Genomic DNA, 61033 nt, shown 5'->3' on the forward strand with positions numbered 1-61033 from the left:
ATCTTCTCCAGCCCTTTCTGCTTTGCAGTCACTGGAAGCCAAGACGGGGGTGGGGAGGTGGAGATTTTCAGTGCTGTGTCAAGGTATCTAGATATTCGTCTCCCTCCCAGAACCTCGCTGGCTGTCCCTTCCCAGACATAAAACACAGATCAGATACGTATACTTAAAGAATATTTAAACACCTATAATAAAATTATACAGACATAATAGACATGAAGTAATGCATATCACATGGGGGTGAGGGGACATCAAGGTGCCAGAAAGCTGGTAGTCGACTCCTCAGGAGGAGTCATAACAAAGAAGTTTACTGATAATAATATAACTATTATGCATCTAATATAATATAAAATGACAAAAAGTGATGATAATAACTCATGTGGCAGAGCTGCAAGCACCTCGTATGTATTAACACTTGTAATCCTGCCAAGCACACTGGAATGAATACTGTTATATTCCCCATTTCATAGGAAACTGAGGCACCAAGAGGAAACTGAGGAAACTGAGGCACCAAGAGGAAAAGTTCTAGTGAGACCACAGCAGGGAGTTGAATTCAGGCCTCCTGATGCAGATTCCATGCCCCTTCAGTTGAATCAACGGACCCAGGGGCTGACAACACAGACCGAAACGTCAGCTGCCTGGTGCCACTGTGGTCTGTTGGCACCATCTGGCCTTGATCCAGGGCCTGTAGGCTAACGAGCTCTGGGCAAAAAGAGAAACAGATAAAGGTTCAATTGGTTCCGGAATATTGCTTCTGTTTCCCTCAACTATTCTCCTTTAGCTGCTCCAAAATCGGATTCTGCCGTTCGCTGAGGGAAGATAACACCCCCACTTTTGTCCTCTCACCCGCTTTTCCCACTCGGATCCCTCGCTGGTCTCCTCCCATGACTCCATCGACATCATCACCTGCCCTTGCTCCCACCACCCACCATGCAACAGCGTAGATCCCATTCTCCTCACAAATACCCAACTTCCAGCTCCTGTTACAGAGGCTTGTCGCCCCACTCTTATCTGTGCAGAGAGAGATACAAGGGACCCTACGTTGCAGTCAGCGCACCCCTCCCACTGCCCAGGTTTCTCACCTGGGTTCTCCAGAGCCCACGATGTCTTCTTCTTGGACCGAAGGACACAGAGAATGATGATAACAACGAGAACAACAGCAGCAACACCCAGAATGGTTGGCAATCAACTCTCATACACCAAGGACTTTCCTGAACAGGGGCCATTATAACCTGGGCACCTCAGAGCCACAGGCCTGCTCTCCCCTCCCCATCCCTGGGCCCTGAACCGACCAAGGTCAGAACCCCCTGCAGGGTCACCCAGGCTCACCAGAGGGCACAGGGTGTGCACTGTGACTCCCAAATTGTTCCCCATGGCACTTGAACCTCTGCTCCTCTCCTTGGGGAGCCCTTATGGAACAGGTCTGGTAGGTCCCACTCCCATCCAGCAGGACACTTGCCCCCTTGCCCCCTTCCTACTCTCACCTCCTTTCTAGACCAATAGGACCATGATTTCTGCTAGTTATTCTGAAATCCTTCCCATTCTCTGACAAGTCTTTGATGTCTGTGTCCCACGCGTCAGCTCCCAGGACTGCATCTACCGCCACCCCTGGGACTCTGCTCTGCCTTCCTCACGGTCATAATGCAGGAAGGGCTGACCATCCAACTGTTCCTCAGCCAAACATCTGGATTGCACAGATCTATCTTCGGTCACCACCGTGAGGTTATAACGAAGACTCTGGGATCCTGGGCAAGGAGGAAACCACAGATGAAACTGAGTCCTGGACATAACTGCATGTCACACATTTTAACAGAGTGCTACTGTAACTCTCCAACAGAGAGCTTCTCGAAGTGTTGAGGATGCAGAAATTGCACATGTACCAAAAGACAAGAATGAAGATTTCCAATGCAGGAAAATAGAAAAGGGGAAAGGAAGGAGAGGGGAATTGAGGGGTGGAAGAAGGGAGAATGGAGATGGGCAAACATGGAGGACAGGTGCCAGGACACAGGCTCCCTAAGGGTACAGGTAGGGGGTCCAGGGGAGAGGCTGGCCTGCAGGAGGCAAGGGAGAGGCAAGATGACCATGGTGAAGGGGAGGTCTTGCCAGAGGGGAGGGAGGGGAAGTAAGGTAAGATGGGAGGGATCCCTGGTCAGAGCAGCTGTGGTGCAAAGGCGGGTTAGGGTGAGAGGGAGAGCCAGGGAAGGCTCATCATGGACAAGGTGGGGACAAGGAGGGTGTGGTAATGAGGCCAGAGTCAGCAGGGGCTGCTTTGTGGCCCTAAGGGAGTTTAGCCTGGGCCAGTACCCCTGGGTAGGTGAAGGGGTGGGCCTGGGCCCAGAGTGGGAGAGGCATGGGGAGGGTCCTGGTGAAGAGGTAGATGGACGTGCCAGTGTTCCCTGGGGAGAGGTGGTTGGTGAGGGTCACAAGGACCAGTGCAGTGTGCCCAAGGGTGGCTTAGAGTTAGAAAGGAGGGGGATGGCAAGAGAAAATAGAGCGTAAAAGCCCAGGGCAGGTAAGCAAGATGCACAGCCTGGGGAAGGACCCACATGATGAGAATGGTATAAGGCGGTGGTTGGGGAAGGGGATCACACTCCCACAGAGAGTTAGGGTTAGACATCCAGCACAGGAGGGGAGGTGCTGGGGGAAACCGGCTGTGGGAAAGGCCAGAGCTGACCAAGTGGCATAAATAGGGATTTTGGATACATGGTGTAGGGTGCGAGAGCCCCCGGGGTCAAGGAACCAATCGATGGGGGAAGAGGCCAAAGAACAGTTGAATGAAGAGCAGTTTGCAGGTCTGCGAGGGGTGGTGAGGTCGAAAGAACAAGAGGCAGCAGGTGAGACTAGTGCTGAGGGCCTGGGACTGGGGGCAGGGTGACTTGAGTTGAAGTGCCGACAGGAGAGGACAAGTGCTCTGGGTGAGCACCGGTGAGGGTGGGTGGTGATTGCAAGGGACCCACCGGAGGGGGCTGTGAGATATGAGAATGTGGTGAGGACCAAAGGCAGGTGGGCGAGGGCGGGGAGCAGGGCACGGTGCCATCAGGGGAGGGGGCAGAGGGCCCAGGGAGACAAGGAGTCCCGCACCTGTGGGCTAGAAAGTGAGGCCTCAAGAGGGTGAGGTTTAGACAGAGGAGTGGAGAGGGGCGGTGCCGGGCGAAAGGCCCAGGATGAAGGAGGGTGAAGAGCAGGCTCCTGCCCTGGACGGAAGCTGGGAGGACAGGGTGCCAAGACAGAGGCCAGGTCTGCACACAAGGGGCTGTGTGCTGTGCTCAAGGCGCAAGTGTGGTTAGCACCAGGCGTCCCCCTGGAAAGGGTGAGAGATGAATGGGGATATAGGGAAGACCCCCCTGGGCTAAATGCACCCCCAGAAAGTGTGGGTTAGTGACAGTTGGGGGAGGTAGGAGCCATGCAGGTAAGGCTCTTTGTTGGCCATAGCCCACCAGAGAAGGAGAAGGGACCTAAGGGAGGAAGAAGGGAAGAGGGGAGACACAGAGGACTTCAGAGAGGAGGGAGCAGCCGGGGGAGGGGAGGGTAAAGGACTGAGGGGGCACGTGACATGGCAGGGGAGGAGGCAGGAGAGAGTCTGTGTGGGAACACAGGCATATTAGAAAATTAGGTACACTGGTGGGGGAGGGGAGGATGGAGAGGGGAGGAGTTGGGGGAGACCAGAGAAGTCACAGGAAGACTCCTTCGGGCTCTGACCTCCCTCAGTGTGAGAACCAGGAGCCCCCGCGGTGCCCAGCAGAGGAAGTGTGGTTCAGGCCTGCGCTCCCCAGGCAGCTGGTGGGCACTAGAAAAAGGCCCCTAACTCTGCACTGACCGCCCTTGAGCTCTGCCCACCTGGGAACTCTTTGTTACCCAGGGACTGAGAGGGGTGCAGCGCTGAGAACACACTGCAGACGCAGTCAGTGTTAGGCGCTGAGAGGGTGCCCATACTGGTGGGGAGTGTGACCTGGGCCTCAGACCTCCAAGGGCCCTTGAATGCCATTCACAGGAGCAACCCAGGAGGCAGCCAGACCCAGGGGCGTCAGTGAGCTGTGACCTCCCAACAGGAAGAGGAAAGCAGGAGGGCAGTGTGCAGCAAGAAGAGCGGAAATGAGCTGGCGGTGTGGGGTGGGGGAACTATGAGAAGAGAACTGAAAATAGATTGGAAAAGTAGGGTTGGTGGCAACAGGCAGCGTCAGTCCCCGCCCCCACTGCGCACCTTCACCACAGACACTGTCACCAGAGCCATGGCATACAGACACTCCCCCAAATCCATCCAGTCCACTGGAAACGCCCCACAGCCATGCTCAGTCAAGGATCCTACTGAACCGCATTCAACAGGTAAAAAGGGCAGCACCAGCAAGAGCAGCAGGACTTGTCAGAGCCCTGTGGCCATGACTTTTCCAGTTTCACAGGCAGCGGGGCGGAGCTTCCCTGAGCACCTGAGAAGAGCCAGCATGAGATTATTACTAAAGCACCAGACCCAGCCCAACTCACACTCATCTGAGTATGGAGACCTTCCAGTCAGAAGCAGAGGGAAGGCCTTGCTGGTTACCTCAGATAGTCCTCTGAACCCTGAGAGACAAATCAAGAACACAGGGAACGCCTACTGGCTGCCACCCACCCCTTCCCTGTGAATGCAACCCAGTGTGGCGGGGACTGGCTCTGAGCCGCTGAGTGTTACTGCCCCAACCTCAGAGACTCCAGACCACCTTGCCCTGCCCTTCCCCGGCCAAGGAGACTCCCGCCCAGGAGCAGCATGACTCTCACCAGGCTCTGTGAGACACCCGCCCAGCCACCTTTCCTGGCTTCTTAGCACTGCCATTCTTGTCCTCTCTGATCTCCCTTTTCCTGCCTCAGGGACTCAAAGTCAGCCTCTCCAACCCCTGTTCAATCTCACAGCCGCTACCTAGTCCAGGCTTTCATCTACTTCAGCCTGGAAAGCCACAAAGGCTTCCTAAACACTGTACTGTCCCTATTATAACCATAATGTCCCAACCACCATAGCTGCCCCATCTGCTTAATAACACATGTGCCCCAACTCCACCAGCAGAGTCCACAGCCACCACAGACTACTGTCTGTCATCACCCCCATTTCTCTAGTGACATCTCCCAGTAGAATAGACTCTGCTGTCTCCTAACCCTGTCCCACTAGGATGCCACTGCTTAAGCCTCTCCCTCCTCTTCCTTCCCACGCCACAGACGTGCACATCCTAAAAGATCGTCCCAATTAGATAGGGGTGACAGTGGCCCAACCTTGAGATTATACTAAGAAAAGGGTGAATCATGTCATATCTGCACTATATCTCAACAATAATGCTTTTTCAATGATAACATTAATAAAAATGTCATCCTAAAAGCCTCCTTCTGCTCAAAGATGTGCTCAATGCACATCTCTTGATCTCTGGAACATCTCGCTTCTGGTCCTCAAACTTGGCTGCTGATATAACCACCTACCCGAATTCCCAGGCCAAGCCAAAACTGTTTGAATCAGTATCCCTGGGGTTGAACCCAGGCCTTCCTGCCTTTGAAAGCTCCCTTGGCGATTCCGATGTGCAGGAGAGCTTTAGAATCACTGGTCTAGCCCATGGTTTGAACCTCCCTGATGGTACAAAGTATGTCTCGCCTTGACCTCATCTTATCATCTTAAACTCCCCCCATTAGACAATGAGCTACTCCAGCATCAGGAACTGTGTTCATTTCATCTTTGTCTCCCTGAAAATGTTTCCTTAAAGTGGAATCCTGCCCATCATTACTAACCATTTCACTAAGACCCCTATCCTACACTTTTGTTATGGATGGAAATACCATGCATCACAAAGTTTCAACAATCCCTTGGATTTCACATCCATTTTTATTAATTTATTACTTTGACCATCATAACTTTTTTAGCGCATCAGGGATGGGATCCTGTTGTTACCGAACCTAGAATGGGTTCACCTCTTGTCTGAGTCACGAATCAGACAGTACACCAAGGGAAGTTACCACACAAAGCAAGATTCGTTTGCAGCAAATAAGGAGCCCACGGGGAGTGATTTCTAAAGCCATGCTCCCGAACTGGGGAGCCTCTTTATTTTTATCCTTTCAGGTCAATGCATACTCATGATGGAATTTTGTCATAGCATGTATACTATGCGAAGGGTGCTGTTGGGTTGGCTCACCTGCAGTAGCAGGTCATGCTTCTTCACACATGACATGTGCAGAAAATGGCATCCAAAGCCCTCCCCAGAGGTGGAGATTTTACTATAATAATGAGTTCTCCCTCATAAAGGCTTCCTTAACCCATCTGAGCTGGTTCTAATTTCGGCTCCTTTAGTGGTTTCTACCGGTGGTTATCTGGGGGCCCAATCATTTCGATCATTTCCTGGAAAATATGCTAACAGAGTGTTACCAGAACATTTTAGTGACTTTCTCAAACTTAGTTTTGAGACAAAAGGGTGAAGTTTCACAACTCAGGGACCTTATTCTGCTTACACTCTCCCCTTCTCAGATTCTTTTCATTGCTAAAGGTCTCAGGGCAGTGAGGATGTGGAGAGGGAGATGGAACCCAGCTCTCCTGACGGCTGATCCCAAGCCCTTTCCTCTGTGAGGTCAAGCCTCCTTCCAGGACTTCCTAGGTATGGCAGTTCCAGCAAACTGTCTCATTCAGCTCACTTCCCTCGTGGGGGAAAATAAAAAAAACTTTTAATATAATAAAACAGCAACAACAACAATAATAATAATAATAATAATAATAATATGCTAAGTTTGTTCCACAGCATTTACAGATGGTTGCAAGGAGAGATAAGCCAATATTACCCTTTCTGGGGTTGGAAGAGACACTGATGGTCTAGGGCTGTGCGCCCCAAGACCTAGGCCTGGCAGCCTCTCCCCTACCAGCCTCCCAGGTCCTCTTTTGTACCAATGTTTCCCTCCACCCCACCCTGCTCCAGCCCTGTCTGCTCTGCCCCATGAACTATTCTGTCCCCTCCACTCCCGCCTTTGGACCCCCGGACTCATCAACACAAGGGCACCCGCATACCTCAGGGGCCACTTCTGGGTCCCCAAAAGAAACTGAGACCACCCAGCGAGAGGCTGACACAAACCTAAGCAACTTCGCTGTAGGCCTCGGTCAGAGTTTAAGGGGACCACCGAATATCACCCGTCCCCCCAGATTGGCCTCAAGGAAATAAAAGGTGTTCGTTAACCTACAAGCAGAACGAAGGCGCTTATGCACGGGTTGGGAGCGGAGCGCGTTGCATGTCCGGTTCTGGTTCTCAAACTGCGGGCGGTCGCACCTGCCGGTTGGGAAAACACAACCTCGCCTGGATCCGCGGAAATCCGGTCCCCGGGCTCTGGAGGGCGATCTGGATTCCGACTCATTTTAAACAGCATCCGGCTGGTTCTGAGGCCCGTGAGCAGGGAAGTGCGTCTTCCAGCCCCGCCCCCAACGGGCCGCCGCTGGATTCAAAGATCAGAAAACTTCTAAGGCCTCGCGTCGCCTGGGATGGAAGCGTTCGCGGGTCCGTCCTGATTGCGACGGACACCGCGGGCCTGAATGAGAAGCCACCGTTAAGGATCCAGGAACATCCCACCGAGATTCTGCCACGTTCACGGAGGACCTACTTTAGACTGGGTGTGACCTCCACCAGTGACTGGAATGAATTCACTGAAATGATACAGTAACAGTGGGGCCGATGGCGCTTACAAAATGTCTTGACCAGCGCCCTCTCCAGTCTCTGTCCCTGACCTGTCCCAAGTGGACTCAGTCACCTACGCTGACAAGGGGGCTCGGATATGACAAGATAAGATGTAATGGAGAGAGCAGAAAAGGTGGGAGGGAACGGGGGCTGTGGGAGAAATGAAAAGAGAAAAAAGAGGAGAAAAAAAGCTAAGGGGGAAATATTTTTTAAAATGTAATATTATTTCTAACCTTTACTCTCTGTCATTTTTTGACATTTCACCATAGCTGTTTGATCTCTCTCCCTCTCTGAATACATAAATAAACACCTACTACTGTTACTACCAGACCATTTGAGAGTAAGTAGAAATATCAGGACCCTTTACCTCAAGATGTGGCAGGGTGTATCTCTTAGCAACAAGTTGTTCTTGTTGTTTATTTACAAAGCACACATTTCTAAGAGGATAACATGTTTAAACCCAACTTTGTTGGGACCCACATTACATACAGTAAGATGCACAGCTGGTTGAGTTTTGGCAATTGTACACACCCTTGTCACCATTACCACAGTGAAGATGGAGAACATTCTAATATCCCCAGAGATAAGTCATGTCATAAAATGCCATGCATCCATTAGAAAGAGTAACATAGAGTTTAATGTATGGCTCTGAAAAGATGTGCCCAACAGACATTCAAGCCTTTTTAAAGGTGAAGAACATGCTGAGTTATGCCACTAATACCACTTACAAAATAAATGTTTTAAATAAAGGAAAACCTGGAGATTTCTCACCAAAGTTTTGACAGTAGTATCACCAGGGAATGGGATAACACTGGTGACTTTCACTTTCTCTGAAATGTTGGAATTTTACCTTTTAGTATAAATTTGGATTTATATGAGGGTCCGTGTGCGTGTGGGTCCCAGGCCTGGCTGGTCCCAGGTCTGGCTGTGAAGAGGACCCCGGATTTAGAAGGTTACATTAGTGTAGTAGGGCTCCTGCGCCTAACATATATAAGCATGATTCAGCTCATTGTATTACGCATGCGTGACAGAATGCCACTACTGTACTCTGATGTACGTGGAGCCATGTGGTCCTTTTGAGAGCAGAAGAGGAGCATACGAAGGGGAGCAGAAGAAAAGCAGAAGCAGAAGCCCGCTCCCCACAATAAAATTGGTGTCTGCCGTTTCATTCTCGTGTTGGCCTCTTGTGCATTCTTCCAACTGGGCATCTCACCACTGAAACCTTCCTTTTTCGATCAGCTCAGCACTGACAGTCCAGGAAAGAATATTTCAGGTTTAAATGTTATGTAACTAAGCCCCAAATTCAATAAATTACAGAGTTTTAAAAAACGAAATGTTAATTAAAATCCAACACCAGAAATCATCTTTTAAGATAATCCTCCACATTTTGATACTATGGAATCTTTCTTAAGGTGCTTCTGAAAGGGATGTTTTAGTGGAGTAGACAGATATGTAACAAACACTCAATGTGCAGGTTATAATAAAAAGAAATGCAAGACTGAGTGCAGGCACAGGGGGACCCTGTCACATCTATACTCACATCAGATTTGAAACCCAAGGTGCCACAGCATCGTCCTTGGGTCCTAAACAAAGTCTGGACAAATCTTGTTCCTTGAGTATTCATTGTTTTTGCAAAAGGTCAAAGGCTTTTGAAACAAGTCGGAAGAATGAGACTGACTTTCTGATCTAAAGAAGTTTCAAGAATGTTTGGTGCCTGGCTCCATTCTCCAGGACAGTGGTGATGAGATCAGACTGGAAGGAGACTGAATACTTATCCTTTGCAAAATACGTATCTCACTCCTACTGATTGACCAAATTTATCCTGACAGAAAACAAAACAACAGACCAAATTCTGCAGTGACTTTTCTGGCCAATGCGAGGCCCTGCACTCTGCCCATTCCTCCCGTGCTTCAGGACTCTTGGCAGCGAGACTCTGAGCTCCAGACCTGCTGCCATCAGGCCAGGCGCCTCTCCTCCCGGACTCCCTTCACCTCTTCCCAGCCCCACCCCGACTTGTCTCTGCTTCCTCATCCTCTCCCCCTCCCCAGACCCATCCTGAATATCTCTCACCTTCTTCAAAGGTTTCTCCTCCTCAGTACAAACTCCTCCACACTGTAGGAAAACAAACAAATGCCAGCCGGAAACCATGCAGGACACCTGTGACTCCCATCATGGACATCAGTCCTGACCTCCACCCACTCCCACAGCCCCGTGTAAATGGAGAGTCAAGGTCCTAACCTGGCATCTAGGAACCTCCCACCTTGGCATTGCATGCAAGAGTTGGTATTATCTGCACATGGGCTTTCATTTCGGGAGCTGCGACAATGATATTCATCAAATCAGTAGACTGCAAAGACTCTTGCTTCCCCAAAATAGCTTAAAGGACTCTGCTTTAGGGAGGAGGGTGAGATTCGGGGAGCCCCTGACTCCAAGTCTGCTGATCACTCCTACACAAAGGGATACTGAAAGGTGGTGCAGGACAGGCCATTCCCTCCAGGAACCAGGCAGGGATGTCAGAGCCAATGAGGGTGAATGTCAAATTGCATCACAGAAATATCATTACAAGAAAGTTTCTGTGTTACAATTTTAGTCACACACAAATGTTCAAATAGAACCAATGTCAGAAAACCAAAATTCTAGCTCAGGTGAGATCCCTGAAGTTGGTTGTAAGGCTTTGTGGGACCTGGAGGTAGAAAGGACATATGTACTTAGGGCTGCGGCCCAATAGCCCCTGTGACTTAGGGCCCCCAGGAGGGATCCTCTCTCTTCAGTAGTGCACAGTGAGGCCATTTCTGGGGAGATATGTAGGATTTCTTTGGATTCCTGAGGTTTTTAATTTACTCTCTGACTTTGTAAATGTTGAGTCCATCTTTGAATATCTTGGAATTAATTTACCTTGACCCTGTCTAAGTGTGGAATCGGAAACTTTTTCTGAAGCAGAGACAAGAAACTGGCCATGTGAGCCGTCACCCCACGCATAGGTTAATTTTGTGTCATCTTGGCTAGGCCACAGGACCCAGCTATTTGATTGAACATTATTCTAAATGTTTCTCTGAAGGTTTTTTTTTTTTTAATTATAGTTAACGATCAATGAGAGATTTTTTACATGAGATTAATATTTAACTTGGTAGTCCATGAGCAAAGTGGATCACTCTCCATAAAGTGGGTCAGCTTGATCCAATCAATTCAAAGCCTAAATAGAAATAGGTCTCCCCCAGGGAACAGTGGATTGTGCCAACAGACTGCGGTCAGACTTGAAATTCAGCAGAAATCCTTTCTGTGGTCCCCACTTAGTATCCTACCCCACCCTACAGATTTTGGACTTGACAGCCTCTAAAATCACATGATCCTGTCCTTAAACTACTGACAGTCTCTACGATCATGAGTCAATTCCTTCAACTAAATCGATATCTCTCTCTCTTCTATGTATACATATACAGATATGTATTTTAAATGCAAATATACATACAAAATATAAATATGTAATTAGCTACTTATATAAAAATTTTATAATTTATATAGTCATATATACATACTACATTAGGCATAAATATATACTAAAAAGTAACACACGTGCATACATAAATATATTTGCTCCATTGCTGCAAATGTTTCTGATATTCCAGCTATCCTGGTAATATTCTTACTTTATCACAGCCTTAACATTTAAAAATTTATATGTTCCTTGGTTTTATTTTTAAATAACCCATGTATCTTACATTGGGTTTGTAGCAGTAAGCTACCTTGAATCAACTGTCCAATTAAGGTCAGTAAGTAAGTATGTGGTTAACACCATCTTAAATTGTACCAACACTGAATCCAGTCACTTCTCACATCTCTGCTGCTTCCACACAGAATGTTCTCTCTACACGTAAACAGGACGACCTTGCAGCTGGGCTCCCTGCTGACTCTCACGCCCTTTACTCACGTAACAGACCAAGTCATCTTTTAAATGTGACTTAGGACATACCCTCAGCACCACATCCCACCTGACACTCCAGTGTCTCCCTTCTTAGGCAGCATGAACTCCCAGTGCCTCACCAGCCCCTTCCAGCTCCCCATGGCAGGGCCTCTCTGACCGCCCTGCCCTGGCCTCACCCCACCTCTCCCAGCCCAGCTCACTGTCTCTACTCACATCGGCCTCCGGACACTGCGCAGTCCTGTCTCAGGGCACCTGCCCCTGCTGGGACTCCCCATGTGCACCTCCCTCCCAGGACCCGCATGGCTACTCCTCACACCACTCAGGTCTCTGCTCGAGTGTCCAGGGGTCAAGTCCTCAGAAACGTCATGTCCAACAAACTGTCTGAAAGATATGCTCTGCCTCACCACCAATCTTCCAGCCCAGGCATATTTTTCTCCACAGCAGTTATCACTGAACTTATAACAATGATTTTTTTTTTTTTACAGTCAGTGAATATCACTAAAATATAGGTTTCTTAAGCAAGGGATCTTATCTGTTTCTTCAACATTATATCCCAGTATGTAGCAGGGGCTCAATAAACATGTGTTAAATGAATGAATATGTCAGTACAGCAATTTAGAGAAGCAATTTGATCATATGTATGAAAAGACTTTAAAATGTTTAACCTCTTTGACCTAATATTTATTATTGAACAAATCAATTTTTTAAATCTCATTATATAAGGATCCTTATGTATAATGATGGTTGTCAAATCATTATTTACAAAAAAGCAGATTGATTCAAAAGGGGTCTAGTTGTATCCCTTTGTTTGAAATGATATGCAGGCTTGTAAAAGTGGTATAAAAGTTATGCAGAATTGAAAACATTGAAAATTACTTTTTATATAATAACAGATTTCAGAAAGTAATATTCAAAATAACCTATAACAATATAGCCCATGCAAATGCAACTTTAAAGTAAATGCGCAAAAATATTTATTATTTTATATATGTGGGACTAGCTATGATCCAGGCTCACAGCTAGGAAGAGGACCCCAGATTTAGAATGTTATATTTATATAGTAGGCTGCCTGCACCCAGCTCATGTAAGCATAATTCAGCTTATTGTACCACGCATGTGTGGCAGAATGCTACTATTGTACTCTGCCATATATGACGCCCATGCGGTCCCCTAGAGCAAGGAGCATGCTCTCCGCAACAGAATCACGCTCCCCGCAATAAAGTTGTTGCCTGCCATTTATTCTCATGTCGGCCCCTCGTGCATTCTTTCAACTGGGCATCTCACCTCCGAAACCTTCCCTTCTCCATCAGCTCAGCACTGACAATATATTATTTATATAATATAATTTATACAATATTATAATACTATTGATATATAAATATATAGTTAACACATAAACACATAGAAACCCACAGAATGAAACTCGGAACCACTACGGCTCTAGGGAGCATCATTCACACTGGAGTCTATGAAGCCTCAACAATGTAATAGTTAATAATTTTTTGAGGGGAGCACATATTTCAAAATTTCTTCTGTGCATTCCAATGTTTTCTGTGATTCACCATATTTTTATTTTTCTAATATGAAAAACATATTTTAAATTTCAAACTAAATCATTTGAAGTAAAGCAACAATGAAAAGAACCAATAAAAAGACTTCCTTTATACCTCAATCTGACACAAAACCTCTCATTTAGACTCCACAGGGCAGAAATCTGTACTGGTGGCTCCTGGGAAAGAAGAAATGAACTCTTCCTCTACAATTCACCCTTTCGTTACAGAGTCCACATGAGCAATAAAGCAACACTAACATTATTATTAATTTATAGATTATCAATTGCTTGGCCTGGGATCACAGAAAATGTTAGTCTTGAGAATTAAAGGACACTCAGCCTCTTGTGGAGCACATCTGGGCATGAGCTATATGGACAGAAGCACCACAACAGTGGGAAGATCAAATGAGATCTCAGGACTGGTCACACAGTTTGTCCACATCCAGTGGACACACTGCTGAAGGATGGACCAAGGTAAGGGTTCCCATCTTTCTTCGGTTGTGGGTGACAGGTGGGTGAGCTGTTCAGCTACCAGCAAGGCACAGGTGCCTGATGCTCCTAGAGCTATCTTCAAGTCCTCTGCTGAGAACGCCACCAGCACATGCCAAAACCGTATGTTCTTTTGTGAGCAGGCTTCTCTTCAGACGTGCAAACGTGACATCCCTAACACTAAGACCAATCACTGGCACTCCCATTGAATCCTACTAACTGGGTAATCTCCTAGCTCCCACTGAAAATTATCTTCAGCCTTGCATTCAAGTATTTGGATCCAAGGCAGAAAGTCATCTTGGGGTTTGGACCTTGCTGATCCAGGAGGATGTTCTGAAAGACAGCTTTCTACAAGCAGAAGATCAAGGGAGACTTCTAAGTAGGAGATGAAATCCTGAGGAAAGAAGACAAATGGGCAGATTCTAAAGCAAATCTAAGTAGTTTAACATACAAAAGTTTCTGAAATATATTTTCCAGCCTCTTCTTTTTAATTGAATAAAATACACAAAACATAAAATTTACCATTTTACCACTTAAAGTATATGATTCAGTGGCATTCAGTACACGCGCAATGTTTTACAACCATCACCACTATTGTTCCAGAGCAATTTCATCACCCGAGAAGGAAATTGCTTACCCGTTAGGCAGTCACCCCTCAACCCCCTCTACCCCCAGCCCATGAAAACCACTAAACTTTTTTCTAAATGTATTTGCATCTTCTGGATATTTCATATAAGTGGAATCATACAATATGTAGCCTTTTGTGTTCTTTCACTTATAATGTCTTCCGAGTTCATCCATATTGTACTATATATGAGTACTTCGTTCTTTTTTATGGCCAAAGAATATTCCATTGTATGGCTAGATCACCATTTCTTTATCAATTTATCGGTTGATGAACATTTGCATATGCAATTATCTTTTCATATAGGAGGGAAAAGGAGTTACAAACAAAAAAGCACTACTACTGGCTTTGATATCTAGCTATGTAGTTTCATTTACCAGTGTTCTTTGCAGCTGTTCTTTGTCCATGATTTCCTTCAGCTCTTTCAATATATTTAAGAAAGCTGATTTAAATTCTTCCTCTAGTAAACCCAAAGCCTGGACTTTCTCAGGAATACTGTCAGTTTCTTTTTTTCCTGTGAATGGGCCATACTTTCTGCTTTCATTGAATGCCTCATAATTTTTGTTGGAAACTACATATTTAGAACATTACGTGATTACTCTAAAAAACAGGTTTGCCCCCACTCCCTGTGGTTGTTGTTGTTGCTTGTTGTGGGTTATAGTTGTTTAGTGACTTAACTATTTTTGTACACACTGCATTCTTTGTCGTCTGTGGTCACTGACTTCTCCGTTCTGTTAGCTCAGAGGTCAGCTAGTGATTTGACAGAAATTTCCTTAAATGTCTGGAACCAAAAAGAAGAGTAGAAAACATTTCTCAGTCTTTGGAGCTGGGCTGTGTGTGTGTGTGTGTGTGTGTGTGTGTGTGTGTGCGTGTTGGGGACATGCCTTCCACACTTATCTAGGCAGTTTCCAATTCTGCCTTTGCCTTCTTCCTGCTTGTGTGTGGACTGAAGATCAGCCAGAGGTATGATCTTATGGCCTTCTCGGGTCTTTCTTGATCGTGTGTCTCAAGCTGGGCATGCGCGGAGCCTTCTAGATTCCCAGGAGTATGTGGAAGTTTTCATAGCCCTTATGGCCCAAAGTACTTCACTCCCCAGCTCTTTCTCCCAGTCTTTTCTGCATGTCTATTATTTGTCCCAACCAATATTTTTCCCCAGGTGACAGCTGCTAGTTCATTAGCATTTAAATATTTTTGACAAATGCCTTTTGCCTTAGTTCCTTCACTGTCCAGAGAGTGTTCTGAGTTAGGAGACATAAACACAAGCCATTTACGTTCATCGGAGAGCCAACTAAGTCAAAATAGAAAATCACAATTCTTTGATAATGATGTCTGCTCTGATCTCTCTAGCACCAAGAACCTGCACTAGAGGCACAGGCTGCTGTCTTCATGACTACAGATGAGCTGGGGAGCGGGGAAGGGGCCAAGCGTAACTTAAGACACCACAAAGCCCTCCTACTGAGTTTCTGTTGCCTTTTTCTGTTTTTGCCATTTGCTGGTAGCTATAAACACTCTATGTTTTCCCGGAGTTTTGATAAAGTTGATTCTGACAGTTTTTACTAGTTTTTTCATTGTTCTGTATAAAGATGGACCCTTGAAATTCCCTATGCCGCCATTTTCTTTGACATGACTCCCTTCAGCCTCTTTTCAGTTGTACTTAATGCATCATAATTCCTGGTCTTCTAAGGACTTCCAGTAGACTTATTCATTTGATAAACATTTGTTAAACAGCTACTTTATCTGGGTACTGTGTGTAACAAGTAGAGTCTGGCTCCTTTGCTCCAGGGCTCCCTTTCTGGCCAGAGGGCAGGAAAGACTGTCCTCGAACCACAAGCAAGCGAGCACATCCTCTAAGCACCTAGGGACTCTGGCCAACGCTATGGAGGATCCCAACCGCCTCTTGGCCCCATCTGCTGGGTCACCTACACCAAGTTCTCATGCACAGGCAAGGGAATTCTTCTGTTTGCTGAGATTATATTGTGCCTGGTGATTCTGATCTGCTTCAACACCTCCGCATCAGCATACTCCTCTCTGTCCATGGTCGAGATGATCCTTGCTGATAACTTCTTTTTCCTCTACATGTGTGACCTGAACACCAAGGTACAGACCATCGACTGGTCTTGGAGTGAATTCTTCCGACCTCATAGCAGCCATCCTCTACCTGATCACCTCCACTGTTGTCCTCGTTGAGAGGAAACCACTCCAAAAGCATGACAGGAGTACCAGGCCTAACTGCTATGTGTCTTTTTGGCTTTGATGCCTATGTCACTTTCCCTTTGAGGCAGCAAAGACATAGAGCAGCCCCTACACACCCTGCAGATGGCCCAGTGTAGGTGAACTCTCTTCATTTTTGTCTGCAACTTGTAAATAACACCTCCATTGAAATGACTCCTCCCCGCCCCTACAACACTCCCAGCCAACACCCAGCCTACTGGGGTAAAAATGCCTTTATTGAGAGAACTTGTTTCCAGCCTGCCAATCAACCCTCCTGGGTGTGGTCCCCTTCGTAGGTGTGCCTCCATCCCTCTTCTACAGTATCCAAAAGGAGACACTAGTTCTGCCTGGACTATGCCCCCACCTAAGCCACAAAATGAGGGAGAAGGGCACCTCAGATTTCAGACTCTGGGCCCCAGATTGTGACCCACTCCAAATATCCTTACTGTGGGGGGATAAAAATAATAAATAATAACCAGACTGTTACAATATTAAAAAGAAAAGTGGGGTCTGAATTAAAAATCCAAACTCTCAGCCCTCAAGGATGACACAGCCTTCCCACAGGTGGGAGTGGGAAGATAGGTAAAGAAATTATAACACATGCTAAGTATTTTATTTATTTCTGCTTTGAACTCCACATTAATATTTTATAAATGCAGTATTAATTTATATAGACTTATCATTACCTAATAAGTTTTCTGCTTGTTTTCTTCTATATCTCTTTAAACTTTTAAATACCTTTACAATGGGCGTTTTGCTAATACATGAATGGTTTTATTTATATGAAAGTATCTTTTTTTACTTGAAAGATCAATTTCCCAGTCCCAAATCCTACTGTGACATTGGTTTTCCCTCAGCCTTTGATGATGCTACTTCACTGTCTTCTGGCTGCCATTCATTGACATGGAGAAGTCAGCTGCATTCTAACCATAGTTCCTTTTTAGATGATGTTTTCCTTCTGTGGCAACTTTAAAGATCATCATTTGTCTTTATCATGTGATGTTCTATTGAAAGATGAAACTACGTGGATCTCTTTTTATTCATAGTGCTCTGTAAACATTTGCTTAATCCTTAGCCATAATCTCTTTACACAATGCCTCCTTCCATGTACAGCTCCCTTTTTACCTTCTGAGACTTCAACTAATGTGAAACCTCTTCCTTCAATCACCATATATGCTGTAGTAGGCAGAATAATGAACCCACAAATATGTCCGAGCCCTAGTCCCTAGAACCTGTGACTGTTACCATACACAGCAACAGAGACTTTGCAGATGTGATTAAAGGCAGGGACCTTGGAATGACTGTCCTGATAATGGGGGGTAGGGCTAATCTAATCACACAGGTCCTTAAAAGTGGAAGATGACTAAAGACCTGTGAGTCAGATGGAGCTTTCAATTTCATCTGTAGTAATTTCTACATGTACTAAAATATGATCATCTCTGTCTTTTTATCCTTTAATTTAGTGGTGAATTGCATTAAATGAGTTAAAGCTAAAATATCCTTGCATTCTTGGGATACCTAACTTGGTCAAGAAATTTAATTATTTTATAGGATATTGGTGGATACTACTATATACTACTATATTATATATGTATATATATATTATATACATACACACACAATAGTATTATTCTTAGATTTTCACATCTAATTTCTTAAAAATTTCTATTTTCTTATAATGCTTTTTTCTTATTTGTCCTTGTGGGGAGAAAAAAGATGACTGCAGTCAGGCTCCCTCCTGATACCCTTAGCAGCTAACTTTCGGGTAGAAGTGACTCAGCACATCTCCCCTTACGTAACCATGTGCCCAGTACACATGCGCAGGCTCCTATAATTTGGCAGTGTGCCACTACCGTTTAACCCGTGTATATAAAGGCGCTGCCGTCCTACGCGGCTGGCTGTGCCCTTGCTGGAATAAAGTGTGTCCTTGCAGTTCCTACGGCTCCCCGCATTTTCTTCCAACTGCCCAAGCCTCGTACCCCTTACCTTGGAACCTCAAATCTGCAGCAACACAGTTGTCTAGCTGGCTTTAGGATCAATGTTATTATGCCTAATAAAAAAATTTGTTTGGCTTTCCTTATACTTCTCCATTCTCTTGATAAGATCATGAACATTCCTTGAAGGTTTATTGGAACTTACTTATAAAACATTCTGGATATCAGTGAGGAAAACAGAATTTTTACTACTGCTTTAACTTTTTTCATTACAATCTTTTCCATTGACATAAATCTTCATGATTTAACATTTTTTAAAGTCTCTCCTATATTTGCAGTGACATATTTATCTGAGACATATGTAAACTGGTTTGTTTTTTTCCTAATTAATTTCACCTATTTTATTTCTCTTTTCAATGAAACAGCTGCTATCAGCAGGCTGGAAAATCAGCAGTGGCAGATGCCAGATCAGCCTTGGTGAGTGGAAAGCCACACTGCTTGCCCATGCAGTCTCCATCCCAGTTGTCATATTGTACAGTGACTTCATGAGCAAGCCCTGCTGTGCTGGAAAGAATCTGAGTGATACCATCCATCAGGACATCTTTCCCACCAGATTACAGCAGCCCCCATCACATGGATACCCTCTGCTGGGCATCCACATGCACACCAGCATCTTCACCCACTCTGCTCATGGCAAGAAATCTATGAACACATCTCTCCTCCAACTCTCTGTTTTCCAACTTTATTTTCTTCAAGTTTCTGACCAGCCAGCCAACCCATTAGCCACTGCCCATGATTCATTCATACACTACTTAGGGGCATGTTCCACATTGCCCCCTTCTAGGGCCCTGTTTGGGGTTTTGATTCCTAGTTCCTGGTTTGATAGTCATTCCCAAAGTTGTTTTGGTGTCAGCTCCTAGGCTTATTGCTCCTTCCCTTTAGATTCTATTCTTTATATCTGAATCTCAGGCATGTATTTCCTTGGATTTTTTTTAATTGCCATAGCTTAGCCATAGCTAAGAATGTCAGCTGATTTTCTCAACAGAAACTTTGCAGGCCAGAAGAGATTGGAATGAAATATTCAAAGTGATGAAAAGCAAGGACCTATAACCAAGATTACGCTATCCAGAAAAGCTATCATTTAGAAGCGAAGGACAGATAAAGAGCTTCCCCGACAAGAAAATGCTAAAGAAGTTCATCAACACAAAACCAGTATTACAAGAAATGTTAAAGGGACTTCTTTAAGGACAAGGAAAAAAAGGTCAAAAATACAAATAATAGAATAGCAATAACTACATATCTATCAACGATTATTTTAAGTGTAAATGGATTAAATGTTCCGATCAAAGACACACTTCAGTTCGAAAGACACACACAGACTGAAAGTAAAGTGATAAAATAAGATATTTCATGAAAATGGCAACAACAACATAGAAGAGCTAGGGTAGCAATACTAAAACGGGGTAAAAAAAGACTTTAAAACATGGGCTATAAGAAGAGACAAAGAAGGACCCAGTAATCCCACTTCTGGGTATTTATCTAAAGAAACACAAAATGTTATTTCAAAAGGACAAGTGAATGCATATGTTCATTGCAGCATTATTTACAGTAGTCAAGATATTGAAGCAACCTGGGTGTCCACCAATAGATGAACGGATAAAGAAGTGGTACATATATACAATGGAGTATTTTCAGCCATAAGAAAGAATGACATCTTGTCATCTGCAACATACATGGGCCTAGAGGCTGTTTTGTTGAATAGAGTAAGACAGAGAAAGACAAATGTCATATGATTTCACTTACATGTGGAATCTAAAGAACAAAAGAAACAAAATAGAAATAAGCTTATATAGAGAACATTTTGATGGTTGCCAGATGGGAGGGGGTTTGGGGGTAGGTGAAGAAAGGGAAGGGATTAAGAAATACAAATTAGTAGTTACAAAATAGTCACGGGGTTATAGAGTATAACATGGGGAATATTGTCAATAATATTGTAATAGCTATGTATGGTATCGAATGGAGTCTAGATTTATCGGAGTGAGCACTTCGTAACTTACATAAATGCCTAATCAAGTCGTACACCTCAAACTAAAATAACATTGTATGCTAACTATAATGGAAAATTTTTTAATTATTAAAAAATAAAATAAAAATTTTTTTGCAAAAAAAAATTATTTTGAAAATCCAGAAAAGTATATGTTCATGAAGAACAACCACCAGAGAGAGAGGTGGGAAAATCATAAGTGTATGTGAATTTTCACAAACTGAACATTAAGAGAAACAACACCCATGTCGAGGATCAACATTTCCAGCATCTCAGGAAATCCTCTTAAATCTTATTCAGTCCTAAACTAACCCCGCCCCACCCAGAGTACCAATTATCTTGATCTTTAAAACCATAGATGAGTTCTGTCGGTTTTGGGTAGAAAGGAATATTACAGTGGATGCCCCTCTGCATCTACCTCTCTCATTTAACATTGTCACCAGGTCTCATCCCTATGACTGTGTGTTGTAGTTTATTCACTCTCATGGCTACGAGGGGTTCCATTATACAAACAGACCACACTTCTCGTCCTCTACTGTTCATGGGAATTTGTGTTATATCCAGATTTTACAAATCATGCTATGAATAATTTCTTCATATATTTTGGTGAACATATGCATGCTTGTCTCTTGGGTATGTAACTAGGAGTAGAAATGCTCGGTCATAGGGTGAGCGAATCTCTGGCTGTAGTACGTACTGCCAAAGAATTTTTCAAAGCATTTCAATCAATTTATTCTTGCACTGGCAATATATGAGATGTAATCAGTCAAATTCTTGCCAACAATTGATTTCGTGTTTCATATTAGCCATTCTGGAGAGGTATCGCATGGTTTAATTTAAATTTAAATTTAAATTTCACCTCTGACTAAAATGTTGAGCAATTTTCATAAATTTATTGACTACATAAATATCTTCGATAGGACGATGGACTGAACTAATTGTTAATGACTAACTGAGACTCTCGTATAATGTGCCGACATCTTTTAACTGTTACGGTCCTTTTGCTATAAATGCATCTGTGGTCAAAGACTTGTGGTATAATAGAAAATACATGGTCTTGGTTCCTGGTTCTGGCACAGAACTCTACAAATCCTTGTAATCTCCTGAGTAACAAGAGCATCTTTGGGAGGCTAATAAGATGACTTTAGGCTGAGGGGTCCTGGATAGCTGCAGGATCGCGGTTCATCACCAGAAAGACCCGCCACGATTAGAAGGTTGCAACTTTCAGCTTCATTTCTTGACCTCTGGGGAGAGGGGCTGGAGGTTGAGTTCAATCATCAATGGCCAATGATTTGATCAATCATGCCTGCGTATTGAAACTGCCATAAAAAATAAAAAACTTAAACCGACAGAATTCAGACAACTTCCAAATTAGTCAACATACCCACATGCTGGGAGGGTGACACTCTCCAAACTCACATGACAGTCTCCTGTGCTTGGGACCCTTCCAGACCTCATCCTATGTACCCCTTCATCTGGTTGTTCACTTGTATTGTTCATAATAAACTGTACTAGTAAGCACAGAATTTTCCTGAGTTCTGTAAGTTGTTCTATTAAATTAATGAATTTGGGGGTGACCCATAACTTTGTAGTCAAGTATGACAGAAGTGCCAGTAACATGAGGACCTGAACTTGAGACCGGTGTCTAGTCTTGTGGGACGATGCCTTCAAACTGTGAGGTCTGATGCTAACTCCAGGTAGTTAGTGTCAGAATTGAGTTGAATTGTAGGACACACAGGTGGTATCTGAGAATCAAGAGAATTGGTTGAGTGGAGAAAAAAATTCGTCACCATCCCACAAAAAAATTCAGAGTAAGAGTAAGCAAGTAAATCTCTACCTTGGATGTCATTTATTGGTCACTTATTCTTCTAGCCAAACCTGAGTGCCTGCAAAGTACCAGAGAAAGTTCTAGTCTCAGATCTTTGCTCTAAGAATTGAAATTAGTCATTCTTTTTCCAGTCCTCATCCTCAGCACATGAACGGTCTGCCTACATTATCAGAATTCCACATTTAAAAGTGTCTTGGTAGGAGGCAGAGACCACATCACTCCATGAAAAAGGAAAGCCCACTTTCCCAACATTCTTGTAGCTGGACATGGCACGAAGTGACTGCGTGCCGGACTCGGACTCAGGATGTGGTGACACAGAAAGGCTGGAACTGTGCATTTGGCAGAGGCATTGAGAGTGGCAGTAGTAACAGCCAGTTGCCGGGAGCAGTAGAGATAGCAGTCCTAGCCCTCAGGGTCCAGTGTCCCGCATGGCAGATGTCAGTGGTGTGAAGAGTGACACCTGGGCCCAGCAGCAGGGGCAGTGGTACCTGTGTGGGACCTGACCTAAGGTGGATGGTGGATCTATTCCTGGCTGTATGGACTCAATCCTATTCTGTGGCCTTCCCCAAAATAGTATGAATCCCAGTATCATTGATATATACTACTTGATGTCTAAGTTAGAAAAATTTAGGATTTCATTGTTTGATCCAAAAAGTGAGTAAAAAACGATCTGGGGAAAGGTTTCAGAAGAATTCACTTTTAAAAGTGATTTTAAGACCTTCCCCCATCACTGACCTCAGCGGTTCTCAGTCCAGTAAGAGTCAGGCTTGCCTGTGGGCTTCTTACAGCACACTCAGGCCCCTCCCAGATTCATAGTCTCAGAGAATCATGCACAAGACCAAGAATCGCTTATTTAACAAGCCTTGCTGGTGAGGCTGATGCACAGCTATGTGGGAATCCTGGTCTAGGTTCTCCCTGCTAAAGGTGTGACCTAAAGACCAGCAGCATCAGCACCTTGTTAGAAATCCGGAATCTCACACTCTGCTCCAATCTTCCTGAGTTTTAATAAAATGTCTAGGTGAGTCCTGTGCACAAGAAAGTTGAACTCCCTGTTCTATGCGCCTTCTAGACGCAGAGCCCAAATTGCACTCTCCGTTTTCGTGTGTGTGTGTGTGTGTGTGAGTGTGTGAGTGTGTGAGTGAGTGGTGTGTGGTGGTTCTGTGTGTGTGTGTGTGTGGTGTCTGATTAGATCACTCAGCACTGAGGGGTCCAGGGTTTACTCCTGTTCCTTTCTCTTCAGCACTCGCCCGCAAGCCCATCTGTTCTCCAGGCTTTAAATATCATTTGTATGTGTCAACTCCCAAGTCTATTTCTCCAGCCCAGACATTCCTATAATCTCCAGACTCATCTGTCCAATTGCCAATCTGACAAACTTGTATTTCAACAGACACCTCGGCTCCAACCTCTCTTAAAATGAATGCCTGTGATGACCCCCTCAAATATGCACTTTCCAGAGTCTTCCCCATTTCTGCTGACGGCAACTCCATCTAATTGTGTCCTCTGAGATTTCTGGTGTCCTTGACTCCTCATACTCCAGATTAACCCACAGGAAACACTGCAAAGTCCATCTTCAGAATGTACCCAGACTCCCACCACCTCCACTATCTCCACCGCTCACCCGCCGTGGAAGCATCTCCAGCCTGGAACCCTGCAGTTTCCTACTGCTTCCCTACTGCCTCCTCTGACATTTGCCTCCCAAGCCTGTTCTCAGCACAGCAACCACAGCCATCCCTTTAAAGGAGAAGTCATACCTGTCCATCTTCTTCTCCAAAGTGTCTTGTAACTCTCACCTCACTCAGAGCACAGGTCAGCACCCTCCTAACATCCTCCAGGTCCACGTGGTCTGGCCGTGCCTCTGTCTCATCTCCATTACTCTCTGTTGTAGCCACACCAGCCCCCTCCCTCCTTCCAGAAATCACAGACACACTCCTGCCTGGGGTGTTTCCACTGCAGGTTCCCTTGCCTGGGAAGAACTTCCCTCAGGCATCCTCGTGGATAATTCCTCATGTCCTTCAAACCTTTCCTCAAGGTCACCTCCCCAGTGAGGCACACACTAACCTCCCAAATCATAAGGACCACCTTCCCTGTTCCCACAGCCCCACACTCTAGATCACCAGCCCCACTACATTTTCCCCACAACACTTGTCCCCTTCTAACATAAACACTTTCCTTATTTGCTGTGCTTATATAGTCTGCCTCTTCCCACCTGAACATGTACTCTGCAAGGCCAGCAATTTCCGATTTCACTTCACTGATATTTCCCAGATGCAAAAACTGTGTCATACATCTGGCAACAACCAATATCGGTTGAATGAATGATCACCGTATAGCACCTCTCTATTCTAGAGACAGTATCTTTAGAAATATGGCCTCAAACCAAATGCTGTTTTGCGGCAACTACAGCACAAAGTCCACTCACACTGGCGTCATTGTCACTTCTACTTTTCTCACAGGTGCTGCTCCGCCCTCTTCCCCTCATCTCTTCCTCCCATACCAACCCTCCTGCACACAACACACAATTATATTTCTCTCTCCAGAAAAAAATGACCTTTGATTTACGGGTCTGATTTTACAACCAAAAAGAAATCTAAAGTAGACTCTGCTTTATAAATCCCTGAGTTTGGACTGGAGACAGCACTAGCGTTACTAAAGCTAAGGGTAGGAAGAAAGAGTAGGCAAGCAGAACAAAAAATTCCAACAGGAGCTTACCTATGGTGAGAAATTATGGACTCCCTCCTCTCTGCTAATTCCACAATCTAGTTTCTTTGAGGAAGTTAGGGAAAGATGGAAAGAACAATCAAGCCCTAGAAGGAGGCAAGAGCAGAATGAGACTGAAAATTCATGTCCTGACCATAGACTCCTCTGTGCAGGGACACCCTGAGTCTTGTGGGGACAATAACAGGGAAATGACTGTCAGAGATGAAGGACACCCAGAGGAGAATGAGACCAGGACTTGAAACAACTATAAAAAGTCATAATACCCTACAGAAAAAAAGAAAAACAAATAAACACTCAAAAGATGGGGGCTGAGGATGAGAACCAGGCCTGAGCCTAGGCTGACCTAGCCGCATTAGGCCCTCACTGACAAAACAAGGCCTGAGTGATGGTTGAGTCCCTGTGATCACAGGTCCTGGTGCCACAAGGTTCTACTGAAGGAACAAGGACAATGGAGCAGAGAAGTGACCCAGCTGAAGAGTGACCACGTCAAAGTCCACAGTGCACTGAGCACCGACTGGGCACAGGCCCCATCCATCACAGCCTCTCCTGCAACAGACTCAACACACAGATTCTGGAAAGTTTTCAGTGATTCCATTTATTTTCTCTCTCAGACTTAGGATTGTCTCTTTTAAACACCCCACCAACCCTCCATGGCAAGAACTGAAAAATTTTCATATTTATATTATTCCAATGAGGCAATAAGAAGTTGCAGCTCAGTGCAACACGAAATAAAGACAGGGATATGAATGGCACAGCCTCTGCTGGAACAGGAGAATGGATCAGGGAAGACATGAAGGTCAGTGTGGGGAGAGGCGGGGTTTGGTGGGCGGGGGGTGGGCCAGTCTCCCCACCTCCTCACATTATGCTGATAGGAATGCAGACACATTCAGATGCCCTTTGCAGAAAGAGAAATCAGACGTTCTTCAAGTCACAAAGTGGGAGCATGAACAAATCTTGCATCACTCGTTCCGCCATAAAGCAACTGTCTCATGCTACAGAAAAAAATAATCACGAACAAATTCAGGTTAGTCACTGTATGTGGTGACATTCTCAACACTCCACCACATGCTCAAAATATCCCAAAGAATGCACATTCCCCAGGCCTGTCCCTTCTTCCCCAACCCCTCACCACTTTAGGCCACCCAGGGTCTCACCTTTAGAAGCTGTGAGAGACACATCAGAGCCCTGGGCACTGTCACTGTCTGGGGTAGAACAAAACAGGATGTGGTCAGAGCTCATAGGAGATGCGGCTAAAGGAGGAATTATGGGGGTGGCTGAGCTCCCCCCATAGGCTCCCAACTACACTATCCCAAGGGTCTCAATGATCACCCCCCGCCCCCTGTCAACCATACTCACTTGCAGCCTGAACGTAGATCCCTCCTTTTCCACCTGTGGGAAGAAAACATCTTGTGAGAAGCCAGGGAAGGGGGGCGGGGGCCATGAGGTGCTAAAGGAACCCCCTAGTCCTGGACCCCAGGGAAGTTTCCAGAACTGTGACTTCAGACCCAGGGCACAATGAGGAAACCTAAGGAAAGTATATGTGGGGGGACTGGACCAACCACCCTCCTGGAAGTCTGTCCTCAGTAGGGATCTTCCCCTTTATCCTGTGACAACTAGAAGTCAAGTTTCCTTCACCAGAATCATCGAGGTGATAAATCTGTCCTTCATTTTTACACATGCATTAATACAGAGCAAGTGTTAGCAGATGGGGACCCAGGCTGGGAAAGAACGTGTGTGTGGATGGTACTTCCCATTAACGAGGCAGGACACACTCTACCTGGGGCTTGAAACCCCACAGTGGGACAAGAAAACTCGGACCCCACCCCTTCCCTACCTGAGCGCTTCCTCCTCCACATCACAGCTCCAAACACAGCTCCAAGTGACCACAACTCCAAGGAGGACCAGGGCAGCAATGACACCCACATTGGGGATGGTGGCCGGAGGGGGAGGCTCTAGGAAGGGAACAGACGGTGATGACCCTGATTCGGGGGCCTCAGCCACAGCCCTGCTGAAGTCCTCCAGGGGCTCCTGCTTCCCCTGAGAAAAGGCGCTGTGCCCAGGGCCCCCTCCTTACCCCATCTCAGGGTGAGGGGCTGGGGCAGCCCCTCATGCTGCACGTGGCAGGTGTATCTCTGCTCCTCTCCAGAAGGCACCACCAGTGCCGCCCACTTCTGGAAGGCCCCGTTCCCGTCGGGCCTGGTCTCCACGAGCTCCATTTCCTGGGTCTGGTCCTCCCCATCACGCTGCCAGGTCAGGGTGATCTCCACAGGATAGAAGCCCAGGGCCCAGCACCTCAGGGTGACCTCACGGTCAGAGATGGGGTGGTGGGTCACGTGTGTCTTTGGAGGGTCTGAGGAGAAGGGTCAGAAAATTCAGGAACTTTGCATCCCTCATGGGACACTCCACCAGCGCTCTGTGACCATGCCCAGAATGCTCAGGACATATGGGGTGGGGGGAGAGAGCACAAAACCCAGACATCAGACTGGACATAGGCATCTGCAATGATCTCCTATTCTTTAGAAAGTTCTGTACTCAGAGTGAAACTGCCTAGGGTATGAGGCAAGTCTCTGATGGAGAGATAAAGGATTTCTGGTTCAGACCTGGGGGAGGCCAAGAGGCTCAAAATGCTGGCGTCAGACCTCAAACACTTTGGGTGTGGGACAGAGAACAGGACCTGAGAAAGAAAATCCCCTAGGATTCATAGAGCAGGTGTCAGAGTCAACAAGAACCACTGATCCAAGACGGTCTCCCTCTCCATCCTGAGAGAGACTGGGCCCCTTTATTGTACAGAGGGAGGTGAGCTCTCTGGGCGAGTCACTGTCTGCTACCCAATCTGAACACTCAGGTGGAGTCCTCCATTTACCCACCCATGGGATGGGCGGTATTCTGGCTAGGACCCCATTTTTCTCTGCTACTAGATGGACACCAGCCTCGGGGTTATGCTCAGACCGGGAGATATGGGCGGCCGCGCGGCCCCTCGTACCTGCGCGCCGCAGCGTCTCCTTGCCGTTCTCCAGGTATTTGCGGAGCCACTCCACGCACTCCCCCTCCAGGTAGGCCCTTTCGTGCTCCGCCCATCGGGCCTCCTCCCACTTGCGCCGGGAGTTCTGAGCCGCCACGTCGGCCGCGGTCCAGGAGCGCAGGTCCTCGTTCAGCGCGATGTAATCCGCGCCGTCGTAGGCGAACTGATGGTACCCGCGGAGGAGGCGCCCGTCCGGCCCCACGTCGCATCCGGAAAGCCACTGGTACGTGTGAGACCCTGTCCCCGCCCCCGTGGTCAGCTCCGCCCGCTCGGCCTCGCCTCTCGAGAGCCCTACGGGCTGTGGCTGTGGTTGGCCAAAGCCTTTTCGGTGTAAACCGAAAACAAAACCAGAAAGAATCCCCGAGGGCTCTTCCCGGATGGGGGGTCGGTGGGGGTGGGGCTGTTGGCGGACCTCGGGGTGATGCTCAGACCGGAGAGTCGGGGCTATCCGGGGGAATAGGAGTCGTGACCTGGACCCGGGCCCCTCATCGCTCAGCGGCCTCGCTCTGGTTGTAATAGCTGCGCAGGATGTTCAGGCTCCCTCGGGCAGTCCGTGCGGTGTTTTCGTAGATCCGCGTGTTCTGTCCCGATACCCCGGCTCCTCCTGCTCCACCTGCATCATCCACGGCGCCTGTGTCTCCACCCGCGGACTCGCAGCGTCGCTGTCGAACCGTTCGAACTGCCTGTCGTCCACGTAGCCGACGACCAGAAAGCGAGGCTCCCCACTGTCGGGCCGGGACATGGCCGTGTAGAAATACCTCAAGGAGTGGAAACCTGGAGGCGGAGAGGAGCTGAGACCCTGGCGACCCTTTTTCCTGCGCGGGTCTCGGGTCCGAGTTTGATGGGCCCGGAAGGGACGAGGGGGCGAGAGGAGGACGTTAGAGTCTGAAAGTCGGCGGTACTTGTGAGGGGGCGGAAATCAGGACCTAGCGGGGTCGAGGCGGCGCGGGGGGAGGGGTCGGAGGGAGGGGGAGGGGCTGGGCCAGTGGGGACGCGCCTTCCCCAGGGGTCCTACGCCGCTGCCCGGCTGTCCCTTCGCTCCGCCTGGCGGAGGGCGTTTCCCTCCGGACCCCGCACTCACCTGCCCAGGTCTCGGTCAGGGCTAGCAATAGCAGGAGGAGGGTTCGGGGCGCCACGAGCCCCATGCTCGGGGTCTGGGGACAATCTGAGTCTGGCGATTTTATAATCGATCTGCGTTGACGCTGACTGGCTTCTCTAGAAAGCGGACACGCAATGAGAGTGAGAACTGAGGCTGCGTCATGAGTATCCACGCGGAAAAGCCTCACACAGGTTTCGAAAGAGAGAAGTGAAACTCTGGGGAGGTGGGGACTCCCCAACACTAAGCTTCCCGCCCCCAGACATCGCCCTGGGGGCTGAGACCCTGAGAGCCACGCCCTGGGGACCTTGGTCTTTGCCCTGACGGCTCCTCCTTCACCAACAGCTCTTCAGCACACCCTCTTCCTGAGTCTTGGCCCAGAGAGAGACTGTGTGAGGAAATCAGGAAGCAATACCCTGGTTAGGCTCATCCACTTTTCCTCCTCTTCTCTTCCCGAATCCTTCTCCCAGAAATGGACTCTTTGCCTCCCATTTCTTACCTCTCCCCTGGACTCTTGAGTAAGAAGAAGAGTCACTCCCAGAGAACTTGATTCCAGAGACTGAGCTTGCTCTGGGAATGGAGGTAGAAGGACAGGTGTTTTCTCTTTAAAAGTGGAGGAGTTATGCCTGAAAACACCGGAGATTCTCATAGAAACCAGGTCCCTTTTTGTTTATTAACTACAGTGGGTAACAGAGTCTTGAAAACCCCTGATCATTAGGAATCTAATCTGTAAAGTGATTTGTGGTCCCTTTGTATAGAAATGTGTCTAAACAGAACTGATTGCACACTGACGAAGCTCCTACATTCTACTTCCGCATACAATATCTGTGACTCCAGTGTTGTTATATTGTAAAATGATCTTCTATAGCCCTGAGTTTGTCTGAGTTCTGGATATATCAGTACATGGAAGCACAATTTGTTACTGCATATTTCAACTAGAACAAAAATGTAACAAAAATGTTTAACTTCCACAGCTGAAACTCTCTTTTTAAAAGAAAAAGTTTATTAGGCCATTGCTAGCAAAAAAAGACCTGGTCCTGGGACATGAAGTCTGAACCGGCACACCAGTAGCATGGCTAAGTGAAAAGACAACATGTCTTCTGTCCTGGAGTTGTTGAGCGTTTTTGTACATCAAGTAAGGGGGAAAGAGAGATGTAAGCTATTCTGAAAGAACTGACGTAAGCTATAGACAAAGCGGGTGGTAGAAGGTGGAGTGGGGCCAGCGCTGAGTTAGGTGCAGAGCCTGTAAGGAAGAAATGTCTGCTCCTTTGACTTGGTGGACAAAGTCTGGAAAGTTCATGTGTAAACAAGGAGTGGAGGCTCCTGGGGTCTAATCGCGCCTGGCAAGCCTCAGTTTGGGATAATCTCAGAAATAGCCACCCGGAAATTAATCGGGAGTTCTAACCTACATACATAAGTATGAGCAGTCTTCTGTTAGCTGGTGCACAGCTAATAACAAGCTAATGGTTCTGTTTCTTTCTCTCACTCTCTGGCCACTGTAATTTAATTTAGAACCTGTCAGAATTTTTTTAAGTGGATAGAATGTCAACAAAAACTCAAGGAGACCTTTCCGTGAAACCAAAGAGAGTTTTATTTATGTATGGTTTGCAAACCAGGGAGACAACAGCTTTCAGTCTGAAAGTGCGTTCATCTACAGGAGAATTAGGGCAGAGCTTTTAAAGGCAAAAACTGCAAGAAGCTGATCTTTAAGGGGATCAGTTAGTAAGGAAAACAAAGCTGTAAATATATATAATACATTTTCTGATTGGTTAGGGCAACGGGGTTTTCCAGTCTTAGCTAGTTTAGAATCAGCAGTTGGGGTCACTAGATATGGTCAATGGTTGATATCATGAGACATGGTCAGTAGGGAGTGTTGCAGGACATGGACCACCACCTCGGTTTTCTTAAGAGATTGCAAAACAAAATTGTAAATCAAACTTTGTGGTTAAACAGACGATGCAGGAAGTACAGATCATCATGTAGGCAGAGTCAGTTCAAACTGCAAAGCTGCTCAATCACACAAGCAAAATCAGAGACAAATTGTGAAAAAGTCCAAATATATGACAACAAAGTTATAAAGTTATGATTTTTAAGTCTACAAAACTTTAATCACCTCGAATCTGCAAGTACTCAATGTAGTCCAAATGTCCTTCATCGATGCTCCTCCATTGCCTGTTTTAATGAATAGACACCTAAGGGGTGTGCATATTTGATTGGGGCACTTGATATTATTTTATTTATCCTGATTGACATAAGGAGGCAACTGGTTTTTAGGTGGCCCCACAGGAAGTAGGAAATACTAGATGCAGAGAATATCCTGCTAAACCTACTAGATATTTATTAAGAATCTGTATAACAACAGACTTAAATCGGAGAATTCCACTTCTTTAGAAGTCTTTATCTCACTTTTTTTCCTCACCTCCTGTTTCTCCAACCCCTCCTCTACTGTCTCTCTCACCCCTCAAGCCCTCTTCTCCCTTTAGTTTCCACCAACCTCTCACTCCTGATTCTGGTATAAGCACCGCCCCCTTCACCTGTTACCCATGGACATATTCTCCCCATAGGGGTCAGTGATCATGCTAATGTGAGTCAGATTGTGTCATTTCTTCAGTTAAAAAACTCCAATGTCTCTCGTCTCACTTTTGCAAATCCTCTAGAATATGACACATGAGCAAAGGGGCTTTCAGCTGTTTTGGTGAAAGCTGTATCCCTAGCATTTAGAGCTGTTCCTGGAACATAGTAGACATTGAATTAATCGTTGTTGAATGAATGAATAAAATATTACTCTGTTAGAATTTAATTGCATCACAAACATCAGTAAAGGTTTTATTCATGCAACTAGTGTGCAAAGCAGTTCATAAAATTCATTCCAGTGGAGAAAAATGCTATGTACTTATATGTTGCACAGTTGAGCCTGTGTGTTAGTTTTCTATTACTGCATAAAATTACCATGAACTTTGTGCCTTAAGGCAACACATATTTATTTGCTCATAGTTCCTTAGTCAAAAATCAAGGCATGGTGTGGACAGGTTCTCTGTTCAGGATTTTACAAAGCTGTGTCCACATCTTGAGCTAGGATCCTCTACCAAACTCATACAGAGCGGTCAGCAGAATTCTGTTTCTTACAGTTATAAGCCTGAGCCCCCCGTTTCCTTGCCAACTGGGGAAGGGGACTGGGTTCTGGTCCAAACTCCTAGTGCCCATGAGCATATTTTGCTATGTTATCCCTCCATTTTCAAAGCCAACAATGAAGAACCCCCTTCACATTGAATCCCTCTCACACTCTGACTCTCTTTGCTTGGGAAGAACCCGGTCTTTTTAAATACTCACCCAATTAGAACAGTCCCACCCAAGATAAACCCCTGTCTTAAGGTCAACTGATTTGAGGCCACACACCTGCAAAATCCCTTCCCTCCCTGCATTAATGTTTGATTGAATAACTGGGGGAGGGTGAATAACTAGGATAGTCATTACAGACCATCATAGAATCTGCCTAGCACAGCCTGGTTCTTCCCTTTGTGTTTAATTGGGTTACAGTTGGAAACTGGAGTTTAAGTAAATATTAAGTTAATAGATTGTTTGAGTAGTAATAAAATACATCCTGTCTATTAGCCATGAAATTTTTTCGTAAATCTTAAAAGCAAATGACATTTTAATATCTTATAGTTAATTTAGAGCTAATGAAAATTAAAGTGCAATAATTCATTTTCCTCTTTAGACACTGTATTAGTTATGTACTTCTGTATAACAAATTACTTGAAACTTAGCTGCTTTTCAGACTATTAATTACTTCTTTTTCTACTTTTATTCCATATCCTCGTCATTATACTTTTAACATATACACCCAGGTAATGCTTTCTCTTAGCATAACCACATAGTATCATTGTTATGTTTTAAATATCTGATAATAAGAATAAAGGAAGGAAGAAAGGAAAGAAGGAAGGAAGGAAGGAAGGAAGGAAGGAAGGAAGGAAGGAAGGAAGAGGGAGGGAAGGAGGGAGGGAGAAGTAAATAAGACAAAAGAAAATAAGAATAAAAGAGAGGAATTGAAAATGAATATAGATAACATTTCAAGCTGCAAGGAAATGAAAGAGATGTAGACAATACCTACAGAATAATAGAAACTTAAAAGAGCTTCCTTAGTTACCTATGGCTGTATATAAAACTACTCTAAAACTTAGTGACTTAAAATAACAAACATCTTTTAACTCAAAGAGATAATACAAAAACAAGTAAGATGGAGTAGATGCTGGTGGGAGAAGTCAGATAAAAAGAACGATTTTACAAGATAGAATAAGTAGTATGTCATTGGTATACTGATGAAAATGATTTTGTTAGGCTGAGTGCTCCAAGAAGCACATACCAAGATGGGATTAAATTCAGCAGTATTTTATTAAGGGAAACACTTGTCAGAGAATATGGAGAAGGAGCCAGAAAAGCTGGGAGAGCCAGCAGACCAAGATGCAAGTCTGACCTCAAGTGACGGGCAGAAGAAAAGAAGGTTTATTGTACTATCTTAGACCACCAAGCAATCTAAGTGAAATTGTTCAAGGCCACAAGGGATCCTCAAACCACAACTGGCCATCAGAGGACTCCCATGTGTCCCAGGAATGGCCTGCCTTAATGTCCCTGCTATGACTAGTTATTGTCTGGAAACAGCCCATGGAAAGCATGGCCTTTGCACAAATTCACCATGACTTTCAGAGCACAGGGCCCTTGTGGCTTAACTGAGAGTGTGACCCAAACCTTCCTACGTGGGGGGACTGGGTCCCTGAAAATCTAACCCTTTTGCTATGGACTGAAATAACAAAATTCTTAGGTTAAAATCCTAATGCCTGATGTGACTGTAATTAGAGCTAGGGCCATTAAAGAGGTAATTAGGCTAAATAAGATCATAAGGATGGGGCCATAATCTGATATAAGAAGAGCGAGAGACACCAGGGATTGTGCTCATACTCTCTTCCTCTCCCCTCCTCTACCTTCTCCTCCCTCTCCCTAGCTCTCTCTGGATTCCCCTGTGCTCACAGAGGAAAGGCCATGAAAAGGTCTACAAGCCAAGAAGAGAGGCCTCACCAGGCAGTGACCCTGCTGGCACCTTGATCTTGGACTTCCAGCTTCCAGAACTGTAAGAAAATTATACATTTCTCTTGTTTAAGTTACCCAGCTTGTGGTATTTTGTTATGACAGCTCAAGCAGCCTTTCTCGGACTGGGTTGATGCATATATCCTTCAAATTACAGGGAGCAAGGGAGAACCAGGAGGTGTTTAGTCTATCACTTGGGTCCCGTCCCCATTGTGTGACAGCAGCCCCGCCCCCTCCTGTGGATCGGGATAGATTACTCCTGCATCAAGAAGAGGGGACTCCTCACCTACTGTTCTCTGGGCTCATGGAGTCCAAACTTCCCTGGTGGCAACCCTAATGTACAGAGTAGTTCAATGAGATCCTTGTGGTATCCCCTTGTAGGACCTCCAAACCTGAAGATCCCAGAGATGTGGATAAAGGAAGTATAACTCTGGGTAACTCTGAAAGATGGTAAGTGGGGCCACACCTGCTTCCACACCTCAATCCTGGACCCACATGCTCCTCCTGTTGAGAATTTGGCACCACACAGAGGTCTCTAATTCAATAAATACACTGCATCCTGGAAGATGTAACCCTGTCCCTTCAGGGCATTTTCTCAAAGCTGGTGTTTAGATCGTTTAGATCAAGCCTTCAGAAGACCTGTCCAGCATTCTGTGTGGCAGGCAGCCCCTGGATGGTGCATGCTGATATGATCAGTGGATCCCATTGGAGGTCAAGAAGGTCAAGGAGGTCATGGCCCAGCCAAGGAGATCATGGATCTCCTGGTTGGATATTGTGCTAAGAGCATTCCAAGACTGTGGATCAGGTATTTCAGTAGTCCCCAGATCATGGGGCTGGCTGATGTTCTGAGGACAGGAAAGGAAAACCCACACATGGGATAGGAGGATGAACCTCTGACCCTCCCAGGATGGAAAGGCACATTTTTGTAAACAGGAAGCGTGATGGTTAGGATGTAGGATAGAAAAGTTGTGCCATGTGATAGACATCTAAGGTAACCTATCCTAATGAACAAAGCCCTGTCCATCCTGGAGGTAGTACAAGATAAGTTCCCCCCCACCACACACACACACACAGATCCAATAGAATCCCTTTGAGGGGTCTATTTTGGCTGAATTTCAAGGAGTGTTGCCTCCCTTTAAGATAGTTCCCCGAGGAGCAAGTTTTGCTGCAGGCAAAGGAGAAAGGAGAGGATGAAAGTGGTCATGGCTAGAAAAGTTCCTGTAGAATACAGTTAGTCCCTTGTTCAAGGTTGCAAAGGAGATCAGGTTGATTTTGTCATTGAATACAGAGATAATCAGAGTTAGCAATCTCAAGTAGCTGGCAGGAAAAAGTGTGAACAGTGGGACAGCTTCTACAAAAGTCAGTCTTAGGAGATAAGTTTAAAAAGAGGAACTGGTGGTGTTGCCTTTGAGAAAAGGATGTTATAGGTGATTCCCAGGGCCTGGCTGTTTGGGGAAGGACTCTTTGGTGACAGGTCACTGAGTCTTTGGGAGCAAATTGGGAATGTCCATGTACATTGTGAGGAGGAAAGTTCTCCAAGAAAAGAGCCCGAAGAAGAATTACTGAGAATACGAAGAGGAAAAGAGACTTGATCTCCGTTACTGAAGAAAGAAAATATGGCTCCAGACGGGGAGTAGACCAGATTAGCAAGAGATTTGAGGTCACTGTCATAGAAATTAAAATATCTTTGAAGATTTAGGTGAGTTTTAACTCCTCCAGCCAGAGCTGAAGAAGAGGAAGCAGATAAAGATATTGGAAGGGTGGCCCATAAATAGTCAGGGCTTGGGGTAACCTACCCCCAGCTCTGATTAGAAAGGCAGAGCCAGCAGGGCTGAGAAAACTTAAGGAATGAGATCGTTTGTTTGGCTAATTGATAAGGAGTAGGTGGAATAGGAAGAGCCATGGTAAGAATTTTAAAAGATGAGGAGAAAGTCAACAGGTGGCAGTAGTCCACTGTCAAGGTAAGTGGAGAGCCTTTAAGAGGTTATTGATTTGAGAGGCATACTTAATGGGGCTATCTCGAGAGATAAGATAAGCTCAGTCTCTCCAAATAGTAGCACGAGCATGCAGAACTAAGAAAACATATTTGGAATCTGTGTAAATGGTTACTCTTCTTCCTTTTGCTAAAGTTCTGGTAAGGGCAATTAATTCTGCCAGCTGAGCAGAGGTTTTGTCAGGTAGTGGTTGTGCCTCCAGAATGTCATAGAGTGTAACAATCGAATACCCTGCCCTCCTTGTACCATCTGCCTCGAAGCTATTCCTATCTGTGAACCAGATGTCATAGGGTTCTCTAAAGGTTGATTTGTTAAGTCGGCCCTGGGACTGTAGGAAAGGGAGAGAGTTTTGTGACAGGAATGAAAAGGAGTATCCTCATCAGGTGATGGCAATAAGGTTGCTGTATTTAAAGTCCCACGAGTAAATATAGTTATATCAGGGTTTTCCAAAAATAAAGCCTGATATCTCAGGAGTCTACTATGAGACAAAGGTGACTCTTGTCTTATAGTAGGTTTGTGACTTGATGGTTTGTATAAACTTGGATGGGAGCTCCTAGAATGAAATTAAGAGCCTCTTCAAGGAGAAGAGAAAGAGCTCCTATAATTCTTAGGCAAGCAGGCCACCCTCAAATGGTGGGGTCTAATCGCTTTGACAAGTAGCCTATAGGTTGATGAGTGGTACTTAACTGTTGGGTAAGGACCCCAAGAGCAATGCCATTCCTTTCATGGATATAAAGTTGGAAAGGCTTAGATGGATTGAGGAACCCTAGAGAGGCTCTGGTAAGTAAATCCATAAGTTTCCAAATGGCCTCTTGCTGAGGCCATCCTCACTGGAGGGAAATTGAGTCATCTCTTCCCTTTAAGCTATGATATAGAGGTTGGGCCATCAGCCTGTAATTAGGAATCCAAAGCCTGCAGTGCCCAGTGAGTCCTAAAAGTGCTCTTAGTTGTTTTCAGTGGTGGGGTCCAGTAATTGTATAATTCCTTGGACCCTTTCAGGGGACAGATTCCAGGTACTGGGACCAGTATGACCCCTAAATAGGTGACCTTCTGTTGGACTGATTGGGCCTTGGATTTAGACACCCTATAACCTCAGGTGGCTAAGAAATTCAGTCTGAATGATAGGTTCCATAGCCTTGTCTCGAGCAGGAGAACAAAGAAGGAGATCATCTACATACTGTAAAATGGATCCCCCTTCAAGTGGTAAATCTTGTAAATTATGAGCTAAGGCTTGACCAAAAAGGTGGGGACTGTCCTGGAATCCCTGAGGAAATACTGTCCAAGTCGATTGCTGGTGGACTCCATAAGGCAAATAGAAATTGTGACTGTGGACTCAGAGGGATGGAAAAGAATGTATCCTTTAAGTCTAAAGTAATAAACCAGTTAGTCTCTGGAGGTATGTTTCCCAGGAGGATATTGGGTTAGGGAGTACTGGGTGTATGGGTATCACTGCCTCATTGATTATTTGCAAGTCCTGTACGAGACGGTAAGTTCTGTCCAAAATGGGGTGTTACAGGGAGAATTAGTTGGGACCAAAAGTCCATGTTGTAAGAACTTAGATATAGGTTGTTTAGCTTCAGGCCCTAATGAGAACTGTTTCTGATTAGGAAAACAAGAAGGGTCTTTTAAGTTGATTACAACCAGAATGGCTGTTTTAGCCCAGCCGGGAACGCCTTGATCCCAGACTACAGGACTGACCTGAGTCTCCCAAGTTTCTGAATTGGGGAGATCCTTGGGTTCCTCTGATAATAAAAGCATTTGTAAGGGACAGGAAATAAGGGTACCTCCTAGAATAATCTTGGTTCCTAATCTGTGTAAGATGCCCTGGCCTAGAAGAGGGCTTGGGCATTCAGGTAAAATGAGAAAAGCATGTGTAAACGAATACCCGTGCCATAGGCAACATAAAGGCAGAGTCAAATTTCTAGAAATTGGCTTATCAGTGACCCCCAAAACAGTGCAGGTTCAAGAGGAGAGAAGTCCTGCGAAGAAATTTAGGACAGAGTAGGTGGCCCCCCTTGTATCCAAAAGGAAAGTAATTGTCCTACCTGTCACGTCTAGGTGTACCCTCGGCTCCAGTCTGGTGATAGAGAATTCTTGTAATGAGATTGACAGGAGGGGGCCTCTTTAGTCCTGTGCAACTATTTGATAGTCAGTGGCTGGCTCTGACCCAGAGGTCCTTCGACCCTTGGGGCAGAGGGCAGCCCCATGACTCAAGTGCTAACATTTATAGCAAGCAGATCTGGGAGGCTTGTCCTTGTTGGGACAGCTTTTGGCCCAGCAGCCAGGTTGTCGGCAGATGCTGCACTTCGATGAGTTCTTCTCTGTTGGGAGCTGGGCCACTCGTGGACGTGGACTGAAATTGGCCGTGAAGGGCCACTAACATTTGGGCATGCCTAAAATCTTTTCTGTGTTCCTTCTTGTGAGCTCCGGCCTCTAACACCTGGTCATGGTTATAAAAAAAACATTAGTGGCAGTGGTCAACATCTCTACCAAAGTTGTTCCAGGCTCTTGAATGATTTCTTGGAGTTTCCACCTAATATCTGGAGCCAACTGGGTTAGAAACTTGTCTTTCATAATGACTTGGTCTTCATAAGAGCTTATGTCTAAGTTAGTATGCTTAATGAGGGCCTCTCACAGCCTCTCTAGAAAGGCTGTAGGGTTTTCCTCTGGGCTTTGAGTAATTGCTGTTACTTTCATATAGCTAATGACCTTTTGCCATCCTGCCTTAAGCTCTGCCTTGAGACATATAATGAAATATTCTCTTTCCCATATTGCAGAAGAGTTGTTATAGTCTCATCCAGGATCTCTGGGAGGTACAGCTGTTTCCCCTATGGGGTACTTGGGATCAGAGAGATGGAGGCTATTGGCACATCTCCTGGCCTCCCGCAAAACTCTCTTCTGTTCAGTGTCCGATAATAACTGTCCCAGAATAATCATGGTATCCTTCCAGGTTAAGTCATAAACAAGCGCAATATGTTGGAAGGTATTGGAGTTGTCAGAATAGCTTCTTAAGTCTGCCTTGATTCTGCTTAAGTTCTATGAGTGAAAAGGGTTTGTGGACAAGCTGTGGTCCGAATTCTCTTCCATGAGTTTCCACTAGAAGGCAAACTTTTTGAGGAGACATAGAGGAAGCCTCAGATAGTGGAGATTCCCCCGGGTATGGGGGATGTTTGGGGTAAATAGAGGGAGCAGTAGTAGTAGTAGGGGAAGGAAGGGGAGTTGACTATTTGGACTGTTCGGCTGAAGTGAATTCAGAAGAGGAAGTCTTGCTAGTATTAAGCAAAGCTACTGTGGCTAGTTTGCATTTCTGTAAAAGGGGATTATTTTCTCAAAGTAAAAAGAAGACTTGAACATAAGGTACCTCTGCCCATTTACCCTGGTATTTGCACACACACAAAAAAAGATCTAATTGGAGTATGGTGTTATCGTCAAGGCTCCTGTTAACAGGCCAGGCTCCCCGCGGGGAGTTTATATAGTGGCCACACGGTGTCGCAAAAGGAAATAAGCCTCTGTTTCTTCAGTCAGGAGCCAAACCGTCCCATGAGTTAAACTGCAGCCAAGAGGACTCTGTAAAGAATAGAAAACTGTTAAGTAATGATTTTCCGCAAACACCTCCACTAGCCACAAGATGGCGGAAGCAGTGGCAGGGCACAGCTTGGGACCCTAGCCGCTTGTGTGTTAAAAGTGCCCCTTTTTTCCTCTAGGTGCCTCAGCCTAAGGTATCAATGGCTGAGTTACATTTCTAGCTGTCTACAAGACCTAGAAAGTTACTGAGTTAGAAAAACCTCATACGGTCTTTAATTGCAAGCGATAAGTAAAATTAAGCAATTGACATTTTTAAATTGGTAACCTTAGGCGATAATGCAAAATAAATAAAAAATGAGTCCACATAATAGAGTGGGAAAACTTAGAGTAAAAAAAGTGGCTTAAAAAAAGCGGTAGCTTCTGGGGGTGGGAGGGTGAGAAATGACATGGAACAGGTGCCTAAAGACAAAGTGGCGAGGGCCCCGCGTGTCTGAAGACAGAGGAGATGGGAGCAAATGCATCTGGAGAAGACGAAGCAGTGCAGCTTTCATGCAAGAAGTAGCCATTCTGAGGCCTCAAAAATTCCCCGCCCGGGCAGGAGGGGGCAGACATGGGGGCTTCCCTGGCAAGAGAGACGATCCTTCAGTGCTAACATGGGTGGGAATATCCTCCCTCGGAAGGTTCTCCAAAATGCCTACCCTCTCCACACCCACCCCACCCCACCCCCACGCCCACCCCCCACCCCGCCCCCCCAGCGAGAGAGTGAGATTTAGAACTACAAGTGAAGAGACAAAGGAGATCAATTGAAATGACAGAGGGAGAATCCAATTAGAGCTGAGTCTGAGTCTAGAAGGCATCGGCACGCCCCCTCTGAAGGGTGTGCCTGCACCTGCAGCACTGAAGCCAGGAGCCACCATGTTTCCTTAGCCGACGCTTTGCCAGTTGCATTAGAGAGAGAGGCACACGCGTTCAGAGGAGGAGGAGTGGGGACTGGTTCGGAGATGAGAAATGGCATGGGAGGCGGAGCCTGAGACAAAGAAGAGAGGAACATGATGCTTCAGGAGCCACATTCTTTCTTTGTTGCCTCGGTTCATTTTAAAATCTTATTTTGCTAAAAGGCCATTTTAGACTCCTGATGACATTAGAAAGCCTCAAAATACCAATCAAAATAGGCGTTCCATTCAGTTTTTACAATTTCAGAGCTATGGTTGTCCAAGCGGTTTTAATAAAAGTAAGTTTGGGGATTTCCCTCTAATAGCTATTGATATTCCATATTATTTTTGGTCATTTCATCCATTTAGTAAGAAATGTGTATGCAGAGATATTGAGATGGGACATCATTTGTAAAATTCTTAATCTTTAAGCAGGAAATGAAATGGGACATCTCTTGCAGAGTTAATCTTTTTAGTAAACCTAGTTAAGTGTTCTTCCCTCCTTTCTTAGGGAAAAAGGCCCTCTCCCTCAAACCCTGATAATTGCCTCAAACTGGTAACTCAGATCCTCTGGCTAATAATAAGGGTCATCAGCCCATTATTAAGCAGAAATGGTGTTAAGCCCGGCAGAGCCCTTAGAGTCTGAGCGGGGAGGGGACTTCAGGCCAAAGGTTTTTTTTTCCTCTCTCTTTAAGAAATATATTAACCAAGCCTGTTTACCTTTACTCACTTAATAGGCAAATCAATAATAGAAATTAATAGATATATGATTTAAATAATAAGTTTATATCTTCTTTTCCTTGTCTAGGGACTGAGGTGTCACTTCAGCAGGAAACCCAAGACCCCACCCTGACTGAGGCAGAAAGGGAAAGAGCTCCATGAAACCTTTGTAGGCAGGGGCTACGGCCATTCTCAGCAGGAAGCAGATACAGAAGAAGAGACCTCCTGTCCCTCAACATCCATACTAATAATAAGGGGGTTCATAGCTCTTAGAAAAGAGTTAGGCAGGAAAGTTAGTTAGGGGGTTTCGGGTCTGCCTGCAAAGACACTGAGGTCATCCTATCCTAGAAGGGGTCTGCCCTCATCTGCCCTCAATTAAGCAAGCCAAAAGGCCATACAAGTTTTATATCTCCCCGATGCCTGAGGACATCCTGGGGATAGACACGATTTCCCCGCTGTGCATGCAGACGACCACGGGCGAATCCCTGCTGAGGATTCGTATGGTAACAGCTGTCCTCCAAGGTCATGCCTGCTATCCAATACCCTGTGGTCCTTCCAGTGCCACGTCAGTGGTAGCAGTGAAGCAGTACCGGCTACCTGGAGGGCACAAGGAAATAGGAGAAACTGTTCAAGAACTGGCTAAGGTGAAAATAATCCATCTAGCACACAGTCCCTACAATGTCCCCGTGTGGCCGGTGCGATAGCCGGATGACTCCTGGCACATGACTGTGGACTACAGGGAACTAAAAGTGGTCCCACCTCTTTTCCCTGCTGTCACTAAGGTCACCACTATTATAGACACGCTGAGTGTGGAATTGGGAACTTACCACTTTGTGCTAGACTTGGCTAATGCATTTTCCTCCATAGACATTCACCCAGAAAGTCAGGATCAATTTGCTTTCACCTGGAAAGGATGACAATGGACCTTCACAGTCTTACCAATGGTGTATCTCCATTGCCCCACCATCTGCCACGGCTTCGTAGCTGAGGACTTAGCTGGTTGGACTAAACCCTCCACCATACAGTTGTACTATTGTATCGATGATGTCATGTTAACTTCTGATTCTCTTTCAGACCTGCAGCAAGCTGCCCCAACATTGGTAACACAACTGCAGAGGAAAGGATGGGCCATCACAAAAACAAGTTGCAAGGTCCTGGCTTGTCTGTCAAATTCTTGAGGGTTGTCTGGTCAGGTAAGACAAAAGTGATGTCCGTGACAGTGATAGATAAGATTCAGGCTTTCCCTCTACCCACCACAGTTAAACAACTGCAGGAGTTCCTAGGTCTCCTGGGATATTGGAGAGTTTTTATCCCACACTTAGCACAGGTGATACCCCCCCCACCAACTTCCCCGCATCGTCTGATTCATAAGGGGGCCTAGCAGGAGGAATAACAGGCAGCCTTCACAGCTGCCAAACAAGCAGTGGGGACAATACAAGCACTAGGCAGCATTGATCACACATGCCCGTGCAAATTAGATGTACATGTGACCCCAGACAGACATGCCTGGGGGCTCTGGCAATGGCAGGAACAGACACATGTCCCAATTGGGTTTCCCTCCTAACTCTGGAAAGGTGCAGAGGTGTGGTATAGCCCCATTGAACAACATGTTAATGCTGTGTATCAAGCTCTTTTAGCCACCGAAGCCTTGACTGGGCCCTCTGAAGTCCACCTATCCCATTGCTGGATGGGTGCATGCTGTGGCTGCCAGACCCAAGAGTTCGGTGGCACAGTGCTCTACTCTAGCCAGATGGAGTGCCTACCTGCTGCAACACATAAGCTCTCTACTAGCCCGTTGAGCCACGAACTACAGCAGGTTCTGGGACCAGTACTCTGCCAAGCTCCAGCCACCACCAGGCTTATTCCGGATATGCCGGTGTCCATTATTCGAGAGGGGGAAACCCACTATTCCAGAAAATACCTGGTATGCCGATGGCTCCTGCAAGGGGCAGCCACCCACATGGCAAGCCATTGCCTACCAGCCGGTGACAGACAGCATATGGATGGATGAAGGGTCACAGCCAATGGGCCGAGTTATGTGCCATGTGGCTTGTAATAGACAACAAGAAAGGCCCCCTGACCATCTGCACTGACAGCTGGGCAGTGTACCATGGGTTAACTTTGTAGTTGTCCTCCCGGTGGCAGGCCAATAACTGGCAAGTGGCCCAGCAGCCCCTTTGGGGCCAAGATATGTGGCAGGACATTTATGGTGTTAGTCAGCAAAGACTATTATATTATATTATGTGAATGGACACCAACCTTTGCGATGCCCCAATAATGCAGAAGCAGATGAATTGGCCCACTTAAGATGGTTGGAGGCGGCCCCAGCGAAAGACACAGCAACCTGACTATACCAGAAGATGAAACACACAGGCCAACAAACCCTTTGGGAAGTGGTGAAGACATGGGGCCTTCCCCTCCACTATGCTGATGTTGTCAGGGCCTGCCAGATGTCCCATCTGTGCTGAAAGGCAGCCTTGTCAGCTGCCCCAAATGGCTGGAGGCCTCCGGAGGGGAGACCCTCCTCTGACTTGGTGGCAAATAGACTACATCAGACCATTACCTATGTCAGAAGGAGCCCAGTATGCCCTTACTTGCATGTACACAACAATGGGAATAATGCAGGCATACCCCTCCAAGATGGCCAACCAATAAGCTACCGTTTGTGGTCTAAAACAGTGTGTGCTTTCTATGTGCTTCCAGAAGTGATTGAAAGTGACCAAGGAATTCATTTCACTGGACGCTAAGTGCAACAATGGGCAGATGACATGGGCATTGACTGGTGCTTCCATCTGCCCTACAGCCCCAAGGATGTGGGACTTATTGAACGTTGCAACAGCTCTCTGAACCAATCCCTAAAAACTGATGCCCACTCCTGGGCAGGTTGGTCTACCCACCTAGATGATTCCCTTTGGGTTATGAACTCAAGCTCAACTGGGATCACCTCTTAGTTTCCCAGGAGGCCCTGGGCCGCTCCAGTACACCTACAGATCCAGACCACAGATTCCACCATATGCCCCAGAGTGGGCCACCACAACAACCTGCTCTTACCAGCCCCCTAGGACATACCCCCGGGGAAAACAACTCTGCACTGGCCTTGGACAGCACAGATAGGACCTTGATGGTGTTCTTTGGTGGCTCCCTGGGGGGAGGGTCTCGACAAAGACTTGACCTTATGTCCAGAGGTCACCGCCTCTTGGCCCTTGTGCCTTATTTGTCATAACCCAGCTGCATACACAATTGCGAAGGGCACGTATATTGCCTCCCTTTAGCAAGTGTGCACTCCCCCACTATAGGTAACCTCCCTGGATGCCTGGGGGCCAGTACCATACCAAGCGTGGTGTATCCATCCAGGACAGGCCCCTGTTACTGTTACCCTTTTAACCCAGGACTGGACAGCAGCATGTGTCCTCCCGGATGGGCAGGACCTACCACTTTTAGTACCCCTTAAACACTTGTCATATCATCCTTAGTCTTGCTGCCAGTAACACAATTCTGCAATGGGCCAGTATGATGGCAGCTACAAGCAACCACTCAGCATGTTGGGTGTACACCGAATTTGCAACAACGGCGTCGACTAGCCTCCCCTGGTGGATAGATCCAGCCAACACCTCCACCTGGGACTGGTTTTGCACCTGGGCAGCATGGATGCAACGTTCCACTCCATGCAAAAGCATGCGTAAGCCCTGGTTCGGAAGCGGATGAACCTCTCCCAACCCTGGTTGAGTTACTCTGTTTGGGACAGTGTGGGATGGCTGATGGCTCTCCAAGTAAAGGTCCACCAGCCTGCCTCTGTGCATCAAGAGGCAGAATGGGATGGGAAATGCTACACAGCACGCCATAGGGTGGTTACCCAAGCCCTTCTGTAAAAACATCAGGACAGATGGGGCAAACAAAAGGCCTCATTCTCCACTGGAGTCTTCCCAGTCCCTTGGGGGACACTTTGGGCCAGTGGGGTACACGGATGGCCATATCTGCCCTACCACTGCACTGGCCAATGTACGTGGGGACATCCCTACATTCCTGGATGAGTGCTTGACACTCTGCCTGACACCCCCCATAATTGGGACACCTTTAAGGACCGGCATTGAGTAAAACGCACTGATTGGTGGTCCTATCCCCTTGCAGTTTGTGCCCCCGGGGGTACCATTCTTACACTGGCATCCGTTGATGCCCTTGCTAATTGTACGGCCACAGCTCTAAATTCTATTTGACAGGCCATCTCCCTCCTCAGTGACGAGGTATCTCAGATGAGGAAGGTGGTACTCCAACACCGTATGGCATTGAATATGCTTACAGCAGTGCAAGGGGGGAACTTGTGCTGTTATGCATACTGAGTGTTGTGTGTATATTCCTGACAACTTCCATAATGTTACTCAAGCCCTTGTGGCCTTAGCCATGGAAACTTCACGTGTTGCTACACTAGGAGCGGACCCCTTCGCCACCTGGTGATCCTCCCTAGCACATGCAGCCACTACCTGGTAGTGGAGCTGCTTGGCCTATGTATATTACTTCTAGTATTAGGATGTAGTCTTTATTGAATTTGTGATATAAGGATGCAATGTGCAAACACTCTGGCTATCCAGGGACACCCTGTCTGGAAGAATGTGAGATGGAGAAGCTATGTCGGGATGGAGTGTGGGGTTAATTCAAACATAGCCCCTCCATGGACACGGGAGGCAAAGAGGACTGCTGGGTCAGCAGCCCCAAGAAAGACAATAAACAAAGCATTCCCCAAGCTTTGCTTGCCCACAGACACTTCCCATTGCTCCCACAGGCACTCTCTGCCCCTTTGGCCATTCCCCATGGACATCATCTCCCCACTCTGCTCGAAGACACAGCTGTTGTAGTCCTCCCCAATACTAACTAGGCAGCATGTCCAGCTCTCATCTGTGGGGGAAGACCCTTGTTCCCCGGGATAAGGTAATCTTCCTCCCCTCTGCTCGCAGCATGTAAAACAATGCCTGCTCTTGGTCGGATGCCATTTCCTGCAGCTCCAACCAACCAAGTGTTGAAGCATCATGGTATTGTGAGTAATAAATGGAATGTCTCACTCCCGGTGGTTTTTTTGTAGTATCCAAGGCCCAGGTGCAGGTTCCTGGCCTGGAGCTCCTGCGTTACAACATCTATTAGAATGGCCAAAATCCAGAACACTGACAATACCAAATGCCAAGAGGATATGGAGCAACAAAAACTCTCATTCACTGCTGATGGGAGTGCAAAATGGTCTAGCCACTTTGAAGGACGGCTTAGTGGTTTCTTGCAAGACTAAACATACTCTTACCATTTGATCCAGCAATTGTGTTCCTTGCTATTTACCCAAAGGAGTTGAAAACTTGTATTCACACAAAAACCTACACACACATCATTCACTCTACTACAACCTGGGTTAGCATAAGGACAAGATTGTTATGGTTTGCAGAATTTCTTTTTAGTTTGTAATTGAGGAACTTGAGGTTGACATTTACTTTTATTGCTATTCCCTAAGCTTCACTGTACTCACACAGCTTCTGTAAGACAGGGTTGCACATAATAAACTGAATGTTGAACTGTTCACGCTAAGATTTAAACTATATTTTATCAGGAAGTAAATAATTTACTTTAAAAAATAAGACATATAAAAATTACAAGGATTTTGTCAATCTAACATATGATCTCAAATGGTAGTAGTTAAATTAAGAACCAGTCAGCCACTTTCAAAACATATTTTTCAAAATTAAATTATTTTTAAACAGCTTTATTGAGGTATTATTGATATACAAAGGACTGCACATATTTAATGTGTACAATATGGTGTGTGTGGGGAGGAGATCCGGTCATGGTGAGCAAAGGGTGGGCCAGTCTCCCCACTTCCTTACATTATACTAATTGGAACACATTTTCAGACAGCAATGCAGAAAGAGAAGTCAGAGAATCCTGAAGTTACAAAGTGGAGGCATGAACAAACCTTGTATCACACAGTCCCCCACAAAGAAGCCATTTCACACTGGGAAAGAAAATAATTATGAACAAATTCAGGTCAATCACATAAGCAGTAACATTCTCAACAGTCCACTGCATGCTCAAAATGTCCTACTCAGAGAATCCCCATAACTCAGTTGTGTCCCCTTTGCCCCAACCCTTCCCCACTTCAGGCCCTCCAGGATCTCACCTTTAGAAACTGTGAGATACGCATCAAAGCCCTGGACACTGTCACTGTCAGGATGTAGTCAGAGCTCAGAGGAGACAAAAGGAGGAATTATGGGGGTGAGTGAGCTCCCCGCATGGGCTCCCATCTACACTATCCCAAGGGTCTCAGGGATCATCACTCCCCATACTCACTTGCAGCTTGAATGTAAAGCCCTTCTTTTCCACCTGTGGGAAGAAAACATCACATGAGAGGCAAGGAAGGAGGCGGGGCCATGAGGTTCTATAGGAACTCCCTAGTATTGGACCCCAGAGAAGTTTCCAGAGCTGTGACTATAGACCCAGGGCAGAAGGTCAGAATCAGGAAACCTGAGGATCAACCCCTCCTGGAGGTCTGTCCTCACTTGGGATATTCCACTCTGATCTGGTGGGAATCAGGTCCCTATCACGAGATTCATCAAGATCATAAATTTTCCTCTTTTTCACATGTGTTTTTCAAAGGAGTGTTACTCAGATAGGGTAAGCACATGTGTGTGGTTGGTACCTCTCGGCATTGAGGAAAAGACTGGAAAATTTCTGCTTGGCTTGAAACCCCGCAGTAGGACAAGAAAACTCAGACCCCACCCCTTCCCTACCTGAGCACTTCCTCCTCCAGTAACAGTTCCTTTAATTAATCTAGCTAAAGTTTTGTCAATTTTGTCAATCTTTTCAAATAAACAACTTTTTGTTTCATTGATTCTTGGATTGTTTTTCTACTCTATTTTATTTATCTCTGCTCTAACATTTATTATTTCTTTCTTTATACTAGCCTTGGATTTAGTTTTCTCTTCATTAATTTTATTAAGTTGTAGAGTTTAATTGTTGATTTAAGATCTTTTTTTACTGTAATCATATGCAGCTATGAATTTCCCCTTAGTGCTGCTTTCATTGCATCCCATAGTTTTGGTATGCTGTATTTTCCTCTTCATTTGTCTCTAAATATTTTCTAATTTCCCTTGTGATTTCTTCTTCGACCCACTGTTTTTTAAAGAGCATGTTAATTTTTACAAATGTGCGTTTTACAGTTTTCCTTCTGTTATTGATGTCTAACCTCATCCTATTATAGTTGAAAAAGATAGTTTGTGTGATATCTATCTTTTCAATTCTGTTGAGACTTAATTTGTGACCTAAAATATGATGTAACCTGGAGAACGTCTCGTGCACTATTCTTTGGTTTTGGGCAGACTGTCTGAATATATCTATTAAACCTAGTTGGTTTTGGTGTTGCTCAAGTCCTCTATTTTCTTACTTATCTTCAGTATAATTGTTCTATTCATTATTAAGAGTGGGATATTGAAGTCTCCAACTATTATTGTGGGACTTTCTACTTCTCCTTTTAATTCTGTCAACTTTTGCTTCATATATTTTGCTGATCTGTTATTAAATGATAAAAGTTTATAATTGTTACATCTTTTTGATCTATTGAAAATGTTATTAATATATTACATTCTTCTTTGTCTCTTTTAAACTTTTTAATTTGAAATCTATTTTTGTTATGATATGCATTTAATATCTTTTTGCATCCTATAACCGTCAAATTATTTGTGTCTTTGGATAAAGTCAGTCTCTTGTAGACAATATGTAGTTAGATCATCTTTTTTCTTCCATTCTGCCAACCTCTGTTTTTTGATTGGAGAGTTTAATCCATTTAAATTTAAAGTAATTACTGATGAATCAGGGGGATCATTTCATAAACTATATAAAAGTTTAATCAATGTAATGTATATTTAAAACTAATAATAAAGTTTTAAAAATAATAATTACGAATGAGGGGGAACTTCTGTAATTTTGCTACTTGTTTCCTATATGCCTGATAACTATTTTCCCTTCATTTTCTTCATTATTGTTTTATTTTTCTTTATTTAGTTAAATGTTTTCATTCCCTTCTCATTTACTTTTGTATACATTATTCTATAAATATTTTCTTTGTGTTTACCATGAGGATTACATTTAACACCCTAAAGTTATAACACTAGTTTTTATTTACATCAGATTAACTTTTATAACATACAAAGTTTCCTCCTATATAGCTCCATCCCACTTCACATATTGATGTTAGAAAATTATACCTTTATACATTACGTTCAAAAACATGACTAATAATTGCTTTTTATTCATTAGTCTGTTAACTAATGTAGGAAACAAAAAAATGGAGTTATAATCCTAAGTTACAATAATACTGGCTTTTAGACTAATAGTCATTTTTAATGTATTAGTCTTTAAAATTATGTAGAAAATAAAAAGTAATGTTACAAAATAAAGTTACAGTAATACTAACTTTTATAATTGCCCATGTATTTACCCTTACTGATATATTTATTTCTATATTATTTCTTCATACAGCTTTGAGTAACTGTTTAGTGTCCTTTCATTTCAATCTGAAGGTTCCCTTTTGCACAGCTTGTAGGGAAGGTGTAGCGGCAATGAACTCTCTCAGCGTTTGTTTACCTGGGAATGAGAGAGGAGAGGAGGCATCTGTAAAAATGCAAAGGAAAGGGTCTGCAGCAATAACTGACTCAGCTGGTTAAAACTGCTCCCTCCCCTCATTCTGCCCAGTGCTCTCCAGCTAACATGTTTTCCCATAGCTACCTCCCCCAAGGACTCTCCAGCTCACATCTGTTGATTCATGGCTTGCCAATCAACTAATGTTCTTCCTTATCTCTGTAGCTGCGTAGGAATAACAAGACTGTGTAAAATTGCTTGTTATGTTGCAATTGGAGCTCAGCCTTTGGATAGGAATCCGCTGAGCAATAAGTGCTGCTCCCTGCTTATAGCCTAGGTGTCCCGTTTCTCTGGTCAAGAATCCTATAATGGTGCTGATAACGCCAAGGTCGCAGGTTCTACAAAACAAACGACCTGTAAGACCAGTGGTCTGGAAATTCCTCCCCTCTTGCAAACTCCCAACCTGAAGTTACCCCTCCCTATCCTGAGTAAGGAGACATATGCGAGACCTCAAACAAAGGAATCACGTGCCACTTGCACGGACACTACAGGAGTATATAAACTGTAATAAATCTAACTAGAGTGAGCTCGTGCAGGGAGTTGTTGCCCCACGCGCTCCGCCAGCCTAATAAATTCTCCTTCCTCTAAAAAAGTCGTCTGAGCATCTGAATTCCTCTGTCAGGTGTCGCTTCCTGAAACAAGAATATTTTAATTTCTCCCTCGCTTTTGAAGGACTATTTTGCGGGTATAGAATTCTTAGTTAACAGGGGTTTTTTTTTTCTTTCAGTACATTAACTATATCACTCCTCTGCCTTTAAGGTTTCTGATGAGAAATCTACTAGTGATCTTAAAGATCCTTTGTATGTGATGAGTTACTTCTCTCTGTTTTCAAAAGTCTTGGGCTTTGGCTTTCAAGTTTGATTACAATGTGTCTTGATGTGGCTTTGACTTCATCCGAGTTGGAGTTTGTTATTCTTCTTGGATGTTTGGAGTTTGTTATTCTTTATGTCTTTCATCAATTTGGGGAAGTTTTCAGCAAATCTTTTTGCAAATAATCTCTCTGTTCCTTTCTCTTTCTCTTCTTTCTGGGATTCCCAAGATGTATATGTTGGTACTTTTTATGGTATTCAGCATCTTTCTTAGGCTTTGTTTATTTGTCTTCAATTTTTTAATTTCTGTTTTTCAGACTTGATAGTATCGATTGTCTTACCTTCAAGTTCACTGATTTTTTTTCTTCCTACTCAAATCTTTTCTTAAATCCCTCTAGAGAATTTTTCTATTTCAGTTACTGTACATTATTAGCATCAGAATTTCTTTTCACTTACTTGGTATGTTTTGTATCTCTTTATTAATATTTTCATTTTGTTCATAAATCATTTTCTTGATTTTCTCCATGTCTTTCTTTCACTCTTTGATCGTCTTTCAGATAGTTGTTTTGTTTAATAAGTCTACCATCTGATCTTTCACAGGAACAGTTTCTATTAATTTTTTTCTGTGGATGGGCCATATATTCCTGTTTCTTTGTATACCTTGTAATTTTTTTATTAAAAATTGCACATTTGAATCCTATAATATGGTAACTCTGGAAATCAGTTTCTTCCCATGCTTACAGTTTATTGTTTGTTTTTATTTTTTTATTGTTGTAGGCTGTGTTATACGAATCAGCCCAAGGTGTAACCCAGCTCTTCCCAGGTCTTTTCCAAGCCTACACCTTTCCCTAGGTTCACTCATACATGCAACTGCATTTTCATATTCTAAACATGAAGTGTCTTGCTCCCAAAGGAACAAACAGTGAAAAATGTCTTGTCCTTTTAATCCTTTGAAAGTTGCTTCAGTCAGATGGGAGAGCTTGGAACAATGGCAATGAAAATTGACATAGCTTTTCTGCAACAGGTTTGCTGCTAGAACACAGGCGCCATGAAAACCAATGCTACATCTAAGCCAAAATGGAAATGGAAAAAATTCACATCAACATCATCATCATTGGACACATAGATGTGGGCAATTTGTAGACCAGATGACCACAACTGGTCATCTGGTCTACAAATGTGGTGGGATTAACAAAAGAACCATCAAAAAAATTGAAAAGGAGGCTGCTGAGATGGAGAAGGGCTCCTTCAAGTATGCCTGGGTCTTGGATAAATTGAAAGCTAAACATGAGCATGGTATTACCATTGATATCTCCCTGTGGAAATTCGAGACCAGCAAATACTGTGTGACTGTCATTGATGCCCCAGGACAGAGACTTTTATCAAAAACATGATTATAGGCACATCACAGGATAACTGTGCTCTCCTGGTTGCTGCTGCTGGTGTTGGTGAATTTGAAGCAGGTATCTCCAAGAATAAGCAGACCCATGAGCATACTCTTCTGGCTTACACACTGGGTGCAAAACAACTAATTATCAGTGTTAATGAGATGGATTCCACTGAGCTGCCTTACAGGCAGAAGAGATGCAAGAAAATCATTAAGGAAGTCAGCACCTACATTAAGAAAATTGGCTACAATCCTGACGCAGTAGCATTTGTGCCAGTTTCTGGTTGGAATGATGACAACATGCTGGAGTCTAGTGCTAATATGCCTTGGTTCAAGGGATGGAAAGTCACCCATAAAGATGGCAGTGTAAGTGGAACCACGCTGCTTGAAGCTGTGGATTGTATCCTGCTCGTCCAACTGACAAGCCTTTGTGTCTGCCGTTCCAGGATGTCTACAAAATTGGTGGTATTGGTACTGTCCCTGTGGGATGAGTGGAAATTGGTGTTCTCAAACCCGGCATGGTGGTCACTTTGGCTCCAGTCAGTGTAACAACTGAAGTACAGTCTGTTGAAGTGCACCATGAAGCTTTGAGTGAAGTTCTTCCTGGGGATGATGTGGGCTTCAATATGTCTGTCAAAGACATTCATCATGGCAATGTGGCTGGTGACAGCAAAAATGACCCACCAATGGAAGCAGCTGGCTTCATGGCTCAGGTGATTAACCTGAACCACCCAGGCCAAATCAGTGCAGGATATGCACCTATGCTGGATTGTCACACAGCTCACATAGCTTGCAAATTTGCTGAGCTAAAGAAGATTGATCATCGTGTTGGGAAAGAACTAGAAGATGACCCAAAGTTTTTGAAATCTGGTGATGCTGCCATTGTTGATATGGTCCCTGTGAAGCCCATGTGTGTTGAGACCTTCTCTGTCTATCCTCTGGGCCGTTTTGCTGTTCATGACATGAGAGAGACAGACAATTGCTGTGGGTGTCATCAAGCAGTAGCAAGGTCATCAAGTCTGCCCAGAAAGCTTAGAAGGCTAACTGAATATTATCCTCAATACCTGCCAGTGGTGGAAGAACGGTCTCAGAACTGTTTGTCTCAAATGGCCATTTAAGTTTAATAGTAAAAGACTGGTTAATGATCACAATGCATAGTAAAACCTTCAGAAGGAGAAGGTTTTGTGGACCATTTGTGTGTGTGTGTGTGTGTGTCTGTGTGTGGCAGTTTTTAAGTTATTAGTTTTTTAAATCAGTAGTTTTTAATGGAAATAACTTGACCAAAAATATGTCACAGCATTTTGAGATCCCATTAAACAAAGTGTAATGAGAAAAAAAAGAAAAAGAAAATTTAAATAATGGCAGCCCCCCTCTCTGTCTACACCTCTGCCATCAAAAGCAATAATCATATATCAGAGCATAGATCTCTTATATTTGGTAGTAGGGTTTTTATGACCCACCGTAGCTCCTGCAAGCTGTGTGCAAGCTGCTCCGAAAACTTGAGCATGGCTGCTTCCCATGGGGCTGGAGGGTGGTAGATGCTGCCATACAAGGCACTGAAATTGCCTGTAATTAACCACGATTTTCTGTTCAACTCTTTTCATGGAAGTTAACGTGCCTTCTGATAGACTCAAGAATTTCGAAATAGTTACATCAGACAGATTTTGCCAGTATAATTGTTGTCTAGGTGGGTGTGTTGCTGCAGATTTGTGGTTCCAGGGTAAGGAATACAAGACTTGGGCAGTTGGAAGAAAACACAGGGAGCCACAGGCCACTGCAGCCTTCTTTATTCCAGCAAGGGCACAGCCATCCTCACAGGGCGGCAGGTTATCCAGCAAGGGCACAGCACCATCTTACAATGTGACAGCGCCTTTTTATACACAGGTAAAGCAATAGTGTCACACTGCTAGATAGTGGAAGCCCATGCGCACGTATCAGGCACCTGGTTACATAGGGGAGAAGTGCTGAGTTTCTTCCCCTGGGAAGTTAGCTATGGGTGAGGAGAGGGAGCCTAACTACGGTTATCTTACTTTCTCTGCACAGTGGGTAGACAGGATTCCTAGTACATTCTATTCTGCCATCTTCCAAGAATCCTTTCCTACACGCTGAATCTTCATAAGTTTTATCTCCCATATTTTTGAGTGCCTGTTTGTTTACCATGTCCTCCACCATACTTTCCACCTCTTGCCCATCCAATCCAATCAATGTGATCTCAGTGTAATGAACTAATTATACTGGAATGTAATGGGATGTTCAAGGGCTCCAGATCTCTAAGGACTATACTATAGAGGTCAGGAGAGTTAAAATGGCACTGAGGTAAACTGTAAATAAATACTATGGTTTATCCTACAAGAATATCATCCCACTTCCACTTTTCTAATTTGAATGTAAAAGAATACACTCACCAAATCAAAAGCTGCATACCATATGCCTGAGGCCTTATTATCGGCTCTAGCAGTGGTATCAAATCCAACGCAGCAGCTACAATCAGCACCTCTGCTGAGTTAAGTCTGAAGTAATCTCATTCATTATTAGAATTCGTCAGGATTCCGCAGGGACAGGATGCCATTTATTACCTGACCTCTGAAAGCCCCTATTATAATAGTGTGGACTCGATTGATACTGTGGGTACCAATATCATCTCAAACATGATGTCCAATAAACCTGGAGATTTGTAGTTATTCTCCTTTCTCCAGCATAGCCACCTGAGTAAATGGCTCTAGGTTCATTTGCATAGGACTTGCATCATGTTCCACATCCTTCCTCTTGGGGATATGGACATCTCTTCCATCAATGGGGTTTGAATCTGAAAATTGGCTCAATTCTAGCAATGGAATAATGTTTTATGGGAGCAACAAACCTCAGCCTCACTTTTCTCAATTCTTGCTTTTTAAAATTACAGATATTAAGCAACACCAATATTGACTATCCTTCAGTATCAACTATTCTAGGGTTCTGACTCTAGAGACACCGTCTCCACAGCTCCCTGAAAGTCAAGCTCTCTAGGCTACTCCTTCAAAGTCATTATAGTCATTGTGACCTCCAAGATCCAAAGAATTAAATGCCACCACTTTGCCTTTAATTCTTCGAGGTCGCACCCTCCCCACAGATATTAATGATCACCTTTCCTACCATCATCCCAGCCTATAGAGGACAATACTACCAAACTTCTTCATGATGCCAACTCATCTCACTAGCACATACACTGAGTGAGAAGGGTGTTCTCTGGACCCTCTGTGGAACATGACCCTGTGGCCTTACGTAATATCTCCATTTCACATGCCAACTTCCCTCAGCCTCTTTATCCTATTTTCTACCAGCTACCAGAGCAACTAAATCATGTCTACCTTGTTGGTGGTTGGTCATTGCTTTTTCCAGTCCATATAGAGCCACCCCAGCAGTGAGACTGCTTCACACCCTGGGGTACTTGATAAACACATGTCTTGAGAAAGTATCCCCAAACCAATCAAATTTCACTTATCTAATTTGACTTCGCAAACGAATACCCTCAAAATCCAACTCCTACATGTTGGGCTCCTACATGTACATGCTGGCTAAATTTTTGCAATTATTTGTATGTAAAGTCTCTTTTCTACCTTATTAACTCCATTGTGTCCCCAGCTGGGTGATGTTGGGATTTAGCCCTAGTTATTGGGCTAAGGAAAGAAGGTGGGGGCAGCTCCTAAGTGGAATATCCATTGTACCATAGGGGTGAGGCTTCTGCAACATCTGTGGCACAGTGGAAGAGTTAATCATCATTAGAGAAGGGTGACCACAGAGGGTCCAGAGGGCATCCATCAGGATGACTTTGTCTCAGTTTGCAGAATCTTGAGTTTTCCCCCACTAGCCCTGACTCACATCACAGGTCTGCCTTGAATGAGTGTCTAAACATCTCTAAAGAGTTCTACAGTCCTCACAACCATGTCTCTAGCTGCAATTCAACTCTATCCATCCTACTGTACATGAGATAAAGGCTTCTCTATGAGCTACTGCAGAGGCTTTCACACTAGTCAATAACAGCTTGTAATAATCTGTTACAGATTCCCATTATCTTTTTATAGGGGATCAATACAGCTTATAGTAATCAGCCAACTCCACTATCTTTGTAGAGTGTCTCCCCCCTACCTACCCTCCAGCCACCCACACATGCATAATTTTTTTAAAGGTTTCTGGAGGCTAAGGTTAATGTGGCTCCAGGGGTGAGTGGCTTGTTAGCTCTCCTTTGCTTCTGTTGTGACTGCACACCTTTGGGCACCTCGAGGCCTCCAGGTCCTGGCTTGCTACCACTTTCCAACTACAGCCACAAAGACCACAGGACCAGTTCTGCAGATACAATTGACATCTTTATGTTACTGAGTCTTCCTATTCAAGCATAAAGTATACCATTTCATTTGCTTTAATGTCTTTTTTAAATGTTTAAGGTAGACATCAGAAACATTGCAGAGTGAGAGACATCCCTGGATCTCTCCCTTTGAAACAACAATAAGCTGAACATCTAAAACTCAATAACAAAAACAAACAAACAAACAAACTGCACACCAGCACGTCTGAGCGTGAGATCTGCACATAAGAGCTACCACAGGTCAGAACCCCAGGTGTTGGGTGGTGGACTGGGAGAAAAAAAAGAAGCTGCCTCTCACAGCCACTGGAGCTCCCTGTAGGAAGATAGGAAGAGGGAGAGGGGAGAAGGTGTGGCAACTTTCCTGAACAGCCCTGCCTGGGAGAGCTCTGAGCAACATGCAGGGAATGGCAGTACCCAGTCATCAGGGCAGAATGCAGAGAAATGGGGACAGCAGAAAAGCGGGGACGGCAGAGAAACAACAGTTGATTTTTACCAGCTGAGGATGCAAAACCAAGGCTGAGCCACAGCTTCCATTCCCCAACCCAGAGGGCCCCTACCCCCATAAACTCCCAGATGGAACACTGTGGAGCCCCAGGGGAATCTGAGCAAATGCTACCAAAACAGTCACAAACACTGACAGGAACTGAGACTGAGGGTAGTGAGTGTGATTAAACATCTAGAAGAGAAAAAAAATTATTAACACTTTATACAAAGCAGAGATCCAAGAGGCTTAAACACCACCTACAGGAAACCAAAAGAAAACACCTTCTTTGCAACAGGCTAGGGACCATTATATGATAAATCTTCTTTCTCGAAAAAAAAATCAGAATACACTTCCCTTAATGCTCAGGTGGAGAAATAGTCCATTACACACCATGAACAATCAAGGTAACAAGGCATCTCAGAAAAGAAAGAGAGAGAGAGAGAGAGAGAGAGAGAGAGAAATCTCCAGAAAATAAGCTTACAAACATAGAAATATGCAACTTAAATGACAGAGAATTCAGGATGGTACTTCTGAAAAAAACTCAATGAGATCTAAAATGAATCATATCAACAATTTCAAGAATTGAAAAAACAATTAGATGAGTGGAATGAGTTCTTTAGCAAGGAGATTGAAACCCTCAAAAAGAACCAGCTGAGGAGATAAAGAACACACTGCCAGAGTTGAAAAATGAAATAACAAGCTTGGGAAATAGAGTCAACCAAATGGAAGAAAGGATCAGTGATATCAAAGACAGAAATCTAGAAATAAATCAGAAGGCAGAAGAGAGAAACCGAAGAATGAAAAATAATGAAAGAAATGAAGAATGAAAAATAATAAAAGAGAAATATAAGAACTAGCTGATACCATCAAGAGAGGAAAACATAAGAATAATGGGCATTCTTGAAGGTGAGGAGAAGAAGCAGGGATTAGAAAGCATTTTAAGACAAATACTTGATGAGAATTTCCTAAATCTAAGGAATGAGCTGGAGCTTGGAATTCATGAAGTCAACAGAACGCCAATTCTCTCAACCCAAAAAGGCCATCACCAAGACACACTGTATTAAAATTATCAAAAATCCATGACAAAGACAGAATTCTCAGGGCACCCAGGGAAAAGAAGACAGTAACTTATAAAGGAAAACCCATTCGAATATCTTGTTGGACTTCTCAGCACAAACCTTGCAAGGCAGAAATGAGTGGAATCAAATATTCAAACTAATAAATGAAAGGAACTACCAGCCAAAAATAATGTATCCAGCTAAGCTCTCCTTTAGATATGAAGGAGAAATAAAGACCTTTCTAGACATACAAAAATTCAGGGAATTCTCCACTATGAGGCCTACACTACAGGAAATACTGAAAGGGGTCAGCTCACCTAAAACAAAATGACAAAAAAAAAAATACATAATTAAAAGTAAGGCGACTAGCAGACAGATAGAAGCAGAGGAGTGCAACCCTTACAAGGAACAGGGCATTGTAAGCTTAAAAATAAGAAGAGATTTGCTATAGCAAGATAGTAATAAACATTCAGCACACATAGGGTCAAATTGAGACAACAATGACTGAAAAGGGGAGGATTCAAAGATCCAAATTTGCAAAGGGGAATAAGGCACGCACAGAAGAAAAGGGACGAATATATATACATACATACATACATACATACATACATACATACATACATATATATAACTATCCTTTACAAATTTGTAATGGCAACTGCATGCCAAAGATTCAGAACCGAAGTATATAACATAAAACAAGAAGAACCAGAGGCAAAACCCACAAAAGCCAACCAAAAAAAAAAAACAAACAAACAAAAACAGAAACACAAGAACAAGGAAGCAATGGAAATACCGAGATACCAGAAAGCAAAAGATAAAATGGCTATAAGAAGATCTCATATTTCAATAATCACCCTAAATGTAAATGGACTGAACTCACCAATGAAAAGGTGCAGAGTTGCAGAATGGATCAAAAAACAAAACCCAACCATATGCTGCCTCCAGGAGACACATCTCAGTTCCAAAGACAAAAATAGACTCAAAAAAGGGTGGAAAATAATATTTTAAGCAAATGGCATTGAGGGAAAAGTGGGAGTAATGGTACTAATATCAGATGAAATAGACTTCAAAATAAAAAAGGTAAAGAAGGATACCGAGGGACACTTCCTAATGATAAAGGGAATCATGCACCAAGAATAGAAAACTTATTAATATTTACACTCCCAATCAGGGAGCCCTGAAATATATAAAGCAATTACTAATAGAACTAAAGGGAGAAATGGACAAAAACGCTATCATAGTAGGAGACCTACATACCCCACTGTCAGATATGGACAGATCATCCAAACAGAAAATCAATAAGGAAATAACATCCTTAAATGATACATTAGACCAACTGAACATAATTTTTGTATGTCTAGAGCCTTTCATCCCAAAATAGCTGCTTATGCATTCTTCTCTAGTGTATATGGAACATTCTCAAGGACTGACCACATACTTGGACACAGAGATAGCCTCAACAAATATAAGAGGGTTGAAATCATACCAACCATATTTTCTGATCATAATGCTTTGATACTAGAGATCGCTTGTAAGAAGAAAGCGGAAAGAACCACAAATACATGGAGATTAAACAACATGCTACTGAAGAATAACTGGGTAGAGAAGAAATAAAAAGAGAGATCAATAAATACATAGAAATGAATGATAATGATAGTACAACATATCAAAACTTTTGGGACATGGAAAAAGTGGTCATAAGAGGAAAGTTCATATCATTTCAGGCCTATCTACAAAAACAAGAATGAGCCCAAATAAACAACCTAACACCTCATCTTAAAAAACTAGAAAAGGGGGGTGGCTCCATAGTGTAGTGGTTAGCGTGTCTGCTTTACACACAGAAGGTCCTGAGTTCATGCCGCAGGTGGAGCCACAGACCATACCTTGGGTGCGCCAGGCACCGGATGCACACCATGAGCATGTGGGAGGAGATGCCCCACCTACAGAGATCCAGGTCTTAAGGGAAAATGGCAACATCCATAGGTCAGTGGTAGAAATGGGAGGAGGGAATTAAAGAGGTGGGGAAAAACCCAAAAAAACTAGAAAAGGAAGAACAAATGAAGCCTAAAGTCAGCAGAAGGAAAAAAATCATCAAAATTAGAGTAAAAATAAATGAAATTAAAAACACAAAAACAATAGAAAAAATAAATACGACAAAGAGCTGGTTCTTTGAGAAGGTTAATAAAATTGACAAACTCCTGGCTAGATTCACTAAAGAAAAAAGAGAAAGGACACAAATAAACAAAACCAGGGATGAAAGAGGGGAAATTATGACAGACACTGCAGAAATACAAAGGATCATACAAGAATACTATGAAAAAATATATAACACCATATTCAATAACCTAGAAGAAATGGACCGGTACTTATAAAAATACAACCTTCCTAGACTGAATCAAGAAGAATTGGAAAATCTAAATAGACCGATCAGCAGTATGGAAATTAAAACAATCATCAAAAACCTACCAAAAAGTAAAAGTCCAGGACCAGATGGCTTCACCGAACATTCAAAGATTTAATACCTGTTCTCCTCAAATTCTTCCAAGCTCATTTTATGAGGCCAGTATCACTCTGATATCCAAACCTGGTAAAGATAACACAAAAAAAGAAAACTACAGACCAATATCTCTCATGAACACAGATGCAAAAATCCTAAATAAGATACTAGCAAAACAAATCCAGCAACATATTAAAAAGATTATACACCACGATGAAGTAGGCTTCATCCCAGGGGCACAGAGATGGCTCAACGTACGCAAATCAATTAATGTGATACACCACACAAACAAATTTAAAAATAAGAATCATATGATATATCGATAGATTCAGAAAAACCCTTCAACAAGATACAGCACCCATTAGTGATCAAAACATTTAACAAAATCAGTATAAAAGGAAAGTACCTTAACATAATAAAGACCATAAATGACA

The 61033-nt window shown here is 44.4% G+C and overlaps 1 long non-coding RNA gene and 2 pseudogenes across 1 annotated transcript; 2 read left to right on the forward strand and 1 right to left on the reverse strand.

Annotated features, from left to right (window-relative positions):
• Positions 1-25550: 25550 nt before the first annotated feature.
• On the reverse strand, positions 25551-29763 carry LOC120592302 (HLA class I histocompatibility antigen, B alpha chain-like; annotated as a pseudogene).
• LOC120592315 (uncharacterized) lies at positions 29210-46326 on the forward strand. The gene is made up of 4 exons (XR_005650100.1): positions 29210-29518; positions 34099-34224; positions 42427-42545; positions 44826-46326. It is a non-coding gene; the product is annotated as an uncharacterized LOC120592315 (long non-coding RNA).
• Positions 46327-51905: 5579 nt separating this feature from the next.
• LOC120592297 (elongation factor 1-alpha 1-like) lies at positions 51906-53220 on the forward strand (annotated as a pseudogene).
• Positions 53221-61033: the final 7813 nt, after the last annotated feature.

Source organism: Pteropus medius, unplaced genomic scaffold (genome assembly GCF_902729225.1).
Source record: "Pteropus medius unplaced genomic scaffold, Ma_sr-lr_union100, whole genome shotgun sequence".
NCBI classification, from domain to species: domain Eukaryota; kingdom Metazoa; phylum Chordata; class Mammalia; order Chiroptera; family Pteropodidae; genus Pteropus; species Pteropus medius.